This window comes from Bos grunniens, chromosome 11 (genome assembly GCF_055505025.1).
Source record: "Bos grunniens cultivar Pamir isolate PY7600 chromosome 11, Bosgru_T2T1.0, whole genome shotgun sequence".
In the NCBI taxonomy this organism is placed as follows: Eukaryota; Metazoa; Chordata; class Mammalia; order Artiodactyla; family Bovidae; genus Bos; species Bos grunniens.
The window spans coordinates 42,726,267-42,798,355 of record NC_141175.1 but is presented as its reverse complement, the minus strand read 5'-3'; the positions used below and the strand labels follow the sequence as shown (position 1 = coordinate 42,798,355).

General features: G+C 39.5%; 2 long non-coding RNA genes across 3 annotated transcripts; one reads left to right on the top strand and one right to left on the bottom strand.

The window, feature by feature from the left end:
- Window positions 1-21,477: 21,477 nt before the first annotated feature.
- On the top strand, window positions 21,478-64,765 carry LOC147362999 (uncharacterized). Of its 2 annotated transcripts, none has more exons than XR_015135865.1 (3): window positions 21,478-21,788; window positions 27,491-27,545; window positions 44,437-44,538. It is a non-coding gene; the product is annotated as an uncharacterized LOC147362999 (long non-coding RNA). The 2 variants fall into 2 exon arrangements; XR_015135864.1 differs by lacking the exon at window positions 44,437-44,538 and adding an exon at window positions 64,304-64,765 and having other exon boundaries at window positions 21,650-21,788.
- Window positions 27,211-30,078, bottom strand: LOC147363000 (uncharacterized). Its single transcript, XR_015135863.1, has 3 exons — window positions 29,945-30,078; window positions 29,115-29,227; window positions 27,211-27,346 (listed from the first exon to the last, which is right to left on the bottom strand). It is a non-coding gene; the product is annotated as an uncharacterized LOC147363000 (long non-coding RNA).
- Window positions 64,766-72,089: the final 7,324 nt, after the last annotated feature.

Genomic DNA, 72,089 nt, shown 5'->3' with positions numbered 1-72,089 from the left:
CTTTTTTTTTTTTTTTAAATAAAGCAGGGAAATCTGAATACCAAAGTTAACTCAAAAGTTATTTCTCCATTTCTCATTATATCTTAAAGGAAATAAAAGTTTCAAAGGAAAAGTTGATTGGGAGTTAATTGCAAAGTTGCATCCAAAGCAATTTAGTTTATTAATATGCCACTACAAGAGAGGCTTTTTCCACTACACAGTCAGGTCAGTTGAAATTCAGAGATGTTCATTGGAGCAAAGTTGTGTTGACCTGGGAGAAAACATGGATGGCCAAAAATCTATTTACAAAATTTTCTTGGTAACAAATGTTGAATTTGACTTCAGTTCAGTTCAGTTCAGTCGCTCAGTCATGTCTGACTCTTTGTGACCCCATGAACCACAGCGCACCAGGCATCCCTGTCCATCACCAACTCCCGGAGTTTACCCAAAATCATGTCCATTGAGTCGGTGATGCCATCCAACCATCTCATCCTCTGTCGTCCCCTTCTCCACCTGCCTTCAATCTTTCCCAGCATCAGGGTCTTTTCAAATGAGTCAACTTTTTGCATCAGGTGGCCAAAGTATTGGAGTTTCAGCTTCAGCATCAGTCCTTCCAATGAACACCCAGGACTGATATTTAGGATGGACTGGTTGGATCTCCTTGCAGTCCAAGGGACTCCCAAGAGTCTTCTCCAATACCATACTTCAAAAGCATCAATTCTTTGACGTTCAGCTTTCTTTATAGTCCAACTCTGACATCCATACATGACTACTGAAAGAACCATAGCCTTGACTAGACAGACCTTTGTTGACAAAGTAATGTCTATGCTTTTTAATATGCTGTCTAGGTTGGTCCTAACTTTCCTTCCAAGGAGTAATCGTCTTTTAATTTCATGGCTGCAGTCACCATCTGCAGTGATTTTGGAGCCCCCCAAAATAAAGTCTGACACTGTTTCCACTGTTTCCCCATCTATTAGCCATGAAATGAGGGGACCAGGTGCCATGATCTTTGTTTTCTGAATGTTGAGCTTTAAACCAACTTTTTCACTCTTATCTTTCACTTTAATCAAGAGGCTTTTGAGTTCTTCTTCACTTTCTGCCATAAGGGTGGTGTCATCTGCATATCTGAGGTTATTGATATTTCTCCTAGCCATCTTGATTCCAGCTTGTGCATCTTCCAGCCCAGTGTTTCTCATGATGTGCTCTGCATATAAGTTAAATAAGCAGGGTGACAATATACAGCCTTGATGTACTCCTTTTCCTATTTGGAACCAGTCTGTTGTTCCATGTCCAGTTCTAACTGTTGCTTCCTGACCTGCGTACAGATTTCTCAAGAGGCAGGTCAGGTGGTCTGGCATTCCCATCTCTTTCAGAATTTTCCACAGTTTATTGTGATCCACACAGTCAAAGGCTTTGGCATAGTCAATAAAGCAGAAATAGATGTTTTTCTGGAACTCTCTTGCTTTTTCCATGATCCAGCGGATATTGGCAATTTGATCTCTGGTTCCTCTTCCTTTTCTAAAACCAGCTTGAACATCAGGAAGTTCACGGTTCACATATTGCTGAAGCCTGGCTTGGAGAATTTTGAGCATTACTTTTCTAGAATTTAAGAATTAAGAGCCATCAAATGGCTTCTTTCCAGACCATCTTTGCCTCAGGACTAGGTTTTGAAGGGAGACACAGCTAACATTTGTTGAGCCCTATTCGTAAGGCAGGCACTGGGCTAAGGTCCTTTCCACACTATATCACATTTAATCTCCAAGGCAGCCCAGGAAGGCAGGTAGAGTTGATTCCATTTACAGAAGAGGAACAGAAGGATTAAATGACTGTCTCAAGGTCACACAGGCAGCGAATGGTGGATGGGACTCTGAATCCTGCGTCTCACCTGCCAGTGGCCGAGCTCTCATAGCTGGTGCGAGTGTGGTGTGCCAGTTGTCCAAGTTCCACGATGAGAACCATGGAAAAGTCCAGAGGTTCAGTGACAGAAGGCTAGTGTCAGCTGCTGATTGTGACTGGTTTAGTACTCTGAGATAGCAAAGAGCGGAGGATGAAGTGTTTAACCTGAAGAAAATTAGTTGAGTGTGCTATATAACATTAAATCTGTTTTCATTCTCCAAAGGTTTTCTCGGGAAGCTCCAAGCCTATGTTGAAAGCAACTTTCTGCTAGTTTTACTGAGTTGATGTCTGGACTTTTTTCCAAGGAGATAGATGTAAACCTCTTGATTTGATGTTTCCCTAGAGCTTCCCTCATAGCTCAGTTGGGTAAATTATCTACCTGCAATGCAGGAGACCCGAGTTCGATCCCAGGAGCCTGGGATCTCAAAAGTTGGGCACGACTTCATGACTAAACCACCAGCTAGCATGGGAAGGGCTTCCTTGGTGGCTTAGACAGTAAAGAATCTGCCTGCAATGGAGGAGACCCAGGTTTGATCCCTGGGTTAGAAAAGATCCCTTGGAGAAGGGAATGGCAACCCACTCTAGTATTCTTGCCTGGAGAATTCCATGGACAGAGAAGATTGGTGGACTACATTCCATGGGGTTGCAGAGTTGAACACGACTGAGAGACAAACACTTTCACTTCAGCATGGGAAGTAGAAAATCAGAAAAGCATCTTGCCCATGTTGATTTGTTCTTATGTCTCAAGGCAAGCGTATAACTTTAACTCTTTCAATGTTATGTGAGTCTGAAACCCTCTCCTTGAAGTGAGAATAAAAAAACAGAACAATTTTGTATTGCTGTATTTGGGGAGCAGAGGAAAAGAAAATATTTAGTTATCCCTGGTTGCCAAAAGGTAGTGGAGTGGGTTTGGGTCTCCCAGAAAGTAGCTGGTGCCTCTTACATCATCTCTTTTGTCTTCCTCTCCATTCAAGTAAGGTCTATAATTCTTAAAAACCTCGAGGGAGACAGATAACAAACACTTCCTCCTAGTAACCCTCTGAGCCCATCTCAGTGCTTAATAACCATTATGGAAGGACGTTTCCCCTCTTGAGTAAACCTAAATCATTTTCATGCAGGCTAATTCCATTTCCTCTCTTCTCTCCGGTGAGGGGGAAGAGCAGCTGTTCACTGTCTTCCTCAGAGTAGAGCTGAACACACCTGAACACAGAGCCATCCAGTTACCCTTGGACTTTCATCACTCAGGCAGAGTATGCTGGGCATGCTTAATCGTGTCTGACTCTGTGACCCCATGGATTTTAACCCATCTCCATGGGATTTTTCCAGGCAAGAATACTAGAATGGGTTTCCATTTTCTCCTCCAGGGTATCTTCCACACTCAGGGATTGAACCCACATCTCCTGTGTCTCCTGCATTGGCAGGTGGCACCTGAGAAGCTCTTGATAACGTAGATTGTTCTCAAAGTGAGTCTGAGTAGAAGCACCAGCATCTTCTGGGAACCTGCTAGAGATGCAGATTCTCAGGCCCCCCACCCCCAGACCTGCTTCATTAGAACCTGAGGGTAGGCCCAGTCACTGGGGCTTAAGCCTTCCAGAGGATTTTCATGCTTCTTAAAATTTGAGAACTACTAATACGATAGTTTTGATCAGACATGTGTGATTGTTACTAATAATAATCCTAGCAATTCATAATGGTGTTTTTAAAAGTCTGCATATAACAATGCATTCATTTATGTATTTATTTATGGGAGACATTGGCTGACAGCTGTTTGTAGGTTTCTGTGTAATCAAAGTCTCATAGATGGAGATGGAAGTGCCCTCTGTTCAGGCACAAATGTGCAGAGCTGACATTTTGGTTGTGGCCACCTGGGTTTATGTCATAAGTGTTCAGCTCATACAAATAACAGAAAATACAGGTGGGGACAAAGAAAATGGGGGGATGGAAATGCTTCAAACAGATAACCATTATTTTCTTTGTGTTTTTTTCTGACTTTTGTTTCTTATACACAACAGAGAAAAATTCTTCCAAAAGAAATCATACTATGCAGCCTTGGTATTCTTAAGAAATATGTTTTGAAAGCTTGATCAATTTATATTGAGATTGATTCACTGGTATCTTTCCCTTGGTTGGCTGTGACTGCAAATATATTTTTAGAAAGATTATTCAGGTTTAGGAGTAATTTATACCTATGAGATATGGTAAAATTAACTAGAGAGCTTGAGAATGGCACCCTTGGCTTTGGCTTTATGAGTGCATAATTGGATCAAGCCTTGAAGAATTCCTATACAGAAGAGTTATAACCTGAGGAATTTTTTAAGTTTCTCCTAAACATTTTACCTGCAATGCAGGAGACCCGGGTTTTATTCCTGGATCGGGAAGATCCCCTAGAGAAGGAAATGGCAGCCTGCTCCACTATTCTTGCCTGGCCATGGACACAGGAGCCTGGCAGGCTACAGTCCATGGGGTCGCAAGAGTCGGACACGAGTTAGTGACTAAAGAGAGAGAGAGAATCTCTTCTCTGACTGCTTGCCTTGTCCCTCTCCAGTGGCAGTTCCTCCTTCCATATTCAAACATTTTAACTGATGTTGTTGCAGTTCATATGTGGTTTGTAGCATCTCTTGTTCTGAACTTTATACTTTATAAAAAATTTTAAATCAATAAAATATTAAGCTACCATTGGACTATCATAGAAGGCAATGGCACCCCACTCCAGTACTCTTGCCTGGAAAATCCCATGGATGGAGGAGCTTGGTAGGCTGTAGTCCATGGGGTCTCTAGGAGTCGGACATGACTGAGCGACTTCCCTTTCACTTTTCACTTTTCACTTTCATGAATTGGAGAAGGAAATGGCAACCCACTCCAATGTTCTTGCCTGGAGAATCCCAGGGACGGGGGAGCCTGGTGGGCTGCCGTCTATGGGGTCACACAGAGTCGGACATGACTGAAGTGACTTAGCAGCAGCAACCACTGGACTATGGAGGACATTCCTTAACTCTCATTAAAGTTGAGCTATATTAAAGGACCTTTTCATTGTTTTTCACTCAGTCTTAGCTTTGTGGAGCTTGGGTGTACTCACACAAGATGAATGCTTTGAAATGTTACTCAAATCTCTTAACTAGAGTCTTGAGAATTCACAGATTGTGTTGCCCAGTCAACACCTTTTCCTGAAGAGGCTGAACAAACATATGCAGGTTGGAAGTGTAGGGGTGAGAACGTTTTCCAACATGGTTGTATGTTTGCTGTCAAGGCATCTTTGCCAATTCTATGCTTTTGGGTATGGACTGTGTCTGTTTAGTTCACTGCTTTCTAAAAATACCTAACCAAATTCTAGCACAGATAGAGATTCGATGAATACTTGCTAAAAGATTGAATGAAGGAAAATATTTTCATGACTATTTCAATGAGGCAACCAGGAATGCTAGTTTAAATGACAGCTAGAAGGGTATATGAGGAAGCTTGCCAAAACCTTTATAGAAAATTTAACCCAGATGCCCATTTTATTCATTGCTTAAGGTAAGCATGTCTATTAGTAAAACAAACAAACAAACAGCTGTACCAGAAATATTTGTTTGGAGATCTCAATTCAGGTTGTTAAGATATTCCAAAATATGGCATTTATTTGCTCAACTCCAACTCTGGGTAATAAATATTTGCCAAGGTAGATGTGGCCTAAATATCCAACCGCTTATTTAACAAAATAGTTTGCTTAGAATAATCAAGAGTTCTCAAAGAACTATTTGTTACAACTAAGGTAGGCTATTAAAACATGAAACACATCATATCCTTTTCTAAACTCTTTGAACTTCTAAAATGATATTTTTTCATGTATTTCACACATTTGCAAAATTTTTTGCGTTTGTATATTCTTCTCTATTTTGTTATGGTAAGGCTAACTAGAAAAAAAAACCTTATTCTACCAGTTTATTTCATTTCTTCCCATGCTGTCACCTTGGGATGTAAACTGTTTTTTTCTTTGAATAAAGTAGGAGAAAAATCTTATTTTCAAACTAACTTGGAAAAGTGTACATTAAAAAAAAAAATTCAGTCACTCCCGTAGCAGACAGTTTACAAGTAGTAACTCATTTAATATTTATATGAGTTTCGTATGACTATTGGTCTCATTTTGTAGGGGAAAATGAGGCACAGGTGGGTTAAGTAACTTTCTCAAGGCCACAAAGCTTCTACACAGGAAACAGGAAAACTGGGATTCAGACATAGATAGGTTTACTAAAGTCCATGCTCTTACCCATGTATAATGTAATGTACTGTGAAGATTTTCTGAGATTATTGTTCTGTTTAGACCATCTAAGGTCATTGTCTCCAACCCTGGGCTTAAGGTAGAAAGGTTCATGTTTGATGATTTATGAATTAGGAGCTGCAGCAACTGTCCAGATTGTCTATTTTCCTCATATTTAAAGTGATGAGCTTAAAAATCTGACATTTGTAATCATTCTTGAATTGGGAGGGGGGTGCTTTTTCTACTATTTAAATAGTGGTGTTATAGGAATGACTGAATTTATTGAAAAAAAAATGTGCTGTTTTGTATCTGAATTCCAATATTTTATTTTTTTCTAATGGAACTTTACTTCTCAAACGGACAGTTGAAAGCTTAAAATAGAACGAGAATGTTTGCCTAGAGGATGAGATGGTTGGACAGCATCACCAGCTCGATGGGCAAGAGTTTGAGCAAGCTCTGGGAGTTGGTGATGAACAGGGAAGACTGGCATGCTGCAGTCCATGGGGTCGCAAAGAGTTGGACACGACTGAGCGACTGAACTGAACTGAGGATGCTTGTATATGCTTCCCTTCTTCTCCTTTTGCTCTATCCCTTTGCCTAACTTTGTACAAAGTAAAAATGCCAGGAAGAGAAATGAAGAAAGTGATACTATTAAATATAGCACAGGTGCTATTTTCATAGATATCTGTGGTGCTGGGAAGTTTTAGCTCTCCTATTTTTATATTCTTGATGAAGCTTTTTACCATTTTTTCAGAGATATACATACTGCAACAGTGTACAAGATTACTAGGGAAAGGAGTGTTATTCACTTTACTTGTGCTAGGGAGGAGAATTTAGTGAAAGAGAAGGGGAAAAGAACAAAAGTCTACTAGATCAGGATCTATCTTAACTTGCTGTTCAGTTGAATAAAATTTTTGGAGTGAAGGAGTAGAGTTTTCTGATTTTATTTATCTTTTATAGTGACTCTTGTTCAACCTTCTTATAGAATAATAGAAACAAAGATAACTGCCATGAATCTCAGCATCCCCAAGACCAGAACTTAATTTAGTAGCTGCCCAAAACACTTTCTCCAGGTAAAATCTACCAATCCTATTTTGAGCTGAAGTTGGTAAGAAAATACAGCCCAAATAAAGTATTGAACTCATAAGGCTTTTTTTTTTTTTTTTTTTTCAGAGAAAGTAAGGTTTAATGTACTTCAACTTGCAGACTCCAACACTGCAAATTCAGGTAGCAAAAGGTTGGAGCCTTTCAACTCTAGTCAAGAGATAAAACCTTGATCCTTAATATGCGGTGAAAAGATGCACATAGTGGACAATATTTTCCAATTGCTGATTCATTTGCCAGGTGTTAACAGAGAGTGTTTCATAGTTTCCAACCAGTCATTGAAGTTAGTTTTACTTCCTTCTCTTACCTTAGCAAAAATATTCTAAATTGGTACGTAAAAGTCCCATATCCTTTTGACTTCTGATGAGAGTTGAGACATATTGCAAACAAGCCAGTAAGTCCTGTCTATTGAAACTTATGACAATACCCTGTGCATACATATACCTTTAAGGTTATGTGAAAGTGGTTAATTCATCTCTCTGTGATGATCTTTATTTTTTCCCTTTTTTTAAACATTTAAAAAAACCCTAGACTTTATTTTTTTAGAGCAATATTAGGTTCACAGCAAAAATTGAGCAGAAGGTAGAGAGATTTCCCATATATTTCTTTTTAAAATTAATTTTTATTGGTGTGTAGTTATTTCACAATGTTGTGTTAGTTCCTACTGTACAGCATAATGAATTATACGATGAAGTGCATAAGGAATAAAAATGACTAGAGCCGGCATGATCTTGGATCAAGTGACCTTGGTTTCAGACGTAACGATATTCCATTGAAGAACCACGTTCGGGGCAAGTTGAATGCACATGTGAATGGTCGTGCTGAGGAGGAGTTGGTCAGGAATGGGGAGGATGGGGGTGGGTGGAGTGCAGAGCAGTACAAAAAGAGACCACAGTGCTCTACCAGGCGCTGCTGGTGTTTTCAGATTAAGATGGGGGATTAAGGAATTTTACTCAGCAATTTGAGATGCTTTGTTAGGGGCTGAGGAGATTTGAGCTGCTTTGTTCTCAAACCACATGTTAGTGAAAAAGCAAACAGGCACTTAATCCTGACAGACAGCAGAACTTGACATCAATTTGCCCCTTGGGAGGTGACCAGGAGTTCCCTGTGACGGGCTAAAATGGTCAGGCCTTGTTTTTCTGGAGCGTAATGCCAACATTCCATTCTAACCTGTGTTTCTCAGCCGTGTGGCCATAATGTGGATGGTTGGACTGACCCAGAGTTTCTTGATATTAGAGACCCTCCCCCCCTTTTTTTTTTCCCCTAAAAGCTAACAACAACAACAAAAAAACCTTTTAAAGGCAAACAACCTCCAAGGTGCCAGATACTTAAACAGATTTCAAACAGGTCTAATATATTAGCCACTTAGTTCTGAAAAGAAATATAGAGAAGCTGAGATTCTTTCCTTTGGAAAATAATGGGTAGTTTCTTTTCGCAATGGGATCACAGGACAACATATCCATTCTTGAGCCTATATATGATTGTGAAATAAACATCAATTCTTAAATAGAGTTTTGAGGGAGGTTCTACTGACTCACCAGTCACACTGAAGTAATGTCCTTCAAAGTCACTGAAGTAGGACGAAAGCAAACAAAAGGAATGGGAAAGAAATTAATGACTTCTTGAATTGGCTTGGATACATTACTAAATTTAAGTGTACACAGTTATCAGTCTGGCACATAATCTGAAACTGTGGTATAAAGGCTAATTTTTGCCATCTTGAGTTTGTATCACCCTTAATCCATTGACCTAAAATGCACTTTCAGTAGGCTATTGATTTACTGAACTTTGGCATGCATAGGAAAATCATTTAAAAAATCTGAATTGAAGCAGAAAATTTATAAAGCATCTTTCAAAACAAATCTTATTACATTATAAAGATTTTTTCTGGATGAATATTCAGCTAATCAATAACTCCTGTACAATACTCTGGTAGAATGTGAAAATCTGTTACATCTTAATAATTAAAAAAACAAGTTTTGTCACTAGTCCAAGGCTGTTACATTTTTACAATATTTACACACATGACTTTGAGCCCAAATTTGAGCTTTGCTCCTCCAGCTCCTCTGCAGGAACATTTATCTTCTTATGAACTAACTACTCACTACCAACGTCCCTCCACACTAACATTGTAGGTGATTTTCTCCATTCTGCTATAAACTCACAATTTTCTTTTGAATAACCAGAGTTAGTAGTCAAATAATCTTTGTTTTAGGATTTATGGGACCCTCTTTATGTTTAAATAGCATCAAACTCATTTTCAAATGAGCAGGAGCATCTTGTATAAGGAAATTAGTATCACTTCAGATTACCAAAAAGAGAACCATATTTGAGTTTGAGGGTTTAATCTGAAGAAAATTTACCTTTGCATTGGCCAATGGGATAAATACATAAAGGGCTTGTATTTTTAGTTACCAATTCTGGAGACCAGAGATCATTTCCAGTATTTTCTATGTCTTTAGTTGTTTTCTGCAAGTACCAGTGGGAGAGAAATCTGGAATTTAAAATACTTCAAAGGGACACCCATTCATTCATTTCTTTTAAACCAGTGTATGTTAGCCTTAAATAGCCTTTAAATTGTATTGTGCCTCTTTGTTTTATGAAGGTTTACCTGGCATATTATAAGGATCAAATACAGGGTGAAACTTCAATCAGAAACACAGTATTCATTCATTTAACTCTAGTACAGTAGAGCAAATTCAGGGTGACTCGAGGGACACAATGTCTTGTAAAACATATGTACTTAATATAAGGGTCATAAAACTTATTAAATTAAAAGCTAGGTTAAAAATAGGAAGAAAATTTATGCTGCTGTCTAAAATAGCAATAATTTCCCTTTGGCCTTTCCCTTTCCAAGTAATATGGATTCTCGTTAGGAGGGGAAAAAAAGCCAACTTATGAATTCTTCATTTTGTAGGACCAAATGCAAATCTCTTTTAACTGCAACATGCATTTTAATGGGCAAGTGATATGGCAGAAAATAGAGGAGCAAGAAGATAAGATGCTAAACCTTGAAAAGTGTACCTGTGTCTGGGTTTCAAGGAGGCTTTGTTCACAAGCCTGAACAACAAGCCCTTTAGTGTTAGCTTGTGTCTAGGGAGAAGAGCTTGAGGACTATGAGGACAATAGAAACAACGTCTAAAATTAGTTGAACTGGCTAAGTAGTGGCAGTACCATGGAAAGCAGGGTGGAGAACACAGACCACACATTGATGCCCATTCAGCTTACAGCACGGTGTCTCTGGACAAAACCTTTTCTTGTTCAAGCAAACTTTGGGGTGTTCAAAATCCATGGAAACCAGAGCATTTGAAGTCAAGATTTTTTACAATTAAAGTATGGTTGATTTAAAATATCATGTTAGTTTCAGGTATACAGCAGTGATTCAGTTTTATATACATACATTCATAGAGGGCAATGGCACCCCGTCCAGTACTCTTGCCTGGAAAATCCCATGGATGGAGGAGCCTGGTGGGCTGCAGTCCATGGGGTCACTAAGAGTCAGACACGACTGAGCGACTTCACTTTCACTTTTCACTTTCATGCATTGGAGAAGGAAATGGCAACCCACTCCAGTGTTCTTGCCTGGAGAATCCCAGGGACAGGCGAGCCTGGTGGGCTGCTGTCTATGGGGTCGCACAGAGTCGGACACGACTGAAGCGACTTAGCAGCAGAAGCATATATATTTACAAATGTATATGTATATATATATATACATACACATACATGCACATAGAATCTGCCTGGCAATGCAGGAATTGCAGGAGACGGGAGTTGGATCCCTGGGTCTTGAAGATTCCCTGGAGAAAGGAATGGCAACCCACTCCAGCATTCTTGCCTGGGTAATACCACGGACAGAGGAGCCTGGTGGGCTACAATTCAGGAAGTCATAAAGAGTCAGACATAACTGAGTGACTGAGCAGCACATATACACACAAACATGTGATCTTTTTCAGATTCTTTTCCCTTATAGGTTATTAGAAAATACTAAATATAGTTCCCTGTGCTATACAGTAGGTACTTGTTGGTTATTTATTTTATATGTGTGTGTGTGCTTAGTCGCTTCATTCATGTCTGACTTTTTGCAACCCTATGGACTGTAGCCTGTCAGTCTCTTCTGTCCATGGGATTCTCCAGGCAAGAATACTGGAGTGGGTTGCCATGCCCTCCTCCAGGAGATCTTCCCGACTCAGGGACTGAACCATGTATATGTTAATCCCAACATCCTAATTTATCCCTCTCCTCCCCCTTTCCTCTTTGGTAACCATAAGTTTGTTTTCTACAACTGTGAGTCTGTTTTCAAAGTCAGTTCATTTGTATCTTTTTTTCTGGGTTCCACATCTAAGTGATATCATATGATATTTGTCATTCTCTGACGTCACTTAATATGATAATCTCTAGGTCCATGCATGTGCTGCAAGTGGCGTCATTTCACTCTTTCTATGGCTGAGTAATATTCCATTATGTGTATGTACCACATCGTCTTTGCCCATTCATCTGTCAATGAGCATTTAGGTTGCTTCCAGGTTGAAGTCAATTGATCTCTACTTGTGCCTCGCTCTGTGGTCCGTGGGCCACAATGAGATAGAAAATGACACATTACCCTGCCCCCTCTTTAATCCACACAGCAAAATTATGCTGAGTCTGTTCGAAAGTTTGGCTTCAACATGACAGCCATTTTCCTAGTTGTGATCCTCAGCATAGCACCTTAGGAATTTGAATCCAAAATAAATATCAGTTTCCTTCTACTGTATGCACCCAGATATCTGCAGCAAATTTCATCTTCATACAAAAGTCTTAAGGCTGTTGAGAAGGAGCTGTGCTTGGTCATTTATCTGTTTGCTCTTAGACCAATTCCTGCTATCTCCTTGCTCTTTTGTATTTTAGGGATCTTGAAAATAAAGTGAAAGTGAAAGTCGCTCTTTGAGTGTCCAACTCTTTGCAACCCCGTGGACCTTATTGTCCGTGGAATTCTCCAGGCCAGAAAACAGGAGTGGGTAGCCTTTCCCTTCTCCAGGGGATCTTCCCAACCCAGGGATCAAACCCAGGTCTCCTGTACTGCAGGCAGATTCTTTACCAGCTGAACTACAAGGGAAGCCCAAGAACACAGGAGTGGGTAGCCTATCCCTGCTCCAGTGGATCTTCCTGACACAGGAATCAAACTGGGGTCTCCTGCACTGCAGGTGGATTCTTTACCAACTCAAAGTATTGATACATTGCCATCTGGCTTCCACAAATGGAGACTCTGAGCAAAGAGGAGGGGAGACTGGGATACCCCAGCCCCTCAACCTCCCACCTGGTGTGGAGGTGGCTCTGACAGTAAAGAATCTGCCTGCAATGCAGGAGACCCACGTTCAATCCCTGGATTGGGAAGATCCCCTGGAGAAGGGAATGGCTACCTACTCCAGTATTCTTGGCAGGAGAATTTCATGGGCAGAGGAGCCTGACAGGCTATGGTCCATGGATTTGCAAAGGGTTGGACACGACAGAGCGACTAACATTTTCACTGGCAATGCCAGCATCTCCTCTGAGGTTCCAGAACCTGCCCCCTTCCCTTTGTCCCTTTGGTCTAAGGGTGGCAGTGGCTTCCTGCTATTGCCGGTTCTTGTGGTCTCCGTTTGGCCTTTCAGTTCTCCCAGCACTTTTGGAAGTAGGTCCCAGTTTAAATCCTTTTGTTGAAGTACCCCATGATGATTCTGTTTTTCTGCCTTAACTGATTGAGCAGCCAATGGATTCATTTGTAGGTTATTGGTTCAAAAGGTAAGAGATTCTGTTTGAAGTCTTCAGGCTCTTTTTGGCCATTGTTAGGCTGCTGGCTCACAGTAGTCATTTTGGCAACTGGCACACTCTTTTGGTAGACATGAAGCAATCATGTTCAAAGGCAAAGTGAGGAAGTAAGAACCACTGAAGGGCCTTATACAATGTATATTTTAAGGATATAAGAGAAGGCACATTGATGGGCCATGTGGACACACTGTTGACTTTGGCTGACTCCCCTTAGCTGGATAGCACTGAAAATGGAGGCTTCTTATGTCCCTTGAAAAAACACTCCTAAAACCCTATAATCCATTTTTCTTTTGTCCTTGAAGTCTTTTTATTTTTTTAAATTTTGCAAGTAAGTATCAAGATAGTATAAAAATCGCCTTGTTTGAACTAAGATAAGCAATTCAGACATGCACACTCAGAGACCCAAACGAACTTTGATCAATAGCGAGCTAAGCCACTTCAGTCATGTCCGACTCTTCCAACACTATGGACTGAAGCCCACCAGGGTCTTGGTAGAGGAACTCCCAAAATCATGAATCAGTTTCTTTCTCTCTCTTTTTTTCCCGCCATCTTTCCCTATGTGATCCCGTTCCTCAACAAAACTAAAAGTTGGTTTCCATGATAAAACTTCATGGGCTGTTGTCTTGACGTGAGTTTGCCCTAAAGAGTTCTAAATATCCAACCCCAAACCAAATAGCTTTGCCATTTAAAATACCATCTTGAAGGCTGACATTTACAGAGACCTTGGGAACATGGCATGTGAGGACTTTGATTCTGTTTCTCCAGTGGCAGCTGGGCCCAGTCCAGGCTGCTCTGCCACTAACATTGTCATTGGATGGCATGAGTGGAGCTGGAGGGGACATTTTTCTTGCTTTTAGCCTCAGAGGCTTTCGGCATCCATTCAGAGTTTAAGAAATTCACACTGGTTTGCAACATATTTTCATCAGGCTCTTAGTAAGGCTTGGGAAAGCTTGAAAACAGACTGCTCATTTTGGGGAAGTCTTTCTTTGAACCCACCAATTTTATGAAATTTAAGCACATTGTTCATTGTGTAATTATAGATGAAATATTAGAGAAGTGGACTAATTATACACAATGCACTCAAGCCCAATTAAACTAGTGTCTGTGGTGAATGTAAGAGTATTCTCTTTCACTAATAAGAAATACTGTCTGAACAACAGAGAATAAAATCGTTAAATTGGATATGCTGTAGAGATTATAAATATCCTATTAGCATATAAAATGAGGATTAACCTTATTTAATCTCCGCATGCCAGATCATCAAAAGTCATATTGAACTCCAGTAATGTTGCTGCATCCATCCTGCAAAATAATAATAAAAAAACCTCACTATTAATAAATATGCCTCACTAGATGCTATTCGCATGTACTAAATTAAACTGTTGGAGGAACTCAAGTATTCCCATAATTGCTTAACAAAATGGCAAAACTACTTTTACCTATTCGTTGTGATATGATGGCTGATTCAGATGTATGTCATCCTAGTGGCTGGAAAAAGTGTGTCTCCCTGGCTGGGCAAATTAGCCTGCTTCCAAATAAGTAAAATATACAATTCATCCCAGCTAGCACCACAAGTGACCTTTTGAAAATGTAAATTAAGTGATTGCACACACCAGGGGTGTGTTGAAAATGAAAATGTACGTGTTGGAGACATACTGCCACCACCGCTTCAAGTATTAATTGGCAGACTGAATCCAGTTTTCATGTTTTCATCGGAGTCACAGGAAATTCCACTTGAAGATACTCATGACTCTTGTTTTTGTGATAAATAATTGGAGTTGGGCAGAGCAACCTCTGGAGTTTAGCAAGAACAAGGGGTTTTTCAAATTTTTTTAGAAGTTGATTTTTTAATAAGTAGGGGAGCATTCATATTGACTAGTTTATTTCTTCTAATAATTATGTCTGTTGATAAAATTTACATATATAGTTACTATTCTCTGGGTAAGCCCTGAAAAATAAACACATGGAACTTATAACTTGATAAAATGATCCTGGCAGAAGAAGGTACTAAAAAAAGTAGAGTAGGTTTATTAGCACAAATAAGAGGATGTATGGTGAGTATTGGTAATAACCAGGCAGAAGATGGCATAGATGGTCATACAGTAACTAAGGAAGACAGACAATTCAAAATGGTACTTTAAAATAAGAGTTACTCAGTGTTCTGAAGAGACAAGCTAACTATTTGGAACTGAGTGCTCTAGAAGTGAGATTGAAATGAAAAATGAAAACTCTAGAATACAACTATATTAAATGACAAAAATAGAACAGATCAAAATACCCTAATGGCAAATCAATAGGTAAGGCACTATCAGTCATGCCCAGCTTGAATTCAAATTCAAGTTATGACATTAAAAATATTGGTTATGTGGTGTCACAAGTCATCAGCAAAGTTGAAGAGAGTGTTTGTGTATTCCTGTCCTGGACTGTGATCTTTCACAACTCAAGGACAGAAATCGGTGAAGGGGTTGGTGGCCAACGAGCAGCTCTTTGTTGGAATAGAGGGAAAGGGGCTGCAGTCAATCTTTCTTCCTCTCTCTTCCCTCCCTCTGTCTCTTTTCCCTTCCCTCCCCACTCCTTCTTTCTTTCCAAGAGTTCTTGTTTATATTCCTTCTAAGATTTGATAGCTGTTTTTCTCTCATCGTGAAAATCTTCAGGAGACGGGACTATGAATATATTTATAAACATTGAGAATGACTGTGGTCGTTCAGACTTCATGTTCCTAATTAGGCGCATTTATTTAGAAAACAATCAACATGTACACCTTTTCTTTGGTAGAACCCTTTCTCTTACTTTGCTTAGGTGGTCTTGCCCAAGAAAACAAGTTTAGTCCAGATTTCTGTGAAAACTCAGATGGAAAGAAACTAAGAATACACTGGAGGGATCAGGTCCGGAGGTACATGCTGTCCCAGCCTCTGGGCAAGGACTGACTCCAGGAATACAGAAGGGTCTGAATGGGAGGCTAGAATTGGAAAACACTCACCAAACACATGAAGTGAAATGTGATTTGATTGCATTATGCTTCAGGATGCTAATGCAAAGCAAGCAAGGTGTATGTGCAAGGAGAAACTATAGTTAGCTTTATTGCATCCTGGGGCCAAAGCTTGCCAAACCCAGGAGACTTTCTTTCAGTTCAGTGACATCCGCTGTTAGGGTTTCTTTCCAGGCTTCTTTGCTTTTAAGACCACTTGCACAATAATATATATATATAAAAAATCTTCTGTGGCTACTTTATGATGTGGAGAAGGCAATACGGAGGGAATCCAGTGTTAATAATAATGGCATTTTTGCCCTTTTGGACAAACCAACAATTTAGGAGTTTCAGCTCTTATTTTTATATTACTTAAACCTAATTAAAAGCTATCTGTAGGGCTATTTTTTTTTTTTTTTTTACAATTTCTTTGAAGTGCTGGGCACCTGAAGAAAATCCTGTTCCTTCAAATTTTTGATGAGATTATGGATTTTCTGTGACCATATCACTTTAAATAGGCCTCCTCCCCTGCCTCCACGTCTAGCTTGCATAGAGCAATTGAGCCTGGCCTCCTTACATTATAGGTAGATGGTTTGGTTGTGACATGGGATCATTCTGACTTCAGAAAAGCAGTAGACAGTGTCTAGAAGAAAAAAAAAGGTCTTTATGGAGAAGATCAAAAGGGACATGAAGGCAAAACCTGACTTTCACTGAAACAGGGCTGGGGACCAGGCCTCCAGTTTGCTTATTGTAATTCATTGCTTGTTTCTAGGCCCCATGATAGAATTCTTCCATAACAGACAGAGGACTTTGTGAAATTGTAAATGAGTACGACTTCAAGCACTCTGTGGAAATATATTCTCCCCCTATAGCCCGTACATTATTTCTGCTTAGTTATGGTGGCTCACATTTCCCGTAAGTATCAGAGAGAACTTAATTCAGCTCACACCGCATCACTTTAAAATTGTGCAGCTCTCTTAATCAACCTTTGTATCAGCCACAAATGTGCTGTATGACCTAATTTGAAAATGTCTCAAAGTGCTGACTCAAACTGTTAGTGAATAAAGGCTAGTCATTACCATTATGACACTAATGTGATGCAAAATAAAATTGAGTTGCATCAGCTGAACATTAGTTTGCAAAAATATTAGTGATTGAAGCCATTTTCTGTTCATATTTTATTTATGCTTATATATGTATACATATGCATATATTTATTTATTTTTTGAAACAGCCTTGTGACACATTTTTAAGTGTGGGGAAGGAAGTTTCATTTTTAACACGGACAAAGCCACAAGATTAAAAGTAGATCATGTGTACATCATGATCCCTTCTCTAAAAGATGAAAACATATTGTTGCTGAATTCTTATTAAAATATTTATATGCATCTAAGCAATAACATATGAAAATTCTCATCTTCCCCTGTACTTTGATGGCAGTTTCCAATTTTTTGACAACTGTGGCACTACTTACTATTTTCCATCAATCATAAATTATCTGATTTTTGGAATAAAGATTTGAAATTCATTTCTGTTGTGGATCCTCTTTCCATGTCTTTACTTGACCAAAAAATATTTTTTTGACATAGAAATATGTACTCTTAATAAATGTTGGTGATACTACTTTTGAACAAAAGAAAGTAGGATATGGGACTAGAGATTATTTAGCTTTACCCCTTATTGATAATACTTTATAGAAGGAAGCATAAATTACCTTATATAGTTTAGATTGTTCTGAAAAAAATGCATGTGCTTTTTAAATTCTAATACATCCTAGAGGTAGCAATGGTTTCTGCCTATAAGCTGATAATTAATAATTGAAAATAAATAAGCATGACTCCATTTTTCCTAAATTAGGGAAATTGTCCCAATAGTTAATCAGAAATTCTGCACTGGATCCCATCTGGGGGTCTCCTGAATCCTGAAAATTCTGAACATAAAATTTATACATTAGTGGTCAAATACTTCTGATTTTACTTATTTAACAGTGAGAACAAGCCAAGCTTACAAATACCCCGGAGATAGATGGTGCTTTAAAATTTTCAAGGACGAGAAGTTTTGGCTATCAATAAATTACTTAACCTTCAGGTTGAGAGAGTATATATCTTCATATTGTATCACTATAAACAATTGGTAGCAAATATAGATAAAATTAAAATGCTGGCAAGCTTTGTTCATTCACTTTTTAGAAAAACAAGTAAAACCTTAAAGCGAGATGTGTAGAAATTTGCTACTACGTGATACTTGAGTACTTTAGTCCATTTTATGTTATGTAACATGGGACTTGGACTGTTTTTATGACCTATGTTTTATTTCCACATGAAGATAACCCAGATTTTTAAAAAAGTAAGTTTGAAAAATTTCAAAATGGACTTGCCAAAACCAGCACTCAGAAATATGTGTGCTTTCAACCACACGTACACAGGCACACTTTTAATTTACCTAAACAAGAGGATCATGGTTTTTTCGCTAAAATCCAATTGTTATTAATTTTAGGTTGGGGGGCGGCGTGGGTGTGATGGCTGCAAACGGATTGCCAGTCTCTTAACAGTTCATCATTCTTGAATGATAGAAGTGTAGCAGCAACCTTCTGAGAAAAATCTTTCCTGTAGATTTTACTTTGTCCATGCCAGGACAAATTGCGTGCTAAGTTGGAATAATTCTGAGATGGAAGACACCTCCATGACTGTCCTTGGAATACTGAGGAGCTGACATTCCTCTTTGGAAGATGAGGGGAGAATGCCCCCTACCCTCTTAGTTGATGATTTACCGTGCTCTCCCCTGAAGCCACAACTGATGATCTGTAAGCTTGTTGAGTTTTGAAGCAAATACTAAATATAATCAATATATAAAAATTAAAAAAAAGAGAGAGAAAAAAATGCAATGAAAATTTATGACCTTAACATTCCTTCAGGGTCAAGCAATTTATCAAATTCTCTCACTTTCTGGTTTCAATTACACAGCCATTGTGGAAGGAACTTATTTTAGCAGGTTCATTTGCCTCAGTGGGGAATACAGGACTTTGGCCTAATGCTTCACCTTTAGTGCAGGCCATTTGAGCCTTAGAACAAATACCAATCATCACTCTTTGGGAAAAAAGAATCTGCATCGGCATGGCCTATTGGAATGGGGTTTCTGTCAAGGTAAACGGTTGTCGGCAATGACTGTGGTAGAGTGGCGATAAATCCCATTTTATTGCTGAAAAATTCCAGCTTCTCTCCATGCCTGACAGCTCCCACATTCTCATACCCATTTGGGCAATTTCTGCGCTCTGTCCATCTGGTTCTCATTACCTCTCAACCTGCCTGCGTCTGATCCAGAAAAAGTGCAGGTCAGAAACAGGGGAAAAGAAACCGAGGTGATGGACAAAACAGAAAGCAGGGGGGTGGCCTTTGGAGGTCGGGGTAGAGGTGAGGGAATGACAGGAAAGGGGGATCCCACTTAGGTGCGCACCGGCCGCTGGAAGGGGCCGCTTAGATATATTACAGAAAGATAATAACACAGCTTGAGCCTGGAAGTCAGAGGGACCCGTATCTTTGGATTCAAGCCTTTCAAAGGCACCTGCTTTGAGGTGGAGGAGAGAGAGAATGTGGTAGATATGGGTGGAAGGGGCTAGACTAAGGGACAGCCCAGTCCATCCCATCTGTCAGGGGTACTGTGTCACAGGGGAGAAAGGCGTCAAGTTCAGCATCAAACAACATGAAGCTTGGAGTCCCGTGTACACAACTGGCATGCTTCCAAATATAGGGATGAAACTGCTGGAGATTCAATTTTGATTCAAGAATGTAAGTTTTTTAGAAGAAGAAAACTCTAGGGCCACCAACAACATTGTCTCCCTTTATTTTTCAAAGACAATTAATATTTAAAAATGAACTAATAGGCACTTTCATGGAATGGTTCATTCATGGAATGACAGGACTGGCAGTGAGTGGCCCCCAGTGACACATATGGTCATTTTTTGGAATTGCTGTGCATTTACGCCTTTGGAAAGTTGGTCTCATTCTCTGAAGCTGAAAACCTTTTGATCATAACTGCTTCTGACCTAAAATTACCCACCATCACCATAAGATGCCTCTTGGGGACAAAGATATAAATATAGTAAATATCTGCTAATAGATATGAATAACAAGTCCACTTAGACAGTATCCTAAATTAGACTAGGATGAAACTGTGTAACTTTTATATGTAAAAATATAATTTTTTCTTCTTATTTTGATGGGGTTGTGATAGCTAATACTAAAAATTTGGAAAATATATGAAAGTAAAAGTGATGAAATAAATACAAATATTTTTACTGAATAAAAATTTTGGAATCAGATGAATGGTTACTTAGATGGTGGTTGTTTCATCACCTGTTGTGATGGCAAAGTTTGCGATTTTGTCTTAAAACCAGGTATGATCATGTGTTCTTACATATGTTGGAAAGCAGAGGCACTGCTATGATTTTCAGGCAGAATCTCTTACTCTAGATATGTTTATACAGACAATATGTCTTAGCGTGTTTTGGATCCTCGGGGTACAAGACCTCAAAATTCACTTTTTCACAGTCAGACCCCTAATGCTATCATGAGTATCTTGGTTTTATTGGTTGAATTCTAGTATCAAGATGATGTGAAATTTTAGTTACTGAGCCATACCTTGCAGATAAGTAATACTGGCCTCTAATATTTAAGATTTAATTTCAAAAGTTTCAAGTCATGCATGTGTGAGAGAATTTCTATCAAATGTATCTGAAATTGTAAGTAAACTCTGCGTGAGACATTTGAGTGGAAAAAGAGGTCATTTATAAAAATTTTAAGTTAAAATGACTAAACAATCTGGAGTGAAGTAAATTACAGATGATCAAAAATGGAAGTTTGCTATTTGGCAACTTTAAACTGAATACTTTCTGTCAACAAATACAGCTCTGAAACAGACATTTTCATGTGTACATATTAAAAGGCATAAACTTTTGGCTACTATTACATATCCATTAAAATGGCCATAATATATGGCATCTCTAATTTGGAAAGGAATTTCAGATTCTTAGCCAAAAAAGAATCTCATTTGAACTCAACTTTTCAGTACTGTACATATGTCAGAGAGATGTGATCACTGAAACTCTAAAGGATATTTGTTTCTTTTAATAGCATAGCAGAAAATTAATGGCATGGGGGAGGGTGAAGTGACAATTTAACTTGATGCTTGATAGCTGTTTACTTACCATTGTGTGCCCAGAGTTCAATGTCCTGTAAAAGAAAGCGGGAAATAAAGAAACCACAACATTCATATGGCTTTTAGGAAACTTAAGACACATGGAAGAAAGTGCTTAGAAAGCCATTGAGATGTTTACAAAACAAATCATTTACATTTAACTTTTGTGTATGTAAAACCTGGAATGCCCATAAAGACAGAACCAACTTTAGCTATAAGAAATATTTTGGCATCAAAATGGTTAATAGTATTATAGCTTCAAAAGAGCCTATTGGCTCACCCTCAAGGATGCCCTGCAGTTGTTGTTAAAGTCATCAGATGAAGCTAGCCTTCTCAGCTAGCCTTTAGATTTGTCTGCTAACAGTAAAAATACTATAATAAATCGGTAACATATGTTGCCAGGCAAGGAAAAGTGATATAAATAAAGAGAGTAGGAGACCCAAATCAAGTACAATGTGAAAAGAATTTAACTTTCAATCTATTGGTTGGCTAATTACCATTTGAAAAGTAATTTGAAAGTGTTACTGTTATTTGCTTATATTCTTCCTCATTATTTTTTTTTTTTTCCTCTTCAGATTGCATTCTTACCCAAATTCTCTTCGTGATTGCCTGTTTTGCGGCTTTGGGGTAAGTCCCAGTTTTCCACAACCTTAAGAAAAAAAAAAAATGCATAACATAAAAGATGCCAAAAAGACTTATGTGTCCTGATGTGTGGGTTTCGTGAAATATACATGGGTTTGTTGAGGAGGAGGGCGGCTAATGAAATAAAGAGAAGGGGTTTGTTTCTGCAAGAATCCAAGAGTGTGTGAAAGTGTGCATTGCAAACGAGTCTCCCATCAGGAAAGCCACCTCTGGAATGGAAATGACAAAGCTTGGAACACACACAATCAATTATTTTCACTAGCATTTAAAATATAGAAAACAAAATCTGCTTTGGGAATTGACTGAATATTTTATTTAGCTTTTTTATTGAGACATCCTTTGAAAAATGGCATAATATAAATAGTTTTACAAAGCAACAATATAATCAATCTCTAAACTAGAATATAAATCAAGGATTTCATTAACTGCTGGTAGCCAGTTTGAATTGTAGTCTTGTCCATAATGCCTATCTATCTATGTATGTCCAAGTTATATTAAAAACCTTTAAATGGCTTTGTAATATCAGCTACATCTAGCTATTATAATAATTAATGGTACTGTTTTATAAATCAATACATGTATTCTTGATAAATTCATATCCAGTTAATGGTGTAATTTAAATAAAAAATTAATGTAATAAAGGACATACAGAAATGGGCAGGAAATCTTTAAAGGTTAAGAGACAAATTTGTCTAAATTCATTTTTAACCTGTTTTGAAAAAAGTTTGTATTTAAAATCAGCAGAGATTTACCTTGTTTTTGTGAAACGAATCTTGTCATGTCTAATGGTATAATGGTATCTGGTATTGGATTTGTAAGGTATTTTCCTTTTTTAACTGCTGAGTTTTAATTATGTACTTATTGTACTGTTGGGGGTTTTACTACCACTGTATTCTTGACTGTTCTTTAGAAAAAGAGAACAAAACAAACTAAAATCCTCCAACCAGTCATGTATTTTCAATACAGGAATGAAATGTAAATGCTCTTTTTAAAACACGTATTACTAAATGAACTGTGCTGAAAATCTCCAAAGTTATACACAAATTTTATTTAGGGGGAAATCTGGCTGATTAGTTCAATGAATTTACATGTGTAAGAGCTCAGTGTTTTTACTGCTTTCACTGAATGAACATCCTAGGGATGTTAGAAAGAAAAGAAAAGAAAAATGCATTGAAGAGTCCACAGTGTGTTTTAACGCTGTACACGGGTGGAGAAACATTCTACAAAGAGAAGAGTGTATTATTGTTCTAATTTTAGAAATATATATCGAAGGTGTATTAAGGAGATTTGGAAAAACAACTGAATGTTGTAGGTGATCAAATACAACCTTAAATCATTCCAAATAAAATTTCATTCCGTTTATAGAGTAAGCATTTCACACAAAATATCTTTCAGAATTATGCAGACCAGTCTGCCCTGCCATTCTCCGTGACATGGTGCAGAAATGTTACTTTAATCCACTGAGCTTTTTCTGACATTTTTCTTAACATTGCTGAGCCTTATTTAGAGCAGCAAAGGAGATGTGTGCAGTTTCCTTTGACACTGATGGGTGTTTCAAAATGTTACAGGAGAGAGAGAGAGAGGGAGAGAGAGGAGAAAAGATTTGCTGCCAGTCACTTCATCAATAGAGCTACAGGAGCAATTACTATTTGTTAAAAGTTTCCATTTCAAATGAAGCTAAATTTTAAAGAAGCCTCATTCCTTTAGAAGAGCTGCTGTCTGGAAGAGGACGGGAGAGAACACACATTAGAGATTGCATGTTAACGTGTACTCAAGTACTGGAATCATTTGAAACGTATTGTGTTTTTAGATGAAACCTACAGCAAAACCACTCCTAAGAGGCTTAATTTAGGTTTTATAGGAAGAACATAAAAAAGACCAGGTTACAGCCACACACTGAAATATGGGGTACATTTTAAATATCTTCATTTAAAAACGTATGTTTATTTTCCCTCCTGGGATCACTAACGTGGGTCTCGACAGAGAAAGCGAGGACATGCTACATTCTTAAAAATTATCTGTTAAAGGGATCACATTCCAAGACAGGTTTGAGCATTTTTATGACTACAGATAACCTCTTAATTATGTCGCTGCCTTCCACTTGTTAATCAGAGACATTCAGCACGGTTAACCAGAGAATGGTTGCCTTTAGAAGACTACAGTATTTTTTAAGGACTAGAAACACTTTATTCCTATCATCATATCATTGCATGTATGATTTTAGCACTGCTAGAAACTTACCTGCTTGAAATACCAAACACCAAAGACAAGGTCTAGTTGCCTGTAATGGTGCTGTTAATTACTTCAGACTGTGCAGCTCATGAAAAATTTTAAGGGATAGATAATTTTACTTTTCTTGCCTCTCCCTGTCTGGCTCCTTCACCTCTCACACAATTCTTCTGAACAATTTTAGTTGTCTTCTGTGGTCACCAATGTCTGAGATACTCAGAAACCCTTTCAGAGAGCAAGGTGTGAGTGGAGTAAATAAAATCATGTTTCACTGTTGGTATATCAACCCTCCTAGGTAGTTTTCCTGCCAGCCAACCTGCGTGCTGTTAAGGCCCATAAAATTATGCAATAGTGACTTCTTTGGAGGTTCTTTAATCAGATAATGGCCGGTGTTAGGAGGGAAGGGCCCAGGGCGATGTTGCTGGCACTTAACACTGGGCTCGGTCATTACTTGTCTGGTAGAGACCAATAAACAGCTGATTACTATCCTATAAGGAGCCAATATTTTACATTTATCCTAGTTATTTTCTTCTTCTCTTTGCAACTTCTCATAACAACAAGCATTTGTCAAGAAGACCTACGAGCGGTAACCTCACAGGCCCCTTAAAATTTAGAATTTTCCTAGCGTGAAATGATGCCTTTTGTGAAATGGTGAGAATGATTTTGGTTTTTACAAGAGCAGAGGTTTGATTACTTTAAAGCCCATTTCTTTCAGATGTGGAGACCCCTGGACATCATCCCCCCTTCTCCCGTCCCCTTCTCTCCTCTATGACAGGTTCACAGGCTGCAACCAAGGGGTTTTAAAATGCAAATATTTATACTTGAGCTCTGGCAATAACAGAGTCAGTTTGCTTCCTCTGTTAGCCTGTGATAATTGATGCTTCATACCTGGAACTACGTTTCATTTCTCTCTTTACACATGAAGATATTATATAAATAAAAGATAACTTATGGAGAGGAAGCAGCCATTTGAAATAATAATCCTAAATTTGACTGGGTAATCTTTTAAGGCTTAAAGAGTCAGAGATGCAGATTTCCACACTTTTAAAGGAAACCTGATTACAACCAGGAAATGTGTGCATTTTTTGAAAGTCTATTGAATTTGAATGCCTGAGTGGGTCAAAAAAGAAAAAAAAAGAAGGATTAAAGGAAGGCAGAAGAGAAAAAGATGTGAATGTTACATATACTTTAAACTAAGGTATTCAACCTCGTTTAGACTTCTTGTTACAACGTTACTGACTCTGTATCAGAATATAATTTTTTCATGACCTATGTAAATTGCAAAACAGTGAGTCATAAAATGCCTCTCTTGCCTGGGATCCTCATCTTAGAATGAACAGCAGTATACCCAGAAGAACTGGACCCTAATTTCAGAACCTCATACAAAGCCAGGCAATTCTTGAGCCAAACAAACAAAGGGGGTGTAAGTGATTTCATTTATTTTGATAATCCTCCTCCTGCACAGGGGCATTTTGCTGTCTTTGTCAAAGTGAATGACAACAATTTGGCCAACTCTCTCTGAGCTGCACTCAACAGTGACAGGCAAATTATCAGAGGCCCTGCACTTCTTATTATCAGAGGAGAAGCCATCAGGGGGACGCATGGAGGATACCTCTCCCTTGTCACTATTTGTCAGTGGGACAAGGGCCACTGCTATGGGTAGCTGACAGGTAATTTCAACAATAACAATTACTCCTATTACTGGTGTCATAAACAATTCGCCCAAGGCATGACAATAGCAAAGCTTTATAATTCAATGCCATATAAATAAATGCCAGCAGGTAACAAGTAATTTAGCTCCAATCAAGCTTTCACCCCAGCATTAATATTGTTATTGCAAGAAAATGGAAAATTGAAAAAAATTCAATATGTTAATGAATTAAGAGAGGTTCAAGGGCTAGACAAGAGGGGTTGAAAGGGAAACCAAAATTATTATGGTATCATATTTGATGCCATGCTGGGGGCCAAACAGCAGTATAATTACTTTAAGATTAAGAAGGGGATCAAAAGTACTGTTTGCCTCTGACTTCAGACCTGGGAAAAACATGACACAGCCTTTCAAAATCCGCCTCTGTCCAATTTCTGAGGAATATAAGTAGAAATATGAGAATGTGTATGTAATGTAGCATCTTGCTGACTTTTTGTTCCACCTGAAATATTTCATTGGAAACAGAGGCATGAGTACCAGAGGAACATTTCCATCTGTTTAAGGAAATCGCATCCGCACCTGCTTCCTTTACATTAAGTCTCAGACTGAAACTATTGTAATAAGCATATTTTTATCTGTGCTCCAGGTAGGGCTGCGAACTCCTCCTTGCTCTCCAGCTGTCCACCTTTTGGAAGTGGGCTCAAGGATACCGTCCCATCTTCCTCTGTAAAACTTCCTGATCAAACCAATGTGCAGTTTCGCTACTTGTCCTGCAAGACAATGTGTCATCATGGTGACAGCAGTAAAAGAATTTGAAAATCTCTAATTAGGGGAGCTGCAGAGCAATTAACGCATGTCAAATTTCACTTCATCAAGTGCCACTCTAATTTTCCCTCTAAAAATTAATGGATTTTTTTTTCCTTTTGGTATGTGTGTGTGTCCCCTTAAGGCAATGTTGATTCAAATCTGCTCAAGATGCAGTGTTGCACAGCTAAGCATCTTCTTGATTACAATCCGCCACACTTCTAACTGCGCTCATTCTCACTGCCACGGATACTTTGTCAACAGTCAAATTACACCACGCTGATAACAATGCATAATGGTGTTCCTCCTCCGAGGCCCCTGGCAGGAGATGGGGTTCATAAAAATGTGATGTTTTCTTCTCAACTGTTTCTCAAGGAAGTTTGTATGACCAGGTCACTAGTTAGGCATTCATTTTTTGAAATGAATTCGTTAATTTCAAGGAAAGGAGAGAAATGATGGCATATGAAAACAGCTCATTGAAAAAAGGAATCAGAAGAAGAATGAGGAATTGAAAATATCCGTGGCCAAAGTTTTGCTTAAACACTTTGTTCGAAGACATTTTCAAGAGCACTATTCTTGGTTAAATACCAGGATTTTTTTTTTTTTTTTCTTTACTTATGGGCTATAAACATTGGAAGCCTCTCTTGAACAGACAGTATTTAGATTATGAGAGAAGTTTGTTTAACTGCCGTATTTGCCAGAATCCTCAAAACATTACAGGACACAGAAGATAAATGACTTTTTTTTAAGGTCAGGACTGTATATTCCAGATAAATGTTGATTCATTTTAACTATTTTTTATCCTAGTTGCTTGTTGCAGATCTGTATCTGAGTCACCAGCCCATAGGAGGAATATTTCTCACTGAAAAAATGAAAGAAACACAGTGATTAGATGATCTTACTTTCAGTCTTTTTAGAGATTATTCAGATTTTATGTCTAAAACACAATCGGATCCAGAACAAAAAAGGGGAAATTAAACAAAATGCTTGATGTGTATCTTTGCAGATTGTTCAGGGAGTAGAGAACATTCACATGGATGACATTTCAGTTTTCTCATCATGTAAGTATATTTTTGGTTATGTTTTCTCTAGTCATATTTAGTAAAATATCAAATTCATGGAATGTACACTTCATTTTTAAAAAATTCACAGGTTGAGTCCAACTTTTCATTCACTGACAACTAACTTGAAAATCTAAAATTTGATATTTTGAGGTTTGTATTTCCAAATATCAAAAATTTCTTCCTTCTCATAAGGCATGTTCTTAAGTGGTCTATTTCAAACAAAAGAAAATGACATTCCACTTTCAGCTAGCAAATGTTAGATTTCTCTCAAAGCTGACTGGGGACTCACTTGGAAGTTTTGCCATTAGACTCACACAAATTGAATTATATTCATCTTTCCCAAATATTGTTCTTCAAACTCTATAAATATAGCAATACTAGGTTTCAAGTTTCATGTGACTTGTTTACAAATAAAGGTATCTTGAGGGGGGGGGGGAAAACAAGCTCTTTGTACTTCAGAAGGACAAAAACCTGGAACAATCTCGTATTAAAACATTAACAAAGGATTGTAAAGGGAAATTTAAAGGGATAAAACTTGATTATATAATGCAGTCCAGCAGTAATCAATTCTACCTTCAATATCTTGCTTTTGTTTTCCAAATGCTAAATAAACAATACATAATGCATCCCTCATCAGCCAAACCATGGAGGCTCTGTGCTCAAATAACAGGAAACATATTCAATTTTCCTAACAGAAGACAGTTCATTAAGCTGTGCCACATCAAATAAAACTTTAATTTCTCCAGCATCAGAGTCGCAATGAAAGCAATTGAAGAAGATGAGCCATATGGTACTTCTATCAGCAAACACATATTGCTCATTCCCCCAAAGTTTTCTAATTCTGCTCCCCAGACCTGTGTAATATAGATAATGTGCTCCGAGAGCAGCAACCATGAGCTATCTAGTGTACACTTCTAATACTGTATTTAATGGGAAATAATGAATCATAAAAGCCTAGAGAAGACGGCTTTTGCTAACCTAAATCTCAGCTGTAATTTCATTGTTCTGTGCCTAAGATGCTGTTTGCCCTTTCCAAACAACAGCAGTTGAGCATAATTATGCTGCCTCAAACCTGGGCTGGCAAAAGCATCTCTAATAGAACCAACCAAGTTTCTATTAACTCCTGAATTTCTGAATTTAATGATGTGCTGATGCAGGCATGGAGATAACCAAGCATGTGTCGTTTCCAAACCCAAAGAAACATTTTCTCCTTCTGCTCTGTGGTCAGACTGCTCAATGCTTTATATTTCCTCCTCCACTCCCTCCTCCCCCCACCCCCAACCCATGCAACAGGAGTGGCATGATTAAAAATGAGGAGATTTTCTTGTTATTAGCGAATTTGACATTTGCCTGATGAAATGCACATAAAATGTGAAAGCCCCACAGTACTCAGAAGAAATGTCTCTGCTCCAATCCAGGCAACCAAGATGAAATCATTTAAGTAAAGGACGGTACATCTTTTCTCAGAATGTGGAGATTGGATTATAAATGAAAACCAAATATCGCAGAGCTTTTACAGTGATGGTATTTTGATGCATGTGAAGTGTCTGGTGTTACATCTCTCACCTTAACTGCTTGGATTATTAACCTAAACATCATACACATGTTCACGTGCAGCAATTTCTCTGTCCTGGGTCCAGCCTGTCTTCCGGCAAGAGACTGGGTTTGGGGCTTAATTCCTTTGAAGAGAAAAAAAAAAGTTTCTATTCCCTCTCCCCGTCACTGCCCCCCCACAAATAGGTTAATGAATTTAGCTTTTCCATTTTTAAAGCTCATCAAATCAATATTTTCCTAACACAGTGCTAATTGAAAATACCATCAAATAACACTGTGGCTATATATTGAAAACATATTTTAATGGTTTTGTTTGTTTTGGTATCATATGAGCCAAGGATGGTTGAATTAAAAGGAGACTTTTAAAAGTTAGAGATTGCCTTTTTAAAGCTTATTAAAATCAGCATGTTACATGCCTGTCTCTGAATTAGCTCTACACACTTGATTGCCATCATTAACACTAGTTGTTTGGTGTTGCTCTGTGGTGGCTCAAAGCAGATTCCTACTAGTTATTAACTTGAAATCTCTTTTCATTGAAATTAAAAAAAAAAAAATGCTGGTCTGTGGAAGAAACAGTCACCAAAAGAAACAGGCCTATGAGACTATGAAAGGACCAACAGGTAAAAGAAGGACAGTCACGTCTAAAACACACTCAGGAAAAAAAATCACGACAACAACACAGAAGCAGTCCATTGATTATATTTCATGAATGCCTTAAAACAAATGTTTAAACAGTTTTCTGAAACAGTGCAGAAAACCCCTGCATGCTCCACTGGCTAGCAATGACAATGGCCTATTGCAATGTAAAACACGCTGGAGAATAAAAAGGTGCTTTTTGTTACCATTTTATCAAAGCTGTTCATCTTCGAGCTGCAGGCAGCATTTTGCTGGAATTGCAGATATTTCTCTGTCCAGGCTCCTTTGTTTGTGCATCTCATTTGCATATATTTATCTCCAGCTGAGGGTGCTTTCTGCTCATTAAGGCCTCCCTTCCCATTATTTCATAAGCCAGCTGCTGAGAGAGATTTCACCTGTGGTGACTGAGAAAAGAGGGGTGAAAAACTAAATTCTTCATAAAAAGGAAATCTTCTGAGTCTCTTCCCCTATAAATGGGCACCATTTGTGTTAAACAGCCTCTTGTCATGATAGATGCCTCTGGAGGTCAGGGGTTAAAGTTGATTTGAAGGTCAGCAGTAAAACAACAGACAAACCAGACGCCAAACTGGTTCCTTAGCTGTCGGTGGGAGCTGTGGTACAAACAGGTCTTGAACCTTTTTCAACCTCTAATAAAACAGGGGATGAATCTGAAGTGGATCAACCAGGCCCCTGAGGCAGCAGCACAGAAAACACAAATAATATCAATATCAGGCAGCCACAGGAAACAATGGGGCATTTCTCCGTGCTCCATGCATGCTGCTATTGTTTCAAGGGCTGGGGAATTAATTCCACTTATTTATTTAAGGCGTGTCAACTCACTGCCTAAACCTGTTTCAGTGTCAAGATGAATAAAACTTTTATGGCTCATAAAATAGAGCCATTCATCTCAATGCTCTTTGTGGTGCATGTTTTTTTTTTTTTTTTTCCTGGCATACTGAGTTAGGCCTCTGCTCCTAAATGGTTACATCTGAACTGTTGCTGTGATCCACACCATATTAGAGAAAAAAATGATTTCGCCGGCAAATGGATCTCAACAGAAATGACACAGAAAAGCATTTTAGCTGCGATGGAATAGTCCCCAAATTCCTCCCAAATCCTCATCATGCGCTTGCATCTGTTTTGAGCATGCATTATTGACAAAGCAGAAGTTGTGTTATTTTAGGGGAAAGTTAAAAAATGATAGTAATAAAAAGTTAGTTTTCTAGAATATCACGTATTTCATTTGACTTTAGAAATGCAACCTGCTTAGGATAGCTGCTTCCCATTCATCACCTTTGGACCAAGTTTTCACTGTTGTGTACTCAGTTTGCACCAACAGAATAATTCAAATGCCTTCTTTAGCTCTACTGCTTTGAATTTTAATTTTGAACAGAAAATGCCAACATAAAAAGAAAATATACATTTCAGCGTATTTTTGGATTATACAATTTTTCAAAGTTCGGTTGTAGAGTCAATTTTCCTTTTTATTTCCAACTCATGACTTTAATAATAATGTAGTCCTCATAAACAAATTAACATTTATGAAGTGCCACAACCAGTGCTAAGCACACACGTGTTCTCATGCAATTGTTAGTGCTAGTTTAATCCAAGTCACACAAACCCGTTTAGAATAGTAAGAATACTCTTCAGGATCCAGAGCGTACCTTAGAAAGGAAAATAGTCCAGTCAAGCAATGTCATTCTAGCAGATGCTTTAACAGGGAACATCATATGAACCAGATTGCTTGATATTAAAATGAGCAAAAGGAAACCATTCCATGGTATTTCACAAATTCTCCAGTCATGGGTTAAATCATGTCCACTGCAACTCTCTGCTCTGTTGCAATGTAAATTGATTTGTGGATGAGTCACTGTGTTGTCCCAGTTGCTTTGCTTTGGAGGTCTCCAGTGAATATTGTAGCCTTTACTTATGGATGTCAGATTATTTCTAATTTAGTCAGTCAGTAGGCCAGTTTTTCTGCATGCACTCAAGTTTTTCCAGCAAGTAGATTATTTGACAATGGCCCAGACAGAAGTTGTACTTTCACATTTGGTTCATGGGTAAAGATGCCACCCTGGAGGTGTGGGGTTCAGTTTTTGGGTGCCAAGCACTGCTTAAGGGTCCATTGCATGCTCTTTCCCATTTGAACTGGGGCGTGGACCAGAGCTCTGCATGGGGGTGGTCCCTTTACCAAGCACTCCTGTTTGAAAATGGAATTGCTTTCAAGTGGCCACCAGACCCTGAGAAAAATATTTCAACTCACAATTGATTAGGTTTTGGTAATCTATGGCAATGTGTTCTCATTTAAGCATGGAGCAGGAGATTTTTCTTCGATGACCCTTTACAGTTTAAAGAATGCAAGCAGTCCTGCTTCACAGAAGAAATGCAAGTTGTGGTTGGAGAAATTTTCTAACTTATTGAAGGCAGTTTTTATCCTCCTCTTTGTACACCCTCTGCCTTCCCAAAGCATTTTATAGCTCCCTCTGCATCTGAGTTATCAATTTTCTCTCAGACCTTCCACATTACATTTAACCCCGCTCCCATCCCCCAACCTAGGCCCTCCCAGTAACCAGCAAAAACACAGTTTACTCCCCCCGCCAAGTCTGCACTCCGGTCTCTCGTTCTACTTTTGCTCTAATCTAATCACTAATTCTTAAGCTTGGCCAAATAGTTAAAAATGTTAAGTGCTAGCAAGGCCTTCTACCTCCCCCTCATATCTGTCTCTGTTTATGGAATGGGCCTGGTTTCCTCCTCTTCTTCAGCCCAGGGTCTTCAGGTCAGAACGCTGTAAATACACACAGCTCTGGCCCGACCCATAAATCTGAGCAAAGGGCAGGCTTATATATTCAGATAAGCATGGGTGGGGGGCGGGCGCTCGGAAGGAACAAGAACTAGTGAATCTGATGTTCTGCAGCCATGCTCTTGAGACGAGAACTGAACAGGCCAAGAATCTTTATTGTGGAGAGGAAAAGATTTTTGTCTCGAAACATCTTTCCTTATTTCTAAAGGATGAGGTTGGCAAGGCTTCCTCTTTTAATTATTTTTTCTAACTTTTTCCATATTGGTTATACTCATATCCTTACTGAACATATTATCTTCAAGGCAATCAAATTAAACAATAAATTTCATTTATTTATTTCCGATGTCTTTCTTCCTTCTTAAGTGTATTGGTTTGTGTTTTGAACTATGTGTATGTACGCTGTGTGTGTGTGTGTGTGCGGTGAATGAGTCCTTTTCCCAGAAATTCTATTCTACTGTAATTTTTCAGACTTAAAGGTCTCTTCCTAAATAACCATGCTGTTAGTCACCACATTGAATCCTCAAATAAAATATATCTGAAGGAGTTGGGAATGACAAAGTGATAAGTAAATGCTTACTGGCCTTCAATCTTTAACGTTTCTACTTTATTACCAAGTTCGTCTTTTCTGTTGAATTTTCAAGTCTCAAAGTTTCCTATGATTCTGGAAAGACTATCCTTCTTGGGACATGTGTCCCTGTGGACAAATATACTGTCATAATGGAAAGTCTTGAACAAGGTGACTATGGCTGAAAACATACTTTCTACTATTCATCTGACCTGATTCTGCTTCAGAGGTGATGAGCCACACCCCACACTTGCCTCAGTCACTTAAGAATCTAGGAAATGTATGATGACCTAGAGGGGTAGGATGCGGGAGAGGAGGGAGGGACCACGAGGGAGGGGATACGTGTATAATTATGACTGATTCGAGTTGTTGTAAGGCAGAAACCAACGTTGTAAAGCTGTTTTCCTAAAAGTTAAAAAATAAAAAAAAGAAGAATCTGGGAAATGTGGCCCTTGCTTTGTTTTCAGTCAATATTTAAAATTTTATCATGTACATAGAATTAAAATTTTTTTTCATATATAGAATTTTTATCTCATTTCTCTAGATTATTTTTTTGGCAAATAAAGAACTGATTTTTTTTTTTAAGCCCGATTCATATTCCTCAAAAGGACCTTCTTGGGTTAAAATGTTAGTGACAATTCCATGTAGGTAAGAGAATTTTATGGGAAAAACTGCCAAGAGAGTAACTGGGCTGGCTGCCCAGACTGTTCGCTACATTCTAGCCTTGCCTTAGACAAATCCTTACATGGAAACAACCATAATAATGATCACCACTAATTGAGCACTTACTTTTGGAAAGCAACCTGTCAGGTACTTTAGATATATATTAATCTTTTTTTTTTTTTCATTCTTGATGGGTAGTTTTTTTTTTAATTTTTATTTTTAATTGGAGGATAACTCTTATAAAACATGGCAAATGAAGTGTTGTAATCTCCATTTATGAATGAAAAACTCTGATTGGAAAAGTGAAGACATATCTCCTAGAACAAAGATTTAGGCTTAGAATTCAAACATGAGTGTGACCCCAGAGTCCTCAGTTCTGAACTGCCTCTTATGGACTCAGGTTCTCCTCTTTAGGATGTGGGTCTTGGGTGGAACAGTGTCGATTGAACAGGGTATTCTGTATCTGGGTTGATTTTCTCTGTCCACACCTCTCCTGAAGCCTAGGCTTGACCTTTTAAACAGTCCTCTGGTGTCATGGCCTGGCTATCACAGAACTGCAGTCCATATCTAAGACTGAATTCATTGATTTCTCACCCAATCTGCTTCTTTGTGATCGATGTGATATTTCCTGGGAGCACCACTGTCGGCTCCACTCTGTAGTTCAGGCTCAAGGCTCTCTCTTGCTGCCTCCGCTCATTCCCTTCTCAACTGCCATGATCATCAGCTGGCCTGGCAGAGCTGTGACAGGTGCAGGGGGCATTACTGTCTCACTCCCTGGGTCCGCATCTGGCTCCTTTATTTACCAGTAGTGCAGCGTTGCACTGGAGAGGGAAATGGCAACCCACTCCAGTATTCTTGCTGGGAAATTCCATGGATAGAGGAGCCTGGTGGGCTATACAGTCCATGGGGTTGCACAGAGTTAGACATGACTTAAGTAACTTAACATGCATGCACACAGCATTGCGCAAAGTACTTTACTCCTCTGTGCCTTGATCTTCTCATCTGTAAAATGGGTCCCCAAATACTACTTATTTCATAAAGTAGCCTAGTTCAGACCCCTGGTATTGCTTCACCTAACTGTTACAACAGCCTTCAGGCTGGTTTCTCTCCTTCTTGTCATCCAGCCTTCTCACTTCCACCAGAGTTAGCATTATAAAATAATACCTATGATACCCTCCTGCTTAAAAGTCTTTGCCTCTCTGTTGCCTTCAAGCCTAACCTATGAAGTCAGGCAAAGTCTTTGTAATCTCCTGCCAACTAGCCTTTCCAGGATCATTTTCCGTCATGTCCCCCTAAGCAATCTGCACTCTGATGACAAAAAATTATACATATGATATGCTCTTGAGCTAGAGAAGGCAATGGCACCCCACTCCAGTACACTTGCCTGGAAAATCCCACGGATGGAGGAGCCTGGTGGGCTGCAGTCCACGGGGTCGCTAGGAGTCGGACACGACTGAGCGACTTCACTTTCTCTTTTCGCTTTCATGCATTGGAGAAGGAAATGGCAACCCACTCCAGTGTTCTTGCCTGGAGAACCCCAGGGATGGGGGAGCCTGGTGGGCTTCCGTCTATGGGGTCCACAGAGTCGGACACGACTGAAGTGACTTAGCATAGCATAGCATGCTCTCGGGCCTCCAGACTTCTGACCGTGTTGTGCCCCACTACCAGCAATGCCCTTCCTTTCCATTTATGCCTAGTGATGGGCTCTGATCTTGTATGTCTCAGTTCAAAAGTCACCTATTTTTTAGGGCATCACACATTGAGTTAGTCACATGTAGAGTGTATTTGTTGTTTCAGAATCTAACATGTTGAATAGTTGAATGACAGGCACTGTCATCACACTGCTGTAACCATTTGGCTGTGAATGCCTGTGGGCACAGACAGTGTATTTTTCAACTCTGTATCTTTTGTTCTAGAGTCTCACATATAGTGGGACTCCTCCCCCAAATTTTGATTAATTTATGAAATGGCATTCCTCACCCTAAAAATGACTTAAAGTAAATGTGAATCAAATGCCTGCAATGCTGTTAATTGAATTAAGTCTTGTTAGCTTGGATGAGACAGTGAACTTGTGACAAAATTAAATTAAAAACTCAAGAGAATTTAGGAGCTTGGGATTAACAGATACAAACTGTGACATATAAAACAGATAAATGACAAGGACCTACTGTGTAGCACAGGGGAGTATATTCAATATCTTATAATAACCTATAAAGGAAAAAGAATCTGAAAAAGCTACATATATACGTTTACATATAACTGAACCACTTTATTATAAATCTGAAACCAACACATTATAAATCAACTATACTTCAATAAAAAACTTTAGTGCAACTGTATTGTTCTTACAGTCTCCAAGATGAAGCCATCCTGGTTTTTCCTAGTACATATGTTGCTGCTGCTGCTGCTGCTGCTAAGTCACTTCAGTCGTGTCTGATTCTGTGCGACCCCACAGACGGCAGCCCACCAGGCTCCCCTGTCCCTGGGATTCTCCAGGCAAGAATACTGGAGTGGGTTGCCATTTCCTTCTCCAATGCATGGAAGTGAAAAGTGAAAGTGAAGTCACTCAGTCATGTCCGACTCTTTGCGACCCCATGGACTGCAGCCTACCAGGTTCCTCCGCCCATGGATTTTCCAGGCAAGAGGACTGGAGTGGGGTGCCATTGCTTTCTCTGAGTACACATGTTAAACAGTACATTTTTCTGGCTCCTTAAGAGAATGGAAATTCTTTAGAATATCAGTGAGGTCTCTATGTTTGATATAGCTCACTAGCCAGTTTTTGCTTATCTGCCCTTACTCTAGGCATAATATTTTATGGGAGGCAGTGTATGGATAAGGACACAGCCTTAGGCTTGGGAGCTGGAAGGCCTGGTGCTGCCACTTACAAGTTTTCTAATCTCTGGAAACAGGTTTCCCAGGGCCTGTCCTCTTATCTGGAAAGTGGGTATCATAGTAACATCAACCACAGAAGGTACTATGAATATCCAATGAGTTAGTGCTTCCACATACTTAGATAAATGCCTGACTTATAATAAATGCTCAATAAAAATGTTAAATATGTTACCCAGTTGGTGTTTATAGGAGAGGTGCCTGAAATTCTGGTAGAAAAGTGAGGGTGATTTCATCACCAGAGCACAGTGCAGAGAGCTTGGGGAGATGATGAGCTGACCCATTCACCTGTGCCAGGACTAGTTATCCATTCAGACATTGTTCCAACACTCCAGCAATTTAGCATTTCATTTTATCCTATGACACATAGAGCTAAATCTAGGGGAAAACAAACTTTAGCAGTTAGGGCAGTTGGCTCCAGAATTGTTCTGCCTGGGTTAAAGTCCTAGCTCTATGACATGCTGGTCATGTAACCTTGGGAGAATGTTTTCTTTTTTTAATTTTAAGTTGAAAGATAATTACTTCAGTATTGTGGTGGCTTTTGCCGTACAACAACATCAGCCATAGGTAGCCATATGTCCTAAGTTCAAGCCTTCTCATCTGGCAAATAAGGGGGGAAAAAGCCTAATTTTAACACTTTACCTGTTGTAAGAATTAAATGAAAACAACTTGACATGCTTATTATAGTGCTTGTTGCACAGTGAGAGCTTCAGATCTGTTAATCCTTATTTTCTTGTTGAAAGTATCATAATGTTTTAGTATATGATGTGCTTCTTAAATTTACTATGAAATATATCAAACCTGTGCCCTGCATTTTTCATTCAATGGATGCAACTGGATGGATGTGTGTAGCTCTCATTCCATCAGGTTCACTGCTATCAGCATTTTATTATACCAGCACTTCACAATTAATTTTATTTTTTTTTATATTGATGGGCATCTAGACTGTAACTGACTGATTTGTATTGCAAACACTGCTGCATGGAACACTCTCATTCCATGTGCTTTGGGGCACGTGTGAACGACTGAAAGACTTTGTTTAGGGAATTAAACTCAGGGATGAAATTGTAGGACATGTGAATATTCAAATTTACTGTGCTGTACTGTGCTTAGTCGCTGTCATGTCAAACTCTTTGTGACAGCATGGACTGTAGCCCACCAGACTCTTCTGTCCATGAGGATTCTCCAGGCAAGAATGCTGTAGTGGGTTGCCATGCCTTCCTCCAGGGGATCTTCCCAACCCAGGGATTGAACCAGGGTTTCCTGTGTTGCAGGCAGATTCTTTATCAGCTGAGCTACCAGGGAAGCCCATTCAAATTTACTAGATGTGGTAAACTCTCTTCTAAGTAGCAGCTCATGAAGGATTTTCTGACAGATGATTTTTACAAATGTATTTTAGATCTTCATAAAAATTACTCTGTCGTAGACAGTCTGCAAGATTTTATGGTTTCAATGTAAAATCCAAATCACTTCCTTCTTTTTGTATTCTTACTCTCATGGGGTCCTCCTGTAATGGCCAACAGAATACCGTAAAAGTGATTGTTGCTGTTGTTTAGTCGCTAAGTCTTGTCTGACTCTTTACGACCCCATGCACTGTAGCCAGCCAGGCTCCTTCCATCTATGGGATTTCCCAGGTAAGAATACAGGGAATCCTTCTCAAGGGGATCTTATCAACCCAGGGATTGAAGTTGCCTCTCCTGCACTGGCAGGTGAATTCTTTATCAGTGAACCACCAGCGAAGTCAAACTGATGGAACAGGTAACAAAAAACTTGCTTCTGTTTGGGATTCCTTGATAACTCAATTGGTAAAGAATCTGCCTGCAATGCAGGAGACCCTGGTTCAATTCCTGGATCTGGAAGATTCCTCGAATAAAGGAAAGGCTACCCATTCCAGTATTCTTGCCTGGAGAATTCTCTCCCAAAGTGTTGGACACTACTGAGCAACTTTCAATTGCACTCATCTCACACGCTAGTAAAGTAATGCTCAAAATTCTCCAAGCCAGGCTTCAGTAATATGCGAACCGTGAACTTCCTGATATTCAAGCTGGTTTTAGAAAAGGCAGAGGAACCAGAGATCAAATTGCCAACATCTGCTGGATCATGGAAAAAGCAAGAGAGTTCCAGAAAAACATCTATTTCTGCTTTATTGACTATGCCAAAGCCTTTGACTGTGTGGATCACAATAAACTGTGGAAAATTCTGAAAGAGATGGGAATAGCAGACCACCTGATCTGCCTCTTGAGAAATTTGTATGCAGGTCAGGAAGCAAAAGTTAGAACTGGACATGGAACAACAGACTGGTTCGAAATAGGAAAAAGAGTATGTCAAGGCTGTATATTGTCGCCCTGCTTATTTAACTTCTATGCAGAGTACATCATGAGAAACGCTGGACTGGAAGAAACACAAGCTGGAATCAAGATTGCCGGGAGAAATATCAATAACCTCAGATATGCAGATGACACCACCCTTATGGCAGAAAGTGAAGAGGAACGAAAAAGCTTCTTGATGAAAGTGAAAGTGGAGAGTGAAAAAGTTGGCTTAAAGCTCAACACTCAGAAAACGAAGATCATGACATCCGGTCCCATCACTTCATGGGAAATAGATGGGGAAACAGGGGAAACAGTGTCAGACTTTATTTTTTGGGCTCCAAAATCACTACAGATGGTGACTGCAGCCATGAAATTAAAAGACGCTTACTCCTTGGAAGGAAAGTTATGACCAACCTAGATAGCATATTCAAAAGCAGAGACATTACTTTGCCAACAAAGGTTCATCTAGTCAAGGCTATGGTTTTTCCTGTGGTCATGTATGGATGTGAGAGTTGGACTGTGAAGAAGGCTGAGCGCTGAAGAATTGATGCTTTTGAACTGTGGTGTTAGAGAAGACTCTTGAGAGTCCCTTGGACTGCAAGGAGATCCAACCAGTCCATTCTGAAGGGGATTTCTTTGGAAGGAATGATGCTAAAGCTGAAACTCCAGTGAAACTCCAGTCCTTTGGCCACCTCATGCGAAGAGTTGACTCATTGGAAAAGATTCTGATACTGGGAGGGACTGGGGGCAAGAGGAGAAGGGGATGACAGAGGATGAGATGGCTGGATGGCATCACTGACTCGATGGAGGTAAGTCTCAGTGAACTCCAGGAGTTGGTGATGGACAGGGAGGCCTGGCGTGTTGCGATTCATGGGGTCGCAAAGAGTCGGAAACGACTGAGCGACTGATCTGATCTCATCTGAGCAACTTTCACTTTCACTTCTCTGTTTGTGACATCCCTTCTCTTTCTGTCTCTTTTGCATCTCTTTTGCAACCTACAGTCAGTATAAAACCAACTCTACAGGGACTTTAAGAGTTAAAGTTGCCATCTCTCAGTTGGATTATGGAGGGTTTTGTTTTCTTCAATAAACTTTTTCTGTACTATGTAAGATCTTTCTAACAAACTTGTGTTACTACCTTTATTATTAGGAAAATATATTTAACACCTGGGGAAATTATTATTGATTTACTTTTAGCATTACAGAGAACTGAGGACCACAAAATTCTACCTTCAAATTGGAAAAAGCCATCTTACCAAGCAGATGCCAACAGCAGAGCATCCGTAAAGGTTCTGGATGCTGCTTCAGTTTGGTTGACTTCCTTCTAAATCATCTTGGTCTTTTTGACACTGGGGATGGGTTTTGTGAAAGACAATTTTTCCATGGAGTGAGGGTGGGGTGGGGTTGGTTTCCAGAAGATTCAAGCATGGTAGGGTTCCCTCCTATGAGAATTAATGCTGCTGCTGATCTGCAAGGAGGCAGAGTTCAGGTGGAAATGTGAGTGATGGACAGCAACTGTAAATGCAGATAAAGCTGTGGTTGCTTGCCCACCATTCACCGTCTGCTGTGCAGCCTGGGGGACCCCTGTTTTAGCGTACTTATTCTGTTACTTATATTCTCTGTGCATTTCCAATGTATAGTGTGTTTCTATCTTCATGCTTTATTGCTATTGTGTTTTCCCTTTCAGACCATCAGCTCTGTGAGGACAGTGGCTGTCTTTCTAACTTACCATCCTTTCTGCAGTCCTTAGAGCAGAGTAGGTACTTACTAATCACTTGAGGAATGACTAAATTGTTCAGACTACACAAGAAAAAGAGGAGAGCCAGGAGCAGGAAAATCAGTTCAAACAAAGTTCTATCCCAGGTGAGACTACTGACAATTTGGGGGGCTGTTCTCAGTACCAGGTGCCACTGAGGACAGATACCAGGTGTCACCTGAATGCCCAAGGTCTGAGCCAGGTGGAAATTCAGAGAAACTTCCTGTGAGGGTATTCAGTCAGTGCCAAGGAAAAGACTGGTGTAGTTTTCTGAACTCCGATGGGGCAACCAAGAAGAAGGGGCTTGTAATTCAGTCTGCAGAATTCACAGTAAATCATCATGGCCTCTAGGTTTATTTCAACCGTCTAAGATTGAATCACATTTACTTCTTAAAACAAGGAACTATCTTGTTTTTATCATGTACAAAATACTGATCACAAATACTTCAGGCAATAAGAAAAAATATTACCAGTTATGGCAAACACTGGAAATTTATAATTTGGTGACTTCATAAAGATCTGATCATTCCAACATCACGTTTCCAATCATTATTTTTTAAGCACTCCATTTATAGGGAATCATGTAGCCAGAATTTATTGTTTGTTTAGATTTTTCCAGTGCCCTCATCACTGAGGTCTCTGGTTGCATGTGTAGAAGATTAAGAGATACAATAAACTAAAAAGAATAGACCAAGAAACACATACTAGATCTGGGCCAAACGAAATAAATATGTCTACTTCTAAATCCTGAAGTTCAACAAGAACAAAAACAAACTCTTAAATATAAAAGAAGTAAAATTTTCATAAGAAAGAGATTCAGCCTTAATTTGATCTGTTTGCCCAAGTTAAACAGATGTTTAATCTAGAAGGCAGTATTCATAATTATTTTTATATTTCCCAATTATACTTTGGAAAATAATATGGGCCACAAAGAAGCACAACCAAAGAAATAAAATTCCCACAGATGTGAATTAAGGCCAAGGCATGGGTTTTCAACTCAGAACAAATGATCTTAAAATCCTGTTTGCAACTGCTACTAATAAAATTAATATTTTAATTAATAAAATAACGAATTTATTATTAGTTATAAATTATATGATTTATATATAAATTATATTATCTATTATATAATTATAAATTATATATTAATATACATATAAATTATAAATTAATAAAATAAGAATGAACTACAGCTAAATGCAACTCTTCTCAGTATGAGGTTAAAAGCCCAGTTCCCTGGGTTTAATTTCTTGTTTTATTATGGTAGACAGATTGCTCCATCTCTTTACAACTCACTTTTCTCACTTGTAAAATGGGGACAATAATAGTGTCTGTCTCTTTGAGTTTCTGTGAGACTCCCATAAGTTAATGCATGTACTGCATACAGAATAAGAACTAAATAAATATTAACTGTGATTATTGAACAGTGAAATAAAGCACCTGCTTATTGTTAGGAATGGTCTTATCTTCTTTTGTTTTGACAAGAGAACACCCTCGTCCATCTCTGCAGCTTCAGTCTTTCATATTCTTAGCTTAGATGGTTCCTTTCCTTCTTCCCTCCGAGAATGCTTCCCTTGCTCTGACTCACTTTGACTGACTCCTTAATAGGGGTAGGTTAGCACCAGAAAATGACTCAAGGCTCATTCCTCTGGGAATTAGTGTTTTTAAAAAAAATTTCCTGACACTCTAGAATTAGCAAGAGCAGTAGAGAAGACCTGATGAATTTTAGAAATCTATAAGAAAATAAGAGCAACCTTTGCAAACGCTTCTCTTCCTAAAATAAACCTCTTCAAACATTTCTGTCCCAGACCGCCTATGATGGAGTATCCCACGTGGCTATCACTCTCCAAAAGGGAGAACCAAAAAAATAAAATTCCCTGTGTAAGGATCATACTGACATGACTGTGCATCAGGAAACTGAATACAGCTCTGTTCCCTTCTGGCAGATCTGAAGGAAGAAGCCAGTTGTCAGTTCTGTTTCTCTTCCACTTGCCATTTGTCATGGCAAAGGTTGTGGTAGACAGAGGTCTCCAGGCACAGCAGAAACCAACGTTCTGGCCTTCAACCCATGATTCTGTCCTGTGGGCCAGTCACGTCAATTCCCAAGCCTTAGCTGTCTTGGCACCATTATGCCAGCCCAGCAGCCATGGCTATATCCAAGCAGGGACATGGTCCAGGTGGCCTTGTAAGGTCCCACCCTGCTCTTAAATCTATGAGTCCTTTTACTTGTTTCACTGTGAGAGCATTGTAACCTCTCTTCCCAGTTGTAACATCTTTAAAATCTAGCCCTTGAGTAAAGAAATCTGCCATGGATTTTCTTCTGGATTTCTTTGCCTTAAGCTGTGGCACTGAAAATCTTGAAAAGAAATATTATTCTCCTCCCATGCAAGGCTCTAGTCATCTTCCGAAATGCCATTTGGATCCAGTTGCTTCCCTGTATAAACTCTTTCAATCACTCTTCTTGGTGTGCAGCGTGATAGAGCAGTGTGTGCGTGGCATTCATACCCTTCATGTGGGCCTGTGCAGTCCACTGCCCCATGGGTACCCTGGGATCTGGCCCTAACAAGCTGGACACCTCCTTTGCCATCTTATGTCTTCCCCATCCCCTGCCTTTGGATGGATTCTTTCCTCTGAAATTAACAAGCTTCTTCGCTTTCCCTGCTTGGCTAAATCCTTCTCCTCCTATACATTAACCTCAGGCATTGTGTCCTCTGGGGCCCTTCTTGGACCTCAGAAGGGGACGGGACGTCTCTGCTCTGTGCCATCTGATCCTCCTTGCTTCCCCCTGCTGCACTGTTCATGCTGCATTATCCTTGCGTTGTGGCATTCCTGTTGCCCACTGGTGGAAGCTTCTGAAGACAGGCACTGGATCTTGCATTTTGGCAAGTCCTGCACCAGCCCAGAGTCTGCTCATGGCAACAAGGTCACTAAACATTTGAAGCCTGGATTTGACAAGATCTTCCTTGTGAATAGAGACACCATAAACCTGGGGATTAGAATCAGGTATGCATAGCTGATGGAAAACTGTTCCCAAAGAATTTGGAGAGGGCAGACCTAAGGTGATGATTTGTAAGACTTAGAAAGGGTGGGAAGTAAGATGCAGAGGCCATTGAACCTGAGAATGATTTCTTCAACAGGTAATATGCCCAAATGATTCATCTTTGAAATTGATGAGGTGTAAAATTCTGCTTTTTGGGCTAACAGTTCATTAAACTAATACAAACTGTGGGAGGAAAACTTGTCTGGAAGTGACCTCAAATGAACCAAGACTGTGATAGAAACTGCCTAAAAATTTTCAAAAATTTTGAAACTGTGCATTGAGCACCTACTATCAATTGGATATTTTCATCTGCTGCTGCTAAGTCGCTTCAGTTGTGTCTGACTCTGTGCGACCCCGTAGACGGCAGCCCACCAGGCTCCACCGTCCCTGGGATTCTCCAGGCAAGAACACTGGAGTGGGTTGCCATTTCCTTCTCCAATGCATGGAAGTAAAAAGTGAAAGTGAAGTCGCTCAGTCGTGTCGGACTGTTAGCGACCCCATGGACTGCAGCCCACCAGGCTCCTCCGTCCATGGGATTTTCCAGGCAAGAGTACTGGAGTGGGGTGCCATTGCTTTTTCCGATATTTTCATCAGATGCTTTAAATTCATAACCACATTTATTAAACCCCACAGTATCTCTATGATGTAGGTAATATTAGCCCCATTTTGTGATCCAGGAGACTGAAGCCAAAATGGAGACTGATGTCACACGGCTTGGAAGAGACAGCACTGATGGGGTGACCCTAAAGGTAAAGGAGTAAAGGAGGGGCATGCATGCGCGTTTAGCTGCTAAACTGTGTCCGACTCTGCAACCCCATGGACTGTAGCCTGTAGCCCTCCAGGCTTCTCTGTCCATTGGACTCTCCGGGCAAGAATACCGGAGTGGGTAGCCATTCCCTTCTTCAAAGTATCTTCCTGACCCAGGGATTGAACCCACATGTCCTGAAATGCAGGCAGATTCTTTACCATCTAAGCGAACAGGGAAGCCCAACAAGGGGCAGCCTCATACAGACCATGGTTAAACAGACATGCGAATCCTGTTCCCCAACCCAAGGATCAAATGTAGCTGCTGGAACCACAGGCTCCTGCCTGGAAGGGGCTGAGCCTGCTGGGTAAGCTCAACATAGGCAGGGAGCAGGTCAGACTCTGCAGGCAGGTGGGTCTGCTACCAGCCCTGTGTGGACTCAGCCAGGCACGCTCACTGTCTCCTGGATTCAACAATCAGGCCGGCAGCCAGTGTGACTCTAAATCTCAAGCATAAAACAAGGGAATGAAGTCCTTGTCCCTAGCAGTGGCTTGAATGTTAACTGACATATCAATGAAACCAAAGGGAGAGAGGATGCAATGGTTAATTTTATGCCTCACCTTGTCTGGATGGTGGTGCCAGTTATTTGGTCAAAGACCTATGTAGATGCTGCTGTGAAGGTATTTTTTAGATGTGATTATAATTTATTTATTTTTAATTTTTTTAACTTTTTATTTTATATTGGAGTATATATAGTTGATTAACAATGTTGGGCTAGTTTCAGTTGTACAACAAAGTGATTTAGTTATACGTATAGATGTATCTATTCTTTTTCAAATTCTTTTCCCAATTAGGTTGTTACATAATACTGAACAGAGTTCCCTGTGCTATACAGTAGGTCCTTGTTGGTTATCCATTTTAAATACAGCAGTGTGTACATGTCAATTCTGAGTAAAGTCAATTAAGCTCCAGAATATGGGTGGGCCTCATCTAATCAGTTGAAGGCCTAACAGCAAAGACTGAAGTTACCACAAGAAGAAATTCACCTCAAAACCGCAACATCAACTCTTACCTGAACTTGCAGCCTGCCTTACAGACTGCAGTCTTTCCAGTCCCCACAATCGCATGAACCTGTTCCTTCTCTCAGTCTCTCTCTCTTGCTCACTTTTGTGTCTTTGTGTGTACACATATGTGTGAGTGTGTGTGTGTGTATTCTCCTTCTGGTTCTGTTTCTCCGGAGAACCCTGCTAGTACAACTGGTAATGTTGAATCTGTAGCTGAAAGGTTAGCATGATGGCTATGAAGGCCACATTCAAGTTTTAGATGGTTCTCATAGGATTGGGCTTATTCCGTGTGTGCCAGCAGCGTGGATTATCTGAGATGCCTGGACATTTGAAATGGTTTACACAGTGTTTGCTGGCTCTGGTCAGTGCTGCTACAGAAAAGATGCTCATGTTATGAAAAAATTGAATCAGATGGCTGGCTGCTAGGGGTACTTCAAACTATTTTAAGGGTGGTGACATTATCTTATGTTAAATAATTATAATGCACTTTCCCCCACATTTAAAAATTTGTGAGTTTCTCTCATGTCTATTAAATTACTAGCACATAGCTGGGCAATTATTATGGAGTTGAGTTGAGACTGTAATAATGGCAAATTAAGAACCAAATTTCAACTTAAAATTAACCTGTGTTTCTTATTTTCTTCACCATGGTTTGTCCTTATGTATTTCTTTTAAAGTACTCCCTTTTATGACCAGCATATTAGTAATGCTCTATTATTACTTGGTTATTTAATTATAAATTAAAACGCATAGCTCACAGGATTTCTGATGAGAACTAAGCAAGAAATTAAAACACAAATGAGAAAATAACCTAATTTGGAAATAACGTCTCTCTGAACTCAATTGTATTGTTTTCACAGAAAGTATAATTGGAAGGAGAAATGTGTCTGTTAATTTTATCCAAAAGCATAAAAGACTTATTGGAATATAAAAAAGTACTGCCTCTTTAAATGTTAATGAACACCAGCTTTATCAACTCTAGAAGGATTTGCTTTTAGTTTTCCTCCTTCAGTGAACATTTTACTGCCTCCTACCTGGCAAAGAAACATGGGATTGAACCTGAGATTTGAGACCATGGAAATAGCTGGTCTGGAAATTTCAAGCCAATTTCATCCCCTTTCCCTTGAGCATGGCTCCATGCCCTCCTCTTTTCTCCTTGAATGATCCTGTCAACATTCTAGGTTTTGCCACTGTTGACACAGCCAACCTGTCCTGCCCCACTGGTTAAATTTGCACTTGGTGAAGACCAGAGGAGTCCTTTAAGAGATCTGACACCCATCCCTTGGTCAGATCATCTTGCAGGGCAAGAAGGTATCATAAGAAGCTGAGGGTATTAGCCAGCCTTGCCCTTGATGTTTCCTGTTGAGGACAACTCCAGCAGACTCTAAAACAGCACTGAGGTTAAAGATGTCATCTCTTTGGAAGGGGCGTTCAGCCCTGTAGCATGCCTGCTGGGGCCAAAACTCCCTCCAACAGACTTTTCAGCCATGGTGTATCCAAGTGTGGTCCCTGGACTCGCAAATCAGGCATCACTTGGGTACTTGTCAGACATGAACATTCTCAAGCTCCATCCCAGAATCTCTGGGGAAAGGGCCCAGCAGTCTGTTGAAAAAACTTTCACTGGTTCTGAAGCACACTCCAGTTTGATAACTACTGGGTATAGCACTTAGCTGCTCACAAATCTGGATGAGTCTATTTTGGGAGTTTTTCAAAATTAGATGAATATTACATTTTTGTGGAGTATTTCCTCAGTAAAGAAAGGCTCTGGTTACATTAAAACACAGTCAATGTGCGCACATTTGTGTGTGTGTGTGTGTGTGTGTGTGTGTGGCATTTGGGGGTAGGAGTGACAACACGAAAGGCCTTGTTCAGAGACTTCTGAACTCTTAATGGCAATGACTCAGTGAACAGGGCAGAGAGAATTTCTCAGGATTGCCTTCATCAGCTTCTAATCTGAATTCCTGGAAAATCTTCATTTTGGACCCACAGAGTAGAGAGGGCCCAGACTGGACCTTGGCACAGCACAGCCTCAGGGTGACCGGGCTGAGGACCCAGACCCACTTCTGTTAGGCTGTGTGACCTGGGGCAAGTCCCATGTTCTTTGGGGCATCTGCAGGAGAATTGGTCAGATGATGTCCACTCTGGGTTCAAGATGGCGCGGACCACAGAGGCTTCCTTTCTTCCTGTTACCTCCTCTGTGCATTGAGGACTTTAGTAGAAGAGACCCTCCCACCAAAGACCTCTCCTACCAGGAAAAACGTTTACAAATTGAATGATTTCTAGGTTCCCTTTCAATTCTCAAAATCACCAGGCAGGCCTACGCGTGGTGTCCTAACTTTGAAGCCTTGTGGTGATGGAGTTTATGCATTGTTTCAAAGCTCTGGAGGCTTCCTCTGAAGATTTGTTTTCTGGTGGTGGGCTTAGCAACTCTGTTTTTTTCCCCCCTTAATCTATTTTCTTTTACAAAGAACAAATGTCCCCAAGTTCAGTTTGCACCCAGATTACTAGACTCTCCACTTAAACATTACCAAAAGCTATAATTTAGAAATTCTTTTATCTATTCCAAGCTAATAGCAGTTTTGCATGTCTTTATATTGTTTTCATCTGTTTCCTTAGCCCCCTCCCCTTCAGTTATTGTCTCTGGAATATAGGCGGGCTTGTTTAATTTTCATGCTGAGTGTGGGATATGGAAAAGATTACTCTTAATTATATTACTTATTTATTGAAATGTAATATTTTGGTATCGCCCTTCTGGGTTACAGTAGCAGTATGCTCTTTTGTGAGGACACTGCAGAAAGGTTGCAGAGGGGAGGATCTGGAGGAAATAGGATCTACTTTAATCCAGCAGTGATCTATTCCTCAGTGTCTCCAGACCAACTTTTATTCAGAGTTCCTTGAATATTACTCACCCTGCTCTGGTACTCAACCAGGTCAGTGCTATTCTTTCTCCAACTCTCTGAACCAGTTCAGCCTCTTCTAAAACAGTCACAATAGGGCCTAACAAAGATTCCCATCCAGGGTAGTTAGTGCATATTCAATAGGACTGAGCTGAGGGGGCATTTTTCCTCTTTTTGGCCTGGGGATTACAATCCTGTCTCTAATGAACCACAGTCTGCATGACTTTAAGAAAGCTGTAATGCCAGTAAAGAACATAAGACAAATGTTGATCAAGCTACAACCAAGAAGGAAAAAATATTCCATCTCATCAAATTTCTCACTTTGTCCATAAAATTCTCAACTTCGACTTTCTCCATATTTCTTTGCGCCTGCTGGTGGGTCAGGAATCAGAAATCCTCAGCTTTGTATGTGGTCCTGCAGCCTAGATACCATACCCTGCTCTGTTATGAGAGCAGGGTGCGCTACGTGATTCGCCGGGCTCAGAGCAAAACAAAGATGTGAGGCTCTATGCTGCGAAAGTATTACAGATTTCAAGATGGCGACTGTAGTTTTGAACCTAGCCCCGGGCCCTTTGGAGCTTGGGGCGGGGGGGGGGGCTCTGTAACTGTACAACCTAACCTTGGTGCAACCCACCCAGGTTGCAGGAGAGTTAAGCACCAATTTTTCTCCTCTCCCTTATTGGGCCCAAGTCAGTTAGGTTTATTCTTAGAAGTTTGCATTCACGTCTCCCAGTTCAGTTAACTGCCGCTTGCCTTCCGCATTTGCTACACATTTGAGACTATCTCTAAGCAACATGTGTATTTTGGCGCCAAGTAAATCAGACCACCGTTGAGTCCTCAAAGGCTTGACGCAAGGCGTCGGAGGAGAGGCAGCCTCGCGGCTCGGCATCAAAGCTGCTCTGCTCCCTCTGAGCAGAACCTCAACTTCATCTCCAACTATGGACTTTTCTCTCCATCAGAATCTGACAAAATCCTTTGTAATTCTGTTTAAACGTTCCAGGGCTTTCCCCCACTTTTTCAAATCATTGTTATCAATGTCTGCCAAATGCCTTAGATCTTCCTCTTCTTGTCTTTACTGGAAATACTTCCCTTACTCTGCAGCAGCAATATTATAGCTATTCATAGTAGGGAAAGTGCTACAGCTATCTGGTTTTCTTTATCCTTCTGTTCTGAAAGAATTCCAAGGCTCACTCTATTGGTGTTTATGTAATTGTTCTAACAGAATGATTTTTTTTTTTAAACGACTTATTCATGATCTCTTCCATAAAAGTTTGTCCTTGGTCCCCTCTCTCAGTGCTTACCAGTCTCTGAGCATACCAAAAACATTGATTGTGTGAGGTTCTAGACTGGAATTCACAGTTGGCCTAGTGAGAACTTGGCACCAAATGGGAGCATTTGGAAATTGCTGCCTCTAAACCAAAGAGTTACCTACCCTGCAAAAGGAGAGGCAGTTTTATAGATGATTCCTGCCAAGGGTCATGCCACCAGGCAAGGAAGGTCACAGACATTAGCAAATGGGTAGCTTAATTAAAATAATTCATAAATCAGGTGTAGGAGTTCTGAATGACCCCTCCCAGGAAAAGTTGACAGATGCACTGAAAGTGAAAACAAAATGTGAAACTCTGAACCGCTGCTCTTGGCTGGGGGTGGGACACCTGGAGTTTCCATTTTGTTAAGTGGGCGCTTAATTCCTCTTGCAGATAGAGTGTGGTGTTGGCTGCAGTCCTCGGTAAAGGAACCAGAACACCTGGGTTTGTTTCTCTAAGATTTGCTTTGACCATTATTTCCTACATAACTGGCCGGATCACTGGGCCATTGATTTCAGTGTTTTCATGATGAGCACCATGTCTGTCATAGTTGACTATTTTTCCTTCATGGGGAGGTGAGTTACATGGATGGAGAAAGTGGTAAAAAGATTCTTTATACATGTTTGAAAGCGTTTGTCCTTTCAATGTGAGTGTTCCCCTCTAGATCTTATTGGATTTCTCACTGACTTCTTTGTTCTTTTGAATTGTAAGATAGGTGTCACACTTTGAGTATTTTCTCAGTGTGTAAGCAAATGTGGAGTTAGATTTTGGATCCACGTCTTCTTGGAAAAGAAGTCCTCTTGAAGCCTAGAGAAGTGGGGTGGGTGAATTCTTAGTCTGTTAACCCTCCCTTACTGTCTTGCAATCCTGGTATAAGGATGTCTAGCTGAAAGTGAAAGTGTTAGTCAGGCAGTTGTGTCTAACTCTTTGCCACCCCATGGACTGTAGCCTGCCAGGCTCCTCTGTCCATGGAATTCTCCAGGCAAGAATACTGGAGTGGGTTGCCATTTCCTTCTCCAAGGGATCTTCCTGACCCAGGGATCAAACCTGGGTCTCCCGCATTGCAGGCAGATTCTTCATTATCTGAGCCACCTTGCTTTATTTTTCTGGTTGAGTGTGCTTCTTCTCTTTCTTAAGGTGTTTTGGGGATGGGTCTGTGAGCTTAATTAAAAAGGTAAAGTGATGGATTTGAGGCCAGGGGACTTTCATGTAGATTGTTTTCTCGTTAATAGTCATGCAACTTCTGACAGCAACCATGTTACCATTTTTCCTCTTGGAGAAATGATATTGGAGGGAAATAGCCCTTCCTGCCTGGCTGTAAGTCAGCCAGTGGCCTCCTACCATCTTTTCCCTGACCCCCTCCCCAAAGCATTAGTGCTCTTTACAACCTTCCCAGCAAAGCTCCTTCTGCCAGACTGGCCTTTAACCCATCCTGCCACCAAATACACTTTGTTAGAGTGGGGCAGTTTCACTTTGTTTCACCAGAAAATAAATCTTTATTTTAAAGCTTCATAGCTTTTCATCCTTCCCATGTGACTCTAAATATGTGTTCACTGGGTTTCCATAGGTCCATCAAATTCTTTCTCATAGACTCTTTCCACTTTATATCAATGTTCCCTGCTGTCTGCCTTGACATCTCTTTCTTCAGCTCTTTTCCAACTTGTCAAAATCTTCACTTCCTGGAAGAAAGGATTATACAGTGGAAAGAGCATGCATGGGATCTAGAGGTTTTAGGATCCAGTTTTACCTAGTTTTGCAACTCATGAGCTGTGAAAACTTGAGGAATCTCCCCTCCTCAGTTTCTGTAATTGCAAATGGGAATAATAAAAGGCACCTTTCTCACTGAGAGGTCATGAGGATTACTTGAGATAATACAATGTGAAAGTGTTTTGGGCTATTTGGGCATGTTTACTATTATATCTCTGGGCTTCCTTGATAGCTCAGTCGGTAAAGAATCTCCCTGCAATGCAGGAGACCCCAGTTCGATCCCTGGGTAGAGAAGATCTGCTGGAGAAGGGACAGGATACCCGTTCCAGTATTCTTGGGTTTCCCCTGTGGCTCAGCTGGTAAAGGTCTCTATGTTTTTTGTATTCTAAATTTTACTGTGATAGATTTTCCCAACTCATGCAAATAATACATAACCTATTTGTGACAAGTGAAGTGAAATTTGCTGTATATAGTCCATGGAATTCTCCAGGCCAGATTACTGGAGTGGGTAGCATTTCCTTTCTAAAGAGAATCTTCCCAACCCAGGGATCAAACCCAGGTCTCCCACATTGCAGGCGGATTCTTTACCAGCTGAGCCACAAGGGAAGCCTAACTTATTTGTAGTTTAATTTTAATTATTGATTCTCAAAACATCTATTGACTTTTTTTTTTTTTGACTCTAATTGTTGGTACCAATACGGGCTTTGCTCCCTCCCACCTTTTTTTAACCCAGGGAATTTAGAGTTGAGAATAAAAGGAAAAATTATAAGAAAAGACAAATAGAGTTCAAGTCCTAAAGTATGCTAAATAACACATCTGTTTGCCTTTGGAACATCTGGGAAAGCAACTACATAGTAATTCTCTTAAAAATGATTTATTTAAACATTTGTGGAAGATTCAGGTGTGTGGTTTTAATTGCACAATTAATTAATTATTGGTGAGATTCTCTTAGTTCTTTGTAGTAATCAACCTAACAAAATATGCACTGTAGTCTAAATTATGGCACAGAAGAAAATTTACAAATGTAGCATCAGTTCTTATTTTAATCCTGAAAGTCTGTTCAAACAGTTGTTTTTGATATTAACTAGATGCCCCCCTTTATCATTTCCTTTCCTTTCTTCCTTCCTTCTTTCCTTGCTTCTTCCGATTTATATAAACAAAATACAATAAGGAGAACAATGTTATATGGAAGAAATTAATCAAAGTATATATGCTGTAGAAAAATAAAAACAAAGGAATGGACAGTAATGATTAATTTGAGCTCTACAAATTAATCCAGTAAACAGAAAAAAAAGATTGGATTGTATTGTACTGATACTGTATACTGTGGGTGTGTATGTTCGTTAGTTTATAAGCAATCAGACACAAGACTTCAAAGAAGTCTTCATTTTTTCCAGTAGTTTGTCAATTTTCTTTGTAATTATTTCTTATTTTTGGTTAACTATTTTCTTCTTGATTTTTACCAGATTTGAATCAAGTTACAAATTTTCAGTTAATTAAATGTGAGCTTGATGTAGTCTTGTGAGTGATAAACGTTATCACCCAAAGAGAACTATCTGAAAGTCGGGTCTTCCCATCTTCTAATGTAGCTGGAACTGCAGTGTTCTCCATTAGTCTCCCCTTTGAGTGAAGATTACAAAGGTTTCTGGTAAAGTGCAATTATGCTCTTGTGAAGAGTATATCATTTAAAACATATTTATCCATAAGTAATTTATTTGAGTGGGTACTTAGCAACAGGAGAATGGTACCCTGATCCAGTGAATGTCAGGCTACAGGAAGCTTAAGAGGTAGGGTTGTGGCCTGCCTGTGAGAGCAGTTCCTTTGCCTTTGATTTTGGGATACCTGGCACCCTGAGTGTCTCTGTGGGGACAGATTCTGACAGGGCAGGGTACCAGAGACCGATTTCACCCTTCACGATGTAGCTTAGCATGATGATAAAGTGAGTAAGCACATCTACTCATCATGCCTAGAAGAGGTGTATAGATTTAAGGCAAGGTTTGGAGACAAGCAGTCCCACCTCCCCTGCTGATTAGCTGCGTAACCTGAACAGTTTCTTAACATCTCTGAGCTTGTTTTCTCATCCACCAGATGTAGTATCTGTGTTTTGGGTTGCAATGATGTTAAAGGGGATAATGTTTATAAAGTATGTAAGATAGAGCCTGTAGCTAATAAGCATCAATAAACTGTTTATGTAAGTATTTATATTGATATATAATTCTGTGTTGTTTAATTTGACCTCAAATGTGTATAAGAGAAAAATCTGATTCAAACTTATCCATAAAGACTTAAACCAAAAAGGGACTTACTGACTCATCCAAATGGAAAGCAAAGTCAGGCAGGCCTTTGGGTTGTTGTGTTTCAGTGATTTTAGGAATATCACTAAGGCAATCTTAAATTTCCTTCTCTCCATCCTTCCTTTCTGGTGTTAACTTAACCCCAAGGCTGGCATCTCTTTGTGGTTGAAAAATAACCACAAATGCTTCTCAGATCTACCTGTTTCCCTCTCCAGGGAGCCTCCTAAAAGACTGAGAAATCTCTTTTTTCCAGAGTTTTCTGTCTTTGTGATTCAACTTGGTCCATCATGATCTGAGATCTGGGGAAGGGATTATATTAGTAAATTTAGGCTTGAGTCTTGAGCTCCAATCTGATGTCAGCTTTCTCCAATACATGGGAATTGTAAAGAGGAGATGTGGCTGTCTAAAAAGGGAGACATGGATGATGACCCAACCATAGTGTTGATGACACTGTCTTCATTACATTGAAAGTACTGCCAGCAAATGTAGTGACTGGAAGAAGTTGTTCTTTCCCCTATAGACTAATCTGGAGGCGATAGGAGGACTCAGAGATCCTACTTTGAGAGGGTTTGTTATTATAGATCTTGTTAAGACCAGAACTCAGGTTTCCTAATACTACACTGAATATCCTCCCATCACACTGCTCTATTTCTTTAGAACTTCCTGCTGTGTCACTTTCTAATGTTACATCTGGGAAAACTGAGTGTCAGAGACTTCAAGGGACGGCTTAAAAGTCACACAGAATGGAAACTCCTTCCTCAGTCTACGCAGGGTATTTTATATCATTCTAAGGCCAGGGGACAACCCAGTCACCAGGACCCAGTTTCTTGTAAGAAAATCAATGATTGTTGTCATGAACCTGAATTTGTATTTTAGCATTTTTGCAATGACAAATTCCTAAAAGCAATTTAAAAGCCCAGCAAAAGGGAAACACATTATATTTGTAAAGTCAAAAGTGTAAGAGTTAGTTGCTCAGTCACATCCGTCTCTTTGCAACCCTATGGATTGTAGCCTGCCAGGCTCCTCTGTCCTTGGGATTCTCTAGGCAAGAATACTGAAGTGGGTTGCCATGCCCTCATATTCATTTCTAATTGAGACTGAAGTGATTTAGCATGCATGAATGTAGATTTAAATGTGTTGGGAAACTTTACATATATGTCCACCAAACTATAGGTTATGTGAAGAAAGTTATGATTAGAAGAACATGGTGGGGAATTCCTCGGTGGTCCAGTGTCTAAGATCCAAGCTCCCGATGCAAGGGGCCTGGGTTCTATCCCTGGTCAGGAAACTAGATCCCACATACTGCAACTGAGATTTTGCATGCCACAACTAAAGATTCTACATGCCTCAATGAAGACTGAAGATCCTGTGTGCTGTGACTAAGACTCAGCACAGCCAAATAAACTAAAATATTTTTTAAAAAATTAAAAAAAAAAAAACCCAGAAGAACTTGGTATTATGTCCCTACTTGTGTGTGTATGTATGTGCACATGTGTGTGTGTGCGCACAGTGCATGTGTTTATGTGTGCCTGCTAAGTGGCTTCAGTCATGTCCAACTCTTTGCAACACTATGGATTATAGCCCACCAGGCTCCTCCGTCCATGGTGATTGCTCAGGCAAGATTACTGGAGCAGATTGTCATGCCCTCCTCCAGGGGATCTTCCAGAGCCAAGGATGGAACCTTGCGTGTCTTGCATTGCAGGCAGATTCTTTACCAATGAGTAACCTGGGAAGCCCTACGTATGTTTATATATATATATATAACATTTTTTTAAGAATACTGAAGGTGTTATAGGTAGTAGTTGCCTTTGGGAAGGAAATTTGGGGATCTAATCAAGACAAAAACATTTTTACTAGGTAATGTTTAAGAGTTGTCACATATACTATATTTCGACTTTAAAATACGACTTACAAAAAACAACTCCTCTCCTTGGTTTCAGAATTTCGGTATCAATTCAGGTTCTGTTGTGTCTTAGCATTGTGATCTTAGGCAAGGCGCCTCATTTCCCTGAGTCTCCTCTGTGAAATGAAGATGATGATGTTTGTCATACAAGATTGTTATGCGAATTGGAAAAGAAAAGTCTATGAAAGCACTTTCTAAACTCTCAAGGGCTACCCAATTGCTAGTAAATTACTAAGTTGCAGCATTTTCTCAATGATATTTCTCTTTGCTTCCCCAGTTAACCCCCCCTCCCCCTCCCAGGAAGGATGGCCTCAGGAAGGATGTCTTTGGCATTGAAGTGTAAATAATCTCCTTAGAGTTTCTGGCCAACTGGAAGCACTGATGAGGAAGACAGAGGGAGGAATTCAGGAATCAAGGAAGGTCTAAATTAGTCTACCAGCCTTTTTTCACAACTTGATGAGCATTATAATTATGGCAGACTTGGTTTTTCTGTATCCTGGCACAACTGTGGAATTGGGATTCAAAGCTTCTTACTTTATTTTCACCTGTCTAGGAAAGATGGAAAGGTCTGATGCCAGTTCATTTATTTGGTCAACCAGGAGTTACTGAGCACAGACTGTGTACTAAGCATTGGGCTAGGTGATCAGGAGAATTCTCCTGTCCCTTGGAGTTACAGTAGAACAGATCAGCAAATATTTGTTAATTGACTATTGTACATAGCATTTATTTTAAATTGGCATTTGTTTTAAATAGATGATAAAACTTAGGTAACTCTTATGACTGTGGTTACAATAAAACCAACACATATATTAGGAGAAACACTGACTGTAACTGCCCACCCTGGCCAGGTACCATAGTAACCATTTGTGGGAGTTATTTTATGACAGAAGGTCCTGGTAAGGAATGTGGAGCTAATAAGGCACCACCAACTTAGAAGAATTTGGAAATGATCAAAAGGAGATGCCAGTCCATATATACCGCCAGCCTCCCAGAATCCTCCTTGTTGGAATCCATCTTTGAGCAATAAGTGCGCCACCAGGAAGGACCCTGAGCCAGAATGATTGGCCAGAGACAACCTGGAAATTAACCTCATCACCATCAACCCTGACCCTGTGAGCCACATGGCAGAGCAGTTCTCTTGGGTTCCCTTACCTTCCAGCCCCCTCCCAGGTGCCCCCTTCCCAATAAAGTCTCTTGCTTTGTCAGCATGTGTGTCTCCTTGGACAATTCATTTCTGAGTGTTTGATAGAAGCCCACTCTCAAGGCCCTGGCAGGGGTCCCCCTTCCTGCAACAAATGCATTTTTAGTTCTTCATTGCTAATATAAAGTCAAAGTGTCCACCTGTCTAGAGTTCATATATACCCATACACACACCCTAGAAATATTTTCCAAAAAACAGTGATGGTGGGGGCTGTTAGGAACCAGACGTGTGGGTTTTCCAAGGCTTACATCATGCCCTGTAACTTGGGTCTTTAAGTTTGATCCTTGGCATATCCAGGCAGGAACAGAGGGCAATGAAAATTAATGGGAGAAGCAGAACAAGTAGACATCCCTTAGAGACAAGAAGACATTTTAAAACTTTGCATTATTGATGAGAATTTTGGAGGAACCACAGATCCTGAACCAGCATGAGATCTTCTTTCATAAAAAGACTGTGATTCGTCTGCAGCAACTTCCTTCCCCAGCAAACAACCCCCACCCCCCTCCGACCCCAACCCCTCCCCGCTGTCCCTAGTCACAGCAGAACTTCACGTTACAGAGCTCAAATTCAAGTAATTCAGGTCTGAAAAAAGAAACCTCTTGTTAGAACACAGACAACGTTGACAATTAGCCAGGATTCCAAGGAGAAAAAAAGGGAGGCCCCGGCAAGGTAAACGCATTTGTGTTTATACAGCGTGTGATGTGTTTTGAAGTTTTCCCCAAGGAGAAAGGCCCTCTCTCCTACTTCAAAAGCCATTTTCATGTTTTTGAAATTACTAGAAATTATGGGCTAAACCCCCTTCACACGTAATTTATGTCACCCAGTATCTCATATTTTGTGATAACATGCAAATACCGTATGTCGCACTTTCTCTTTATGGATGGAGGAGGGAAGGAGGGAGAGTTGGCAGAATTATCACTAGGCACTGCAAAACCTTCCAGTGAAGTCCGTATCTGCCATGGTGACGTTTACTGGTTATGGCAGAGCTGATCAAGTGCAGATTTTCCTGCCGCTGAGGCTAAATTGCAAGCTGCTCATAATGCCATCAGATGCTGCCGGTTCTCAGCCAATGAGAGCTTCGGGAAAGCTTCTCTTCCTCCCTGTTCTCTGTGGCAGCAGAGCCCCCGGGCACCGTTGGTCCCCACTCTACCGTATTTGAACTTGATTGACCTCATGCCGCACTTCTCTGGAATAAATGTATCTTCCGAGATCTCATGGGTTCCAAATACTCAAACTGGCAACCCTAATGTATTCCCAGAGTCTTCATTTTTTACTTTCCCTTACAGGTATTTATTTTCTTAAGTGAAATGGTCAATATTTAGAAGTATATATTATTCATAAGACTGAAAGAGAAAAAAAAATCATATCTTCTATTTTACTATTCTATTTCATCTGAGGCAAAAATGTTTCATGCCAGGCCAAGGGAGACAAAAACACAAAGCCATTATTCAGCTCCTAGCTGCTTCAATCATTTTTGTGCCAACAATGGTGAAAAGATGTGATTTTACAAGCAAACAGGAAGAAAAGGCTTGAACACACCTTGGGAGCATGTTTAAGAAGTTGATTTATGTTTCATGCTGAGTCTTACACCTGCAGTTCAAGCAAAACCCAACTTGGCCGCCCCAAAGAGTCTGGTTTATTAGGTATCAAGGAGTCGCAAGAAGCCGTGTAATTAAAACCGTAATTAACTGGAAAAGGAAAGTGCCACCTGAGTTTTGAGAGACTGTCAATTTTATTTCCATTACAGCTCTCCAGCTTCTCCTCTTGAACTCCTTTTTTCCCCCTTTTGCTTGATAAGAAAACAACAAATATGCACACATGGCATACATCTATTTTTTTAATACATTAAAACATGTATGAATGGCTACTCCTTATGGAAATTATTACTTGTTTCAGATTTTCTAGATCAATTTCTTCCTGGGAGGCCTATTCCAGAAAGGTGCTATGCAGTACTCTAGTCTTCAACCCAATATTACCATGGGGCTCTTGAACTGAGATCAGTCTGAATTCAGATGCATTGTACGTGTAAAATACACACCAGATTTTGAAGATGTAGTACAGAAAAATGTAAAATATCTCAGTGATACTTTTAACATTAAATTACTTATTGAATGATATTATTTTGGGTGTATAAAAAATTTGTATAAAAATATACTGTTTTATTTTTTCTATTGAAGTGCAGTTGGTTTATAATGTTGTGTTAGTTTCTGGTGTACAGCACAGTGATTCAGTTACACATATATACATATCTATTCTTTTTCATTATAATTTATTATAGGATATTGAATGTAGTTTCTTGTGCTATACAGTAGTACCTTGTTGTTTATCTATTTTATTTATAGTAGTCTGAACATATTATTATTAAGCAACGCTCTTATTGTTTAGTTTCACTTGTTGCTTTTTACTTTTTGAGCATGGCTACTGGAGAGGTTAGAATGATGTATGCAGCTCACAAGACATGTACATGGGCAGGACTGTTGTGGAGCGCTGTGCTCGCCATGGAACTGGGCAAGGACGGACTGGACATACTTTTTCTTATCTTTCCCACCATCCCCAGGGCTGCGAGGGCCAGCTGGTGTGGAGACAAGGGAGCTCTTGGTGGCAGTGCGCATGGGTGCTGGAACATGTTACTAAGGCACGTGTTTGTGATTGCCAGATTGTTCAACTCAATTTCTCAATAACAGGCTCCAAGGGAGATATCTGAGCAGCACAAATGGAACTTCAAGGGTCCTTTCTTCTAACTGCCCCTCCTTGGCCAACAAAGTTTCAAACAAAACATGAAATATATTAGCACCAGAACAAGGAGTGCTAGAAACTTAAAATGGAGGTACTGAAAGCTGGTTCAAAACCAACACGTGTGCCTTAATTTGTGAATTAAAGTGCTGATAAAACAATCTTTTGAAAAAGGTCAACTCATTTACATTAGATTCTGGAGACATCCATCTCACATTATTACACCATCTCTCTGACCCATACTCTTTGAGGGTGATAAAGAGGATTCGTAATAAAGACACAATTATATAAGGGTTTTGAAGGTGGCTAGGGAAAGAACCTTTTTGCCACTTCATTTCAGAAATAGGCAAAACTTTTAAATATCTCAGCCTTCCTCTTTCCTGGACTCATTCAAAAAGAAAGGCAGCATCTCATTTCCCTGTTAACAATAAGGCAGTGACAAACCTATTGATGAAAACTCCCAGAGGAAGAGGCTGAAACCACCTTTCTTCAGGCAGAGGGAGGAAAAAAAAAAAAAGGTCCCTTCCTAGCTTCTTTTCCCACCTCCACTGCATTTTTTTTTAAAAGCTGCGTTTGTTACAAGGTAAAGGTTTCTGGAATCTTCCAGTTCAGAACAGAAATATGTTGGTGCGTAATTTTGGAAGTGAGCCTGAGGTACCCAGAGCAGATGACACACAGGGCTTAGGTCCTGATTCAGCTACAAGTCAGCGGGGCACCCCAGGACCATCTGCGTCCTATAAATTACAGTAACGCCGGCACATGCGGCTTGTAAATCACCAGTGAACAGGCTTCACCTTGTGACACACGACATGAACCCTGTTGTATATTCCAATAAACTCCTATAAACCATCTGATATAAACTCCGGATTATGTTTCTTTAGGGGGTGGAATACTTAGATTTTCTTTGCTGATCTGATTCCTCTTCAATATGTGAGTTGAATACACACAGCGTGTTTCCTTCTCTTTCCACTATGCTAGGCATTTTGCTGTTTTTCAAAACCAGAATTTTACTTAGTGGCTGACATGTACAATTTGGTGAACTTTAAAGGACCAATCTTTTTTTCTTTTGCCTTCTTTAATAAACTTGTTTCTTTCAACACGACTGTGAATGTCAAAGTCTTGAAGTGACTACACAAGGAAAATATGATTTATAAACAGAAAATTAATGGCCAAATTGTCAGTAACCTACTTCACTGAATATAAATAAACTTGCACCATAAAGGGTCATATCGTTAATATGTCTTTGCTGGGCTTCTGGCAACTTACACGGCTGCCTCTTATGATAGGATTTTTGGTGTGTAAGAATGTGAGGAGGGAAAAAAATTAAACTGGGGATAGCATTCAATTCCATTTATGGCTCATTCATAAATGGTTCCAAGCAACTGTGTTTGGTCAAAACAGTGTTATCCTATTCATAGAGTTCTTCCTCCATCTTTAGGGAAATCCTTTCTGAGGGCTCACTTCTTAAGGTTGTGATAGCTGACTTGCTGACCCACAGGTCAAAAAAAATGTAGCAGAGAAATACCCAGATGAGTTCTTCACAAGATACCAAGCTTTACTTCTATTAGGAAAGATGGTAAATTTTCCCCACTTCTTTAATTTTTTTTTAAAAACAGTAGCAACAATCTATATTTTCATTTTTCATGATGAAAATATTTTGTCTCTTAAGAAAGTTCTTTCAGTTCAGTGCCTTTGATGCAATATTAAATTGTTCCTTTTATATCATTTTTATAGGTGTGCAAGTATAAAAAAAGAGATCATTACTTCTTTGTGTGGAATATACACTGAATATAAAATAATTCAAAAAATTCAGTTGCTTAGAAAAGAGGTAGAGGATGAGATACTTTTGTCTAAATTTTATTGTTCTAATGTATTCTACTCAAAGTTAGCTGAAAGTTATATAAATTTCCACGTTCATTTTCTAAAAATATGTTAAATATTATTTTCTATAGTAATCTTCCAGACTACATAAAGAAAACACAGTATATAGCAATAAACGCCTATGTCAAGAAACAAGAAAAGTATTTTAAAAAATTTAACTTTAGAAGAACAAGATGGCAGAGGAGTAGGTTGACATGGAGTATATCTCTCTCCACGGATACATCAGGAATACACCTTTGGACACAGAAGTGCGTGCAGAACACCAGCTGAGACCAGACAGGAGTACCTGACCGGTGGAAACGAATGGATAGAACCAACCAAAACTCAGTGGATGAAGGAACTAGGGGAAAACCAGGAGCATTAGTAGGATTTTTCACAAAACTAGAACAAAAAATTTCACAATTCATATGGAAACACGAAAAACCTAGAATAGCTAAAGCACTCTTGAGAAAGAAGAATGGAGCTGGAAGAAGCAACCTTCCTGCCTTCAGATTATACTACAAAGCTACAGTCATCAAGACAATATGGAACTGGCACAAAAACAGAAATATAGACCAATGGAACAAGACAGAAAGCCCAGAAATAATCCCATGAACCTATGGGTACCTTGTTTTTGACAAAGGAGGCAAGAATATACAATAGGGCAAAGACAGCATCTTCAATAAATGGTACTGGGGAAACTGTACTGCTGCTGCTGCTAAGTCGCTTTAGTTGTGTCTGACTCTGTGCGACCCCACAGACAGAAGCCCACCAGGCTCCCCCGTCCCTGGGATTCTCCAGGCAAGAACACTGGAGGGGGTTGCCATTTCCTTCTCCAAGGCATGAAAATGAAGTTGCTCAGTTGTGTCTGACTCCTGGAGACCCCATGAACTGCAGCCTACCAGGCTCCCCCATCCATGGGATTTTCCAGGCAAGAGTACTGGAGTGGGATGCCATTGGAAAACTGCACAGCTACATGTAAAAGAATGAAATTAGAAAACATCCTAACACCATACACAAAAATAAACTCAAAATGGATTAAAGACCTAAAGTAAGACCAGAAACTATAAAACTCTTAGAGGAAAACATAGGTAGAACGCTTGATGACATAAATCAAAGCAAGATCCTCTATGACCCACCTCCTAGAGTAATAGAAATAAAAACAAAAGTAAACAAGCAGGACCTGTTTAAACTTAAAAGCTTTCACACAGCAAAGGAGACTATAAGCAAGGTGAAAGGCAACCCTCAGAATGGGAGAAAATAATAGCAAATGAAACAACTGACAAAGGATTAATTTTCAAAATACACAAGCAGCTCATACAACTCAATGCCAGAAAAACAAACAACCCAATCAAATAGTGGGGGAAAGGCCTAAACAGACACTTCTCCAAAGAAGACATACAGATGGCTAACAAACACATGAAAAGATGCTCAACATTGCTTATTATTAGAGAAATGCAAATCAAAACTACAATGAGATATCACCTCACACTGGTCAGAATGACCATCATCAGAAAATCTACAAAGAATAAATGCTGGAGAGGGTGTGGAGAAAAGGGGATGCTCTTGCACTGTTGGTGGGAATGTAAATTAATCCAACCATTATGGAAGATGGTATGGAGATTCCTTGAAAAACGAGGAATAAAGCCACCATATGACCCAGCAATCCCACTCCTCGGCATATATCTCGAGGAAACCAAAATTTAAAAAGACACATGTATCCCATTGTTCATTGCAGCACTATTTACAATAGTTAGAACATGGAAGCAACCTAGATGTCCATCAAGAGATGAATGGATAAAGAAGTTGTGGTACATATACACAATGGAATATTACTCAGCCATAAAGAGAAACTCATTTGAGTCAGTTCTGATGAGATGGACAAACCTAGACCCTATTACACAGAGTGAAGTGAATAAGAAAGAGAAAGATAAATATTGTATTCTAACACATATATACAGAATCTAGAAGAATGGTACCAGAGAACTTATTTATAGGGGAGCAATGGAGAAACAGACATATAGAATAGACTTACAGACATGGAAAGAGGGGAGGAGATGGTGAGCGTATGGAAAGAGTAACACGGAAACTTACATCGCCATATGTAAAATAGATAGCCAATGGGAATTTGCTCTATGGCTCAGGAAACTCAAACAGGGGCTCTATCAACCAAGAGGGGTGGGATGGGGAGGGAGATGGGAGGGAGTTTCAAAAGGGAGGGGATATATGTATACCTATGGCTGATTAATGTTGAGGTTTGACAGAAAACAACAAAATTCTTTAAAGCAATTAACCTTCAATAAAAAAATGAATTAAAAAGAAAAAATAATCTAAATTTACACCTCAGTGAACTAGAGAAAGAGGAACCAAAAGCCTAAAGTTAGTAGAAGGAAGGGAATAACAATGATTAGAGCAGAAATCAGTGAAATAGAGACTAAAAATAAAATAGAAAAAAAATCAATGAAACTAAGAACTAGTTCTTAGAAAAGATAAAATTGACAAATTTTTAGCTAGACTCTCAAGAAAAAATGAGAGAGGACTCAAATATAATCAGAAATTAAAGAGAGTGACTTACAGCAGACAACAGAGAACTACAAAAGGTCATAAGAGACTACTATAAACAATTATGTGCTAAAAAACTGGATAATCCAGAATAAATGGTTAAATTCCTGAAGACATACCACCTACCAAGATGCACTCATAATGAAAAAGAAAGTCTGATTAATTACTATTAAGAGGATTGAATCAGTACTCAAAAGCTCCCAAATAAATAAAAATCCAGGACCAGATGGATTCACTGGTGAATTCTTTTTTTTTTTTTTTTTTTACTTAGGAGGAGCTGGAGCTGCCTCGGTTTCCCCAACTGCAAACTGCCGGCAACGGAAACGACGCTACTAGCCGTGCGCTCCCTGCAAGCACCGCGACCCGGAAGTCGGGGCTCACTGGTGAATTCTACTAAGCATTCAAAGAATTAATATCAATTCTTCTCAAACTCTTCCAAAAAAATAGATGAGGAAGGAGATCTTCTAAACTCATTTTACAAGACCAACATTACCATGATACCAAAATCAGATAAAGACACTATGAGAAAAAAGTTGTAGGCTAATATCTCTGATGAATATAGATGCAAAAATCCTCAACAAATATTAACAAACCGAATTCAACAATAAATTAAAGGGATCATATACCTTGAGCAAGTGGAATTTGTGAATCCCAGAGATTCAAGGATAGTTTAACACCCAAAAATCAGTCAATGTGATAAACCATTTTAATAAAATGAATGATAAAAATAAAATAATCATCTCAATAGATGCATAGAAAACATCTGAGAAAATTAATATCTATTTATAATGAAAACTCTCAACAAGGAGGTATAGTGGGAATGTACCTCAACATGATAAAGCCCATATATAATAAGCCAACGCTTAACATTATCAGTCAGTTCAATTCAGTCGCTCAGTTGTGTCCGACTCTGCGACCCCATGGACAGCAGCACTCCAGGCCTCCCTGTTCATCGCCAACTCCGAGTTGACTCAAACTCATGTCCATTGGATGATTACAATAATACAACTTAACATTATACTCAGTGCTGAAAAACTATTCTAATGTCAGAAACAAAGCAAGAATGCCTGTCTACTTTCACTGTTATTATTCAACATAGTATTGGAAATCCTATGCTTTCCAGGTTGAGCTAGTGATAAAGAATCTGCCTGCCAATGCAGGAGATGCAAGCAACATAGGTCTGATCCCTGGGTCAGGAAGATCCCCTGGAGTAGGAAATGGCAATCCATTCCATATCCTTGACTGAAAAATTCCATGGACAGAGGAGCCTGGCAGGCTACAGTCCATGGGGTCACAAAGAGTAAGCACACACCATATGAGGTATTATTGGAAGTCCTAATCAGAGCAATTAGGCAAGAAAAAGAAACAAGAGGAATCTCAACTGGAAAGAAAGAAGCAAAACTGTCACTGTGTGCAGATGATATGATATTATTCATATATAGAAAGCTCTAAATACTCTATCAGAACTAATAAATTCAGTAAAGTTGCAAATACAAAATACGCAAATTATCTATTGTTTCCATAAACTAAAAATGAATGCTCAGAAAGATAAGTTAAGAAAACCATCCAATTTATAATTGCATCAAAAAAGAATAAAATACTTAGGAATAAATTTAACCAAGGAAGTGAAAGATCTCTATATTGGAAACTATAAGATTTTAATAAAATAAACTGAAGACAACACAAATAAATGGAAAGATCTTCTGTGCTCATGGATTAGAAAGAATATTAATAATATTGTTACAATGTTCACACTACTACTTCTACTGCTGAGTCACTTTAGTCGTGTCAGACTCTGTGCAACCCCATAGACGGCAGCCCACCAGCCTCCTCCGTCCCTGGGATTCTCCAGGCAAGAACACTGAAGTGGGTTGCCATTTCCTTCTCTAATGTATGAAAGTAAAAAGTGAAAGTAAAGTCGCTCAGTCGTATCCGACTCTTAGCGACCCCATGGACTGCTGCCTACCAGGCTCCTCCACCCATGGGATTTTCCAGGAAAGAGTACTGGAGTGTACACACTACCTAAAGCAAATTACAGATGCAATCTGTAACAAAAGTCCAACAACATTTTTCACAGAACTAGTACAAACAGTTCTAAAATTTGTATGGAATCACAAAAGATCCCCAATAGTCAAAGCAATCTTGAGAAAGAAGAATAAAGTCAGTGCGATTATACTCTCTAATTGCAAGCAATATTTCAAAGCTATAGTAATGAAAATAGTGTACTGTTGTCATAAAAATAGACACATAGATCAATGGGACAGAAAAGGGAGGTCAGAAATAAACCCACACATATATGGCCAATTAATGTATGAGAAAGAATGTACAGGGAGGAAAAGGCAACTTTTTAATGTGGTGTTAGAAATATTGGACAACCTCATGCAAGGTATGAAACTTACCACTACTTCCACTATACACAAATGCAAAACCTGAAGCCATAAAACTCCTATTAAAAATACTTGGGCAGGAAGCTCCTTGACATAAATCTTAATGATGTGAATTTGACACCAAAAACAAGAGCAAAAAATAAGCAAGAAGTACTACATCATACTGAAAAGCTTTTGCATAGCAAAGGAAACCAACAGAATGAAAAGGCAACCTACTCAATGGGAGAAAATTTATAAGTCTTTTCTCTGATAAGAGGCTAATACTCAAATTTTATTAAGAACTCATATAATTCAATAGCAAAAATCCAGACAATCTGAAAAAAAAATGGGCTGAAGATTTGAATAGATATTTTTCCAAAGACATACAGATGGCCAACAAGTACACAAAGATCACTAATACATGTACATGGACATCATTAATCATCAGAGAGATGCAAATCAAAACCACAATGAGATATCACCTCACATCTGTTAAAAAGGCTATTATCAAAAAGACTAGAAATAACAAGTGCTGATGAGAAACTGCAGAAAAGGGAACGTGTGTACACTGTTGGCGAGGATGTAAATTGGGCAGTCCCTATGGAAAACTGTATGGAGGTTCTTTAAAAGATTAAGAATAGAACAACCATATGATCCAGCATATGATCCTGCAGGCACAGGAGGTCCTAGAGGAGCTACTCCACGTTCAAGGTCATCAGGGGTGGTGGTGAGGAGATACCCCTTGTCCAAGGTAAGGAGCAGCAGCTGCGCTTTGCTGGAGCAGCCGTGAAGAGATACCGCATGACCAAGGTAAGAGAAACCCAAGTAAGACGGTAGGTGTTGCAAGAGGGCATCAGAGGGCAGACACACTGAAGCCATAATCACAGAAAACTAGTCAATCTGATCACACTAGGACCACGGCCTTGTCTAACTCAATGAGACTAAGCCATGCCCGTGGGGCCATCCAAGACAGGCGGGTCATGGTGGAGAGGTCTGATAGAATGTGGTCCACTGGAGAAGGGAATGGCAAACCACTTCAGTATTCTTGCCTTGAGAACCCCATGAACAGTATGAAAAGGCAAAATGATAGGATACTGAAAGAGGAACTCCCCAGGTCAGTAGGTGCCCCATATGCTACTGGAGATCAGTAGAGAAATAACTCCAGAAAGAATGAAGGGATGGAGTCAAAGCAAAAACAATACCCAGTTGTGGATGTGACTGGTGATAGAAGCAAGGTTCGATGCTGTAAAGAGCAATATTGCATAGGAACCTGGAATGTCAGGTCCACGAATCAAGGCAAATTAGAAGTAGGCAAATAGGAGATGGCAAGAGTGAACATCAACATTCTAGCAATCAGCAAACTAAAATGGACTGGAATGGGTGAATTTAACTCAGATGACCATTATATCTACTACTGCGGGCAGGAATCCCTTAGAAGAAATGGAGTAGCCATCATGGTCAACAAAAGAGTCCGAAATGCAGTACTTGGATGCAATCTCAAAAATGACAGAATGATCTCTGTTCATTTCCAAGGCAAACCATTCAATATCACAGTAATCCAAGTCTATGCCCCAACCAGTAATGCTGAAGAAGCTGAAGTTGAACGGTTCTATGAAGACCTACAAGACCTTTTAGAACTAACACCCAAAAAAGATGTCCTTTTCATTATAGGAGACTGGAATGCAAAAGTAGGAAGTCAAGAAACACCTGGGGTAACAGGCAAATTTGGCCTTGGAATACGGAATGAAGCAGGACAAAGGCTAATAGAATTTTGCCAAGAGAATGCACTGGTCATAGCAAACACCCTCTTCCAACAACACAAGAGAAGACTCTACACATGGACGTCACCAGAAGGTCAACACAGAAATCAGATTGATTGTATTCTTTGCAGCCAAAGATGGAGAAGCTCTATACAGTCAGCAAAAACAAGACCAGGAGCTGACTGTGGCTCAGACCATGAACTCCTTATTGCCAAATTCAGACTTAAATTGAAGAAAGTGGGGAAAACCACTAGACCATTCAGGTATGACCTAAATCAAATCCCTTATGGTTATATAGTGGAAGTGAGAAATAGATTTAAGGGCCTAGATCTGATAGATAGAGTGCCTGATGAACTATGGACTGAGGTTCGTGACATCAGGGATCAAGACCATCCCCATGGAAAAGAAATGCCAAAAAGCAAAATGGCTGTCTGGGGAGGCCTTACAAATAGCTGTGAAAAGAAGAGAAGCGAAAAGCAAGGGAGAAAAAGAAAGATATAAGCATCTGAATGCAGAGTTCCAAAGAATAGCAAGAAGAGATAAGAAAGCCTTCTTCAGCGATCAATGCAAAGAAATAGAGGAAAACATCAGAATGGGAAAGACAAGAGATCTCTTCAAGAAAATCAGAGATACCAAAGGAATATTTCATGCAAAGATGGGCTCGATAAAGGACGGAAATGGTATGAACCTAACAGAAGCAGAAGATATTAAGAAGAGGTGGCAAGAATACACAGAAGAACTGTACAAAAAAGATCTTCACGACCAAGATAATCATGATGATATGATCACTTACCTAGAGCCAGACATCCTGGAATGTGAAGTCAAGTGGGCCTTAGAAAGCATCACTATGAACAAAGCTAGTGGAAGTGATGGAATTCCAGTTGAGCACTTTCAAATCCTGAAAGATGACGCTGTGAAAGTGCTGCACTCAATATGCCAGCAAATTTGGAAAACTCAGCAGTGGCCACAGGACTGGAAAACGTCAGTTTTCATTCCAATCCCAAAGAAAGGCAATGCCAAAGAATGCTCAAACTACTGCACAATTGCATTCATCTCACACTCTTGCCTGGAAAATCCCATGGACGGAGGAGCCTGGTAGGCTGCAGTCCATGGGGTCGCTGAGGGTCGGACACGACTGACCGACTTTTACTTTCACTTTTTACTTTCATGCTTTGGAGAAGGAAATGGCAACCCACTCCAGTGTTTTTGCCTGGAGAATCCCAGGGACAGAGGAGCCTGGTGGGCTGCAGTCTATGGGGTCACACAGAGTCGGACATGACTGAAGTGACTCAGCAGCAGCAGCACACACTAGTAAAGTAATGCTCAAAATTCTCCAAGCCAGGCTTCAGCAATACGTGAACCTTGAACTTCCAGATTTTCAAGCTGGTTTTAGAAAAGGCAGAGGAACCAGAGATCAAATTGTCAACATCCGTTGGGTCATGGAAAGAGCAAGAGAGTTCCAGAAAAACATCTATTTCTGCTTTATTGACTATGCCAAAGCCTTTAACTGTGTGGATCACAATAAACTGTGGACAATTCTGAAAGAGGGTAATACCAGACCACCTGATCTGCCTCTTGAGAAACCTATATGCAGGTCAGGAAGCAACAGTTAGAACTGGACATGGAACAACAGACTGGTTCCAAATAGAAAAAGGAGTACATCAAGGCTGTATATTGTCACCCTGCTTATTTAGCTTATATGCAGAGTACATCATGAGAAATGGTGGGCTGGAAGAAGCACAAGCTGGAATCAAGATTGCTGGGAGAAATATTAATAACCCAGATATGCAGATGACACCACCTGTATGGCAGAAAGTGAAGAGGAACTAAAGAGCCTCTTGATGAAAGTGAAAGAGGAGAGTGAAAAAGTTGGCTTAAAGCTCAACATTCAGAAAACGAAGATGATGGCATCCGGTCCCATCACTTCATGGGAAATAGATGGGGAAACAGTGGAAACAGTGTCAGACTTTATTTTTTGGGGCTCTAAAATCACTGCAGATGGTGACTGCAGCCATGAAATTAAAAGACGATTACTCCTTGGAAGGAAAGTTATGACCAATCTAGATAGCATATTCAAAAGCAGAGACGTTACTTTGCTAACAAAGATCTGTCTAGTCAAGGCTATGGTTTTTCCAATAGTCATGTATGGATGTGAGAGTTGGACTGTGAAGAAGGCTGAGCGCTGAAGAATTGATGCTTTTGAACTGTGGTGTTGGGGAAGACTCTTGGGAGTCCCTTGGACTGCAAGAGGATCCAGCCAGTCCATTCTAAAGGAGATCAGCCCTGGGTGTTCTTTGGAAGGAATGATGCTGAAGCTGAAACTCCAGTCCTTTGGCCACCTCATGCGAAGAGCTGACTCATTGGAAAAGACTCTGATGCTGGGAGGGATTGGAGGCAGGAGGAGAAGGGGACAACAGAGGATGAGATGGCTGGAAGGCATCCCTGACTCGATGGACGTGAGTTCGAGTGAACTCCAGGAGTTGGTGATGAACTGGGAGGCCTGGCTTGCTGAGATTCATGGGGTCTCTAGAGTCAGACACGACTGAGCGACTGAACTGAACTGAACTGATGATCCAGCAATTTCACTTCCAGGTATTTAGCCAAAGAACATGAAAACACTGCTCTGCTGTATTCACTGGAACATTGTTTACAATAGGCAAGACATGAAAATAACCCAAGGGTCCATAAATGGATGAATGAATGAAGAAATCGTGGCATAATCATACACACACACACACACACACACACACACACACACACACATATTATTTAGCCTTAAACCAAATGAAATCCTGCAATTTTAAACAACAGGGATGGACCTCAAAGACATTATCCTAAGTGAGGTAAGTCACACAGGAAAAGAAAAATACCATATGATCTCTCTTAAATGTGAAATCTAAGAATATCTGTATATTAAAAACACCAAGTTTGTAGATACAAAGAATATATGGGTGATTGTGGGTGTAGGATGTGGGGTGAGAGAAATGGACAAATTATTTATGTTGTTTCTTAGTTTAAATACATTTAATAATAATAAAAGAGAAAACACAGTGCTGTTTTTATTTGTGATTGATTCAAGATTTGTAGAAGGATCATATGCTCAAGAGAAAAACTTAGAAAAAATGTAAAGTTAGAAATTAGAAAAAGTTCTTCAAAGTTAAGGGAGTTATTAAGATATAAGCATAATAAAGGGCACATAAAGTTTAAATGTTGAGGTTCTGCTGAGAAAAAATTGTCCCTATAGCGGAACATAATTGCCTTAGTGGTAAAGAGGTAAGATTCAATTTTGCTAAGATACACAGCAGTGCCACCGTGAATTCAAAAACACAGCTTCCAGGAACTTCTTTAATTAATGCAGTTTATCCTGTAATTTTAGGGGTTTATTGATACTGGCAGAAACATTTGCAAATAACTTAGAAAATTTCATGACATATTATGTATCTCAAAGGATTTCATTCAGTATTTTTTTTTCTTTTTCAACTGCAATCAATAATTTCTTTGAGAACTCTTAATATGCTAAGATATAGTTAAAAGATTCTTGGATATTCCCAAAAGAAGGATTTAAGAAAACAAATATGAACAAAGATGAACTTTGTGGCATTGATGTTATTTTCTTTCATTCACATAATTTTTTAACAAGTTCTGCCTCTGTTTTCCATTATACCTAAATAGTTCTCATTTTTATTCAACATCAAGAGATATTAATGTGGGTGCATCAAATCAGAGTTTGGATTCTTTGAACCTATCAGACTATTTTTTTTATGAATATTTGGGGTTTGATAAAACCCCAAATGCATGCTAGAAGCACTTTTTCCATTAATTATTAAACCCATGTGCATTTTGAGGAAAATTTGATCCATATGGGTTCTGGTTCATTTATGCTTTACTCATCAAAATACTCTTTCTTAAAGTCCATGTCCAAGAAATCTTT